This window comes from Erpetoichthys calabaricus, chromosome 1 (genome assembly GCF_900747795.2).
Source record: "Erpetoichthys calabaricus chromosome 1, fErpCal1.3, whole genome shotgun sequence".
NCBI classification, from domain to species: domain Eukaryota; kingdom Metazoa; phylum Chordata; class Cladistia; order Polypteriformes; family Polypteridae; genus Erpetoichthys; species Erpetoichthys calabaricus.
The window spans coordinates 37,787,482-37,859,570 of NC_041394.2; the positions used below are offsets into that span (position 1 = coordinate 37,787,482).

The window sequence follows — 72,089 nt, forward strand, 5'->3', positions numbered from 1 at the left end:
TTAATACAAATGGCATATCAAGATCTCCTTTGGTGTCTAATGTTATCCGCGGAAGATGTACTACATCACCTTTCTTGTCGCCTGTTAAAATTTTACATGTCAGAATTGTTCGACCAATTTTGAATACAGTACAACTAATCTTGTCCTATTGCGTAGCCCATCACTCATACATAAATTGCACAATAACATTACAGTACATTCTTCCTTCAACAGTAATTCGACCAGACAGTGTTAACGGTTGTAGATATTCTACGGGATATTGTAAGTTGATGTTTTCATCTTCCGCAACATCATCACCAAGTGTTTCAGCATAGTCCATTTATACACATTTAACCAATTTGCAGTGTCACCTATCGACAATTTGACTTCATCGTTTCTCTGTGCTAGGATTGCCCGTGTACTCATTTCTTCTGTTGATAACCTTTCGGGATGAAATTCTTCAATAAGATTTGGACATAATAAGTCTTCTTTTATTGGGAACTTAAAGTGAGGAAAACGAAAAATGTATAAGAGCTGAGAACGCAGGAACTATGTCTGACAAAAGCATTCACGCGAATGAGAGGTGAGAGGACTGTGGGCGTGGGCTGTTGAACGGAAATGGTTGAGAGGAGGGCAGGACTTGAAAAAATCTCTTGGCAATAGTCTTGTCTCGTCCCAAGATTTTCTTTTATAATAGAGAGATTTGTCTTGGCCCTAAGAGTATCTAATTGGGTATTTGACGGTGTTTTCCCCCTTTAGAGGGGTACTTTGGAAAGTGTTTTTGGTACCTGTGCTTTTATTACTTCCCAGATCAGGACAGTTTCTGCCACCACCATGCTTGACCCTGCAGATGGTATTAGGCAGGTGATGAGCAGTGCCTGGGCTTTGCCAGACATAGTGCTTCACTTTCTGTTCAGAGAGTTCAATTTTTGTCACATCATACCAGAGAATCCATTTCTCAGAACCCCCAAAGTCATTTACATGCTATTTGGAAAATTCCAAGCGGGGTGTCATACACCTTTTGCTCAAAAGTGGCTTCCATCTGACTGACGAAGTGCTGCTGAGATGGTTGTCCTTCTTACATGTTCTCCTGTCTCAGCAGAAGCTCTGGTAGTGTGACCATTCGGTTCTTGGTCACCTCGCCGACCAATTCCCTTCTTCTCCTGTTACACTGTTTGGCTGGACATTCAACTCTAGGAAGAGTTCTCGTTGTTCTTAGCTTCTCCACAATTACTGGGGACACTGGAAATACTCAAAACTTTCGAAACTGTTTTATCCCATTGCCTTATGCCTCACCACAGCTTTATCAGATAGGTCTACAGGGTGTTCCTTGGACTTCATTTCTTGGGTTTTGTTCTTACATGCACTGTAAGTTGTGGGAATGGATATACACAGGTACACATGCGCCTTTTCAAAACAATGTTCAGTCAATTCAGTTTACAACAGGTGGACTCAAATCAAGTTCTCGACAATTTGGAGAGACATAGCAAAGGGTCTGAATTCTTCTTTGAAGGGGAGGCTCCAATTTTTGATTTTTAATAAATTTAAAAACCTTTCTGAAACATGTTTTCACATTCCCATTATGAATTATTGAATGTACATTGATGGGAAAATTTATTCCTTTAAAATGAAATCTAGAACACAATAAAGTGTGTTGAAAATGAAGTGGCCTGAATACTTTGTCAATCCATTGTGTGAGCTAACAAACATCAGTCTTTATTGTTAATTACCACTCCTGTACATACATAACTGCCTACACTCGGCTCTATCCATAATATGTAGCTACTCAGTCAAAATTCAGGTTCTTGATGGTCTGGAGCTTGTTGAGACAGCATAAGATGTAAGTCAGGACCTGCCTCTACATGAGGCACCAGCTCACGCTTAAACACCCACCAAACTGTAATTCTGCAAAATATCTGGCCAGTGTTTTAGAAACTTATAACTGTAAGTGACCTCCTTTTAGGCCAGCTGAATAGACTGAAGTCACACAGGCTGTCACAGTTGTCCATACCTGATAACAGAGGGCCTGTTCAGAGGTAAGGCATTCCACAGTTTATTCTGTTTGGTAGACTTTCACCATCTCTGACCATCGCCTTTTACCTCATCTCATTCATATTGAAATTAATTCAGTTGGATAAGATGACCCTCATATTCCTAAATGACTATTGTCTTGAGACACAGTGCGTTATCCACATCAGATAAACCCCTGACAAGAATAGTTGAAGGCAATTGCAGAAACACATTTATACTGCCATAGACTTGTCCACATACCATGGATCAGTGAGGCTGAGGATTGCCTTTGTCACAGCTGAAGAGAAGCCCAAACCTCTGCTAAGGGCAAGTGTGGGGCTCTTGGAAAACGTACCTGACTGACACTTGAATGTTGACCTGGGGAAGCAGCTTCGAGTCCCAGACAACATTGTAGAGACCACCCTGAGGCCTGACATCGCTTGACATCAGATTATTCTCAGCAACATCAAAGCAAGTGGTCATGCTGGAACTCACAGTTCTTTTGGAGAAGAGGATGAAAGAAGCCCATGAGTGCAACGCAGCCAGGTGCGTAGGCCTGGAGGAACAGTGCCATGACAGGGGTGGCGGACATGAAAATGTGCCATTTATTGTGCAATAAATAGCTCCATTATTAGATTAAAGCAATTCAAAAGGCACACTTTCAAAAAGGTGAAAAATAATAAATATGTGTTTAAAAAGTGATATATTATATATATATACAGTATAATGTGTAAAATGCACAAAAATGATCTCAAATAAAAAAAAAAAAACTTTACAGATTGCACAAATCCAGTTCATCTTCTCCAATCAATTCACAGCTGTCCATTGATCCGATGATGATGCTATCCATCCATTTGTCCATCTATGTCTCTCCCCCTGTTGTGTGTATACTAGTGGGAGAGCAGCCCAATTCAGGAAAGGCAGACCTGGGAGCACATTGGGCAGGAGAGTTGCCCCCCACGTGCAGTGGGTTTGTTTCAATGGTGATATCTTGCCACTCTCTTCTCCTCTTGTTGATGGGCCCATTTTTGTTCAAATTAATGGACTCCTTCCATTACCATCTATCTCCAAAGCATGCCATCCCCAGCAAGTGTCTCAAGCTGCCTATGAGGAATGGAGAAGGCCTTGAGGAAACACTTCAAGTAGCTCTTCCAGCGTTTCTTCTGGCTGTCTTGAGGTCAGGATCCTTCTGCAAGTTCAGCATACAGGACCATCCAGGAAAGCTGAGACTCATCCTGTGGTTCCAGTCAGGACCGTCTTAAGAGCATCATTGGCCCCTGGTCAAAGTAGTGCACTGGGGCCCCTGTTTTGATTGCAAAACAGAAACGTACATAGGGATCAGAAACATTGTGGGCCCCTATGATCCTAGTCCCACCTGCCAGTGCCCATTGTGTCCATACGTTAAGATGGCCCTGGTTTCAGTGATGGATCCAGGGTGCAGATGTCCACCCACTAATGCTGGAGCTCTGAGGCTATGAGGGCAGTTCTCCAAGGTGGTTAATGGGTAGTGGTTGAGTCCACGAGTGTGCAGAAATTCCAAGAAGCTAGGATGAAAGATTCTGAAGGTTTTCGACTGCATGTAGAAGGGTAACATACCAGGTGTGGTTGCCTGGCCAAGTACAGGTGGGTCAGACTTTGTTTAGGACACCATTTATAGTTCTCTCCCCATCAGGGGTAGGCAGTGCTATCCTTGAAAAGAGCTGCCTAATCACACTGGCAGGACATCTATAACGCCCATGTCCTGGATGTGTCACTAAATGGCCATCACACCAACTCTGCCATACATGCGGGTTCCATATTAAGAACATACACCATCACCCAATGGTAGTTCTTTCCGAATGAGTAAGACAGATGGAAGGAAGAGACTGTACCGTGGAGTTGTTGATATCAGTGGCAGTGAGGGAACACAATCCTCACTCACACTGCTTCACTTTCTGCCAGGAATCTACATGGCAATCCAAGTGCAAGACGGCGAGGGACAGTAGGAAGTTGCACCACTTTGGATGGACCCTTGGTGGGAGGGGAGGGTGGTTGAATAAGTCTTAGTCAGGACCTCATCTCTGACCTTACCGCCATGGGTGGCCCAACCAGGAGTATACGATGCCTGAAGCTAAGGAGATCATTGATCACACAAACAACTCTGCCATTTAAAGGCACTGACATGTTGAAGGGCTTCTTCAATATGCAAATCAAATATACACCAAATCAGCCACAACATTAAAACCACCTGCTTATTATTGTGAAGGTCCCCCTTGTGCCATCAGAACAACTCTGACCTGCCAAGGGATGGACTCCACAAGATCTCTGAGGGTGTCCTGAGGTACCTGGCACCAAGATGTTAGCAGTAAATTGTTTAAGTCCTGTTAAGTTTCACAGTGGTGGGTTCCGTTGATCAGACTTTTTTTCCCAGCACATAGCATAGATTACTTGATCGGACTGAGATTTGGGGAGTCTGCAGGCCAAGTCAACACCTTGATCTCTTTGTAATGTCCCTCAAACCATTCCTAAACAAGTATTGCAGTGTGGCAGGGCACATTATCCTGCTGAAAGAGACTGCTGCCATCAGGGAGTTCCGTTGCCAATAAGGGATGTACATGATCTTAAAAATTTTTTATGTAGGTGGTAGTTGTAAAGGTAACATCCACATGAATACCAGGACCCAAGGCGTCCCAGTAGAACAATGTCCAGAACATCAGGTTGCTTCTGCCAGCTTGCCTTCTTCCCATAGTGCGTCCTGCTGCCATCTCTGACGTACATGTACTTTACTGTCCACATGATCTAAAAGAAAATGTGATTCATAAAATCAGGTAACCTTCTTCCATTGCTTCATGATCTAGTTATATGCCCATTGTAGGCACAATTGGTGTTGGACAGGGGTCAGCACAGGCACTCTGACTAGTCTGTGGCAATGCAACCCCAAGTACAGCAAGCTGTGATGCACTGTGTGTTCTGACACCTTTCTCTTATGGCCAGTACTACAGTTTTCAGCTATTTGTGTTACAGTAGCTCTTCTGTGGTATCTAACCAGGTGGACTAGCCTTTGCTCCTCATGCACATCAGTGAGCCTTGGCACCCATGACCCTATAACTGGTTCACCAGTTGTCCTTTCTTGGACCACTTTTGGTATTGGCACCAATCACTATATACTGGGAACACAAGCCCTGGTGATTTGGAGGTGCTCTGACCCAGTCGTCTAGTCATTACATTTTGGCTCTTGTCAAAGTTGCTCTGATTCTTAAACATTCTCATTATTCCTGCTTCAGACATGTTGTCTTCGAGAACTGACTGTTCACTTGCTGCCTAATATATCCCATCTCTTGACATAATGTGATAATAAATGTTATTCACTTTACCTGTCAGGTTGCTAAGGATAGAGCTGCCAGGGAAGGGGAAAAGAGGAAGGCCTAAGAGAAGGTTTATGAATGTGGTAAGAGAGGACATGCAGGTGATGGGTGTGACAAAGCAGGGTGCAGAGGACAGAAAGATATGAAGAAGATATGTGGCGACCCCAAACGGGAGCAGCCGAAAGAAGAAATAGATTTAAAGAAAAAAAATAGCACGCAGTTCTGAAATAGTCTTGCCTTTATTCTATCGAAACTCAGAGGAACAAGAAGCCTTCTCCTAATTTCCCATTGGGATTAATAAAGTATCTATCTATCTATCTATCTATCTATCTATCTATCTATCTATCTATCTATCTATCTATCTATCTATCTATCTATCTATCTATCTATCTATCTATCTATCTATCTATCTATCTATCTATCTATCTATCTAAAACGAATTCGAGTACACCTTGGTACAGTGAGGCAGCTTAACACTAAAATGACTTTCCTCAGAACATGCTTATACCTGAACAGAACCAGCTTCGCGCAAATACAACTGACCGCTTCATATTGAACTCTCGAGGATTGTAATAATATTGTCCCGCTCTCAGCTGACAAGGGTACGAGTCATTCCATCCCCTGTCACGCTCATGTAAGGAGGACTGTCCTCCCAGCGTCCTAGGTTGTCTCCTGCCTGGCACTCAAAGCTGCCCAGATAGACTTCGGCCCTTGACTGTATTTTATTTTAATAAGCGGTTTCAGGAAATGGATGGACGGCTTTAGAAGGTGATTCAGTGCATGAGTCACCTTTAATAAATCGACAGAGTCCAAGCAGTGTATACGTAATTTTGAGGCATAGGTAATCCAAGAAGTATTGAAGGAACAGCAGCGATCGAATCCCCGTCTCATTAATCCTGCATACGATGCCTCCACTAGACAGGCAGAGCCTCTTCTGTGTCGTGTAAGTGCGTCTGGTGTCAGTGATGCCGTCGCCAGGTGCTCTCTTGTTATGTCCACATCGTTTCTGCTACTCCCTGCCTACCGCGATTTTAGCTTGTCGCACCTTGCGTCTCCTTCAAAGGTCCTATTGGAGATACGACCGCGGAAGACATGGAGCAAGACGGAGAGGGCGCAAAGCTGGGTGTAAGAAAGAAAGAAAGAAAGAAAGAAAGAAAGAAAGAAAGAAAGAAAGAAAGAAAGAAAGGTACCTCTCCCTCTGTCTCACTCAGTTTCACTCATTCGTTTAATGTTACTCCCAAACACAATGACCTTTAATATAAGATTTTGGGCCAGTTTAGGACATTCCAAAGCCGCACAGGGGAATGCCGCACTATCGCAGGGCACGATCGTTTATTCGGGACCAATTTACAATGGGCAGTTGGTACTGCAAATTGTGGGTGGAAAACCGGAACACCAGAGGAAAAGCAGACGTGCAACTTCCTCACAGATTTTGACTGCTTCGTGACTATGTGGCTGTAAAAAGCCTTGCTCAATCTTTCTTTTATATAACGTCTTTCCCAGCGCTTTCAAAGCAAACTTAACACTATACAGAATAGTGACGGTCTCTATATATCCATCCATTTTCCATACTCGCTATATCCTGAGGCAGGGTCGCGGGGAAAGCTATAGAGATTCTCCCAGCAAGCATAAACGGCGGAAGGCAGGAACCACAGGGCGCCAGTTCATGAAACACACATTCACACACACCAAGGGTCATTTAAGCTTCGCCAATCCACCCAAACTGGATGTCTTGAGACTTTCTTTGGAGCAACCAGAGGAAACCCGCACGCACACAGAAAGAACTCGCAAGCTTCACAAAGGGAGCACCCAGAACGTGAACCGTGGCGCCACTTTTCCTTATAGAAAGTAAGTGCTGTAAATATAAGTTAATGTAATGTTTACTGTATATAGTGCACAGAGAGTTCCAGAAAGTGTGCACCTGAAATGTAATAAGGGTAAAAGCCATTTCACACGCTGTGAAGAAGAGACGCAAATATTTTGGCGATATAGCCTTAGATGTCCAACTTCCTTGTATTTTTAGCGTGGTAATAACTTTTACCTTTTTCACCTTGTTTACACGTTCACTCTCAAAAATAACGGTTCTGTAATGACCCTTTACAGGATGGTTCTTCATAGAACCACTGCTTGACAAAGTACAGTCTTTGCAAATGGAATTGGTTCTTTGGGTTTAGAAACAAATCGGTAACAGTGGTAGGCTACCTACCAAGATACTAACAAATAAAGAAAACCCGAACTTTCCATGTGTTTTTATTTACAACAAAAGGAATCCACTGCTAATTAACAAATCGTTTATCATCTATTTACGGAGCCTGCTAAGGATCTAAATAAACAATGGTTCATTCTAAAAATGGTTTATGAAGAACAACTCTGGCATATTTATTATAAGAATTATGAGCACGATGTACTGTAGTTGTCTCAGCATAGAAAAATATACTGGAGCGATTTTACTCAAATCAGTAAAATACTAAATTGTACAGTTTTAATAACTGCAAAGTTTCACTCTGGTTGCACAATTCGTTTTTGGCCACTGATACACACACACAAACTGACAGACATCACTCAAAGTTTAGTAAATTTAAATTTCGATCCCGTCACCATACCTTTTCTACCTACAGTTAAAAGCTGGGAAACAAAAGGAAACGTGATCGTTTATTATTATGGCTGCTACACTGAGTGATATCGCAGAGTCGATATTATTGATCAAATATGCGTGCTGCAGCGTCTTACACACTCACACCGATTGGCCCTTCCTTCATTCCCGCACGTGCATTTATCTCTTGTGCAGCAAGGCCACGCCCCTCTCAGCGCACCGCGTGTTGGTTTCCGTCGCTATTTGTGAGAGCAGCTTCACACCTTGCAGCAGACGGGTTTTCGTTTTTTCTTGGTTAGCATTACTATTTTGCTGGTCTGTTTGGTGTGTGGAATTGTTTTTCCAGAATTTGGAGATCATCCTGCCTCCTTTGCCTCATATTTACTGATTTCAAATACAGCGAGAAAGAAAACTTAAGAGTGTCGTATTAGCACATTGATGAAAACTGATTTGCGATGAGACATTAAGTGACTTACTTCTATTCTGAATCAATTTTAACATCTGGTCTGAAACGAATAGGAGTACATAACGCTTTTCTGCACTGCTGGACTCTCAGGTACAATTACTCACCCTTTTTTTTCTCAGGGCTTTAATATATTAATGTTAATGCGACGAACACTGTGTTTGAATATGAATAATATATTACTTGCTACCGCACTCTGTCAATATAAATAGATAAAATCTGAGCCTCTCGCCCTTGGCTATGAATTTTATATTTCACCGAACAGGTGAAATATCAGAGCTAACATGTCTGTGACGGGGAACTTTAATTAGAGGTACACTTGTCTGTCAGCCCCTAAAACACGAAGAAATAACAAATAAATCGATTTAGTTAGCAAGATATATTGAATACATCTCGATCAATGAAACTGGTATTTTGCCTAGCGGCTGACTATCTCAATCTAAGGGAATCGATCAGGAAGAAAAAATAATGCGGAAATATCCATTCAAATCATAAAATGTGAAGGCAGTACGAGTTTAATTTTTAAAGTATTATCAAAGTCACTCCCTGTAGGATTTTACTTTTAAGGGTCCCGTATCACATTGACTGCTCATGAAGTTTCATTTGAGAGACGGATTTTGAATTCCTGCATTTGTAGCCACGTAAACGTGAAATTAAATAACCGTCACACCGCAATTGACAGCTGTCAAGATGACAGAGGCTTTATTTTATACAACGATTAATACAGCATGTAGCAATACTCGAAAATTTGAGCCCATGTCTATAAAAAAAAGTATTGATTTGAAATGAATGAACTAGAACTCTGGCCAGTTATGAACAAATGTGTATTTGCGCGAGGGAGGCATGGAGATGCTGTGCCGCTGACTGATGGCGCCAGCGTCCTGGGTGCGAATGCCGTGCTGGACTGTTGTCTGCGCTGATTATGCATAACCTCCCTGTGTCTGCGTGGGCTTTTCTTCGAGTATTATTATTTTACTCGCTTGTTCCAGAAATGGGTGTGTTGACTGATGATTCTAAAATTTCTTCAGGGGTTGGTAATGGTTCAGCCCTGTAACGTCCATGGTTTGCGTTTTTTGCTCATTGGTACTTGGATCCGTTCTAACCTCCCCAGCCTGCGATCCAAAACTAAAGCAGAGTTTTAGAATATTTGTAGGAAAGCAGACAGCTGTGTATTGCATTAATAATAATTTATGATATTGATAACAATGTCTTATTTATTTTATTTATTAAATGATTATTGATCATAATTAATATTTTGTATGTATTAATTAACATATCATTAATTATTAATTCTGTAATTTATTATGCAATTAGTCTTTGTTTCATGGATGTTTCCTTCATTTTTTCCACTACCAGCATAATAACTTTGCTCTTCCTCTTGCCTCTTCTAACGCGGTTACAATCGGAGGATGGCTGTTTTCTTTAGCCTCTATGCTGCGTTTCTTGAATGAGCTTATTGAAGTGTTTTGACTCCGCCCCCAGTGGAGACTCATTGGCCGGTCCTAAGTAGTAACAGCCACTCAGGTTACACGGATGAGCAGTTGAGGAGGACCACAGCTACAAACCGATTTCAGATTGAGCACTGTGCTTCTGAACTATACAGCTACATTCCAATATTACCATTAGTATTCTTATAATATATATAATATAATAGGTTTAAGGTCCGAGGTTTAAAAAATTGCGGTTTTAGCACTAGGGCATTAAAAACTAAATGTAACACAATGCCAGCTGCAAATTAAGATGTATTTGAGTGGAACACAGCAAGCAAAGTTTTCCTTTGGTGAATTAAAACTTAAATTTACACGTTTTCAATTATGTGTTGATGGAAGCTGAACAACTTAGTAAGTTGGATGTTCACTGATGGAAACCTTTTCAATCTACCAATGAAGATTTGTATTACTGGATTTTTGAAACTTTTCTCATTCCAGCCGTTTTCTGATCTGACTTTGTCACTGCAGGCTCATAGAGCTAGTGGACTGGGTGGGGACATGTGGATAGGTGGCATCGTGGAGTTTTGGTATGGTAGATTGGGGAATGGTGTCTGCTTTATTGTTCATTTTCATTATTATTATGGGATTGAAATCTGTTCCCATGCAAATGAAGATTAGAAAGAAAATTGTTTTACAGACAGAAACATCCATAAGAATTTTGAGTGACGATTAACTAATATCAAGCAATTCCTCTGAAGCATACCACTTCAGTCTACTTGTCGTATGGGGCAGACATGAACACTGTCTTCACCAGTCTCCTTTTTGCTCCATGCTAGACTACTTGTAACACTGATGTCACATTACTTGACTTTTAGTCTTGGGGTATGTCATATTTGCCAACCAAAGTTGCTGATTGCCAGTCATAACAGAAGGTGGCACCAGGCAATCTATTTACAGGTCTTATGAAAAATGTCATCACCCCATCTAATAAATAAAGCGGAGTCTATGTTTGTTTGTCCGCCATACAAATCTGCACTGGGCGTCCGATCGCCACCAAACTGGGCATGGGGCTGCTTTGTGACCAGGAGGAGGTCGTGAGGTATGTTTGGTTGGGGAAAAATGTCCTTGGTCAAGCGCAAGACACCTTTTGACCGACATAACGTTCGCAAAAAGTCCCCGTACTTATCATCGACAAGATGGCCGCACGTTACAACAGACGTTAACGGCGGCACCATCAATAATACATTTTATTTATATAGTGCCTTTCCCATGCTCAAGGCACTTACAGAATAAATAAAGAACGGCAGAATATACAGTATATAGCATTGTACAAACCAGATAAATAAATAAAGAAGATTAAGACAGTAAATTCTGAAAAAGAAACAGACAACATAATTGATGGTCTCGCACACACATACAGGTTACATTAGCATCTTGACAGAGAAGTAAACTGAGAGAAGGGTAATAAAGTCAAGTAGAGCTAAAAGCCTTCCTGAACAGATGAGTTTTGAGTTGTTTTTTAAAAGAATTCATGGAGTCAGCTGATCTAATTAATTTCAGTAGGTCATTCCAAAGTCTGGGCGCTATACAGCTGAAGGCCCTGTCACCCATGGAGTGTAGATTAGTGAGGGGCACAACAAGATTACCAGAATCAGAGGACCTTAGTGGGCGGGCAGGCACATAGTGATGGAGAAGGTCACTGATGTAGTTTGGTGCGAGGTTATTTAAAGCTTTGTAGGTTATTAGTAGGATTTTATATTCGATTCTGTAGGACACAGGGAGCCAGTGGAGACGGAGCAGGATGGGTGTGATGTGCTCGCTGCTGCTGGTTCGAGTAAGGACTCTTGCAGCTGAGTTTTGAATAAGCTGGAGCTGTGATATAAGATTAGAAGGGGCACCTGCCAGTAGGGAATTACAATAATCGATGCGGGATGTGATAAAAGCATGGACAAGTTTCTCAGCATTAGAGAACGAGAGGAAGGAGCGAACACGGGATATGTTACGGAGGTGAAAGTAAGAAAGTTTCTTAATGTGATTTATGTGGGCGGAATAAGTGAGGGAGGAATCAAAAATGACACCAAGATTTTTTACAGTAGAGGCAGGTCTGATGAGATCACCGCCAAGATGGACTGGGAAGGAGCTCATTTTATTAAGTTGCATTTTAGTCCCAATTTGCAGGAGTTCAGTTTTATTGCAATTTAATTTTAAAGAGTTCTGCTCCATCCAGGTTTTAATTTCACTAAGGCACGTTGTGAGCTGAGAAAGCTCTGATGAAGTTCCACTTTTAACATTGAAATAGAGCTGAGTATCATCTGCATAAAAATGATAACCCAGTCCATAGCTACGGATAATATGGCCAAGGGGAAGCATATAAATACAGAAAAGCAGAGGACCGAGGACAGAGCCCTGAGGGACTCCTTGTGTGACTGGCGCTGAGCTGGATCTGCTGTTGCCAAGACTAACAAACTCTTGCCTATCAGTCAGATAGGACTTGAACCACTGGAGGGCAGTGCCAGAGATACCCAGCATGTTCTCCATTCTGGACAGTAGGATGTCATGTCTAACAGTGTCAAATGCTGCACTGAGGTCTAATAGAATTAATATGCTAGTTTGTCCAGAGTCTGCTGCCATAAGCAAATCATTGGTTACCCGTAGCAGAGCAGTTTCACAGCTGTGCCACGCCCTGAAACCAGACTGAAAGGGTTCTATTAAATTATTAGAGGTTAGGTAATTGGTGAGTTGGGAAGCTACAACACGCTCAAGAACTTTTGACAGGAAAGGTAAGTGGGAAATAGGCTGGAAATTGTTAAGATTGTCAGCATCAAGACCAAACTTTTTTAACATTGGGGTTACGGAAGCAATTTTAAAAGTGAGCGGCACAGAGCCAGTGTCAAGGGATGAGTTTATTATTGTTGTAACAGTCGGGATTATGGCATGAAGGCAGGATTTAAGTAGTGTGGTGGGGATGGGGTCCAGTACACAAGTAGTCGGCCTCATCTTACAAAGCAGGTTATTAACAAACGCAGATGTGACTGGTGAGAACTTAGAGAAGGAGCTGGATGGAGTGGGAAAACAGGGAGAGATATAAACAGATGATGTATTTATGTTAGTTGAATTATTTAGATCTTTAATTTTGTTACGGAAAAAGTGGAGGAATTCCTCACAGACTTCAGTAGAAGAGGTAGTTGGACCAGATGCGGGTTCGAGTAGTTTATTAACTACAGAGAACAAAACTCTTGGGTTATCATGGCCACTTTCTATTATTCTGCCATAATGGCCATGAACTGAATCTCAAGAGAAGGTGGGTCATGCAGTAAGACAACGACCCTAAGCACACAAGTCGCTCTGCCACAAGTCGTTCTGCCATAATCAAGCGGCACGTTTGGTCTCTGTGCATCCCTTTAAATTGCGTAAGTGTCCAAGTATGAGAAAGCCGACTGCTTTCATTGCGTGAAGGGGAACGGCCGTATGGATGTAAAACGTGAACGACCCAGTGCACGTGACTGGCTTTCTGTATTTGTGGTGCTATTTGCTTGTTTTCCGACTCAATGTAAGATTTCAGTCTTGGTCTTTCTGACTGACTGATGCTATTTGTTTGCTTTCTGACGTATTGTAAATAATGTACAGTTGTGCTTGAAAGTTTGTGAACCCTTTAGAATTTTCTATATTTCTGCATAAATATGACCTAAAACATCATCAGATTTTCACTCAAGTCCTAAAAGTAGATAAAGAGAAACCAGTTAAACAAATGAGACAAAAATATTATACTTGGTCATTTATTTATTAAGGAAAATGATCGAATATTACATATTTGTGAGTAGCAAAAGTATGTGAAACTTTGCTTTCAGTATCTGGTGTGACCCCCCCTTTGCAGCAATAACTGCAACTAAACATAACTGTTGATCAGTCCTGCACACCAGCTTGGAGGAATTATAGCCCACTCCTTCGTACAGAACAGCTTCAACTCTGGGATGTTGGTGGGTTTCCTCATATTAACTGCTCGCTTCGGGTCCTTCCACAACATTTCGATTGGATTAAGGTCAGGACTTTGACTTGGCCATTCCAAAACATTAACTTTATTCTTCTTTAACCATTCTTTGGTAGAGCGACTTGTGTGCTTAGGGTCGTTGTCTTGCTGCATGACCCACCTTCTCTTGAGATTCAGTTCATGGACCGATGTCCTGACATTTTCCTTTAGAACTCTCTGATATAATTTTTGAATTCATTGTTCCATCAATGAAGGCAAGCCGTCCTGACCCAGATGCAGCAAAACAGGCCCAAACCATGATACTACCACCACCATGTTTCACAGATGGGATAAGGTTCTTATGCTGGAATGCAGTGTTTTCCTTTCTCCAAACATAACGCTTTTCATTTAAACCAAAAAGTTCTATTTTGGTCTCATCTGTCCACAAAACATTCTTCCAATAGCCTTCTGGTTTATCCACGTGATCTTTAGCAAACTGCAGACGAGCAGCAATGTTTTTTTTGGAGAGCAGTGGCTTTCTCCTTGCAACCCTGCCATGCACACCATTGTTGTTCAGTGTTCTGCTGATGGTGGACTCATGAACATGAACATTAGCCAATGTGAGAGAGGCCTTCAGTTGCTTAGAAGTTACCCTGGAGGCCTTTGTGACCTCGTCGACTTTTACACGCCTTCTCTTGGAGTGATCTTTGTTGGTCGACCACTCCTGGGGAGGGTAACAATGGTCTTGAATTTCCTCCATTTGTACACAATCTGTCTGACTGTGGATTGGTGGAGTCCAAACTCTTTAGAGATGGTTTTGTAACCTTTTCCAGCCTGATGAGCATCAACAACTCTTTTTCTGAGGTCCTCAGAAATCTCCTTTGTTCGTGCCATGATACACTTCCACAAACATGTGTTGTGAAGAGCAGACTTTGACAGATCCCTGTTTCTTTAAATAACAGCGGGTGCCCACTCACACCTGATTGTCATCCCATTGACTGAAACCACCTGACTCGAATTTCACCTTCAAACGAACTGCTAATCCTAGAGGTTCACAAACTATTGCCACTCACAATATGTAATATTCGATCATTTTCCTCAATAAATAAATGACCAAGTATAATATTTTTGTCTCATTTGTTTAACTGGTTTCTCTTTATCTACTTTTAGGACTTGAGTGAAAATCTGATGATGTTTTAGGTCATATTTATGCAGAAATATAGAAAATTCTAAAGGGTTCACAAACTTTCAAGCACAACTGTACATTCATCTCACTCTGGTGCTTATTCTGTACGTAATTCCATGTGACACATTATAATTGTCCTGCTTTTCGCTAATATACCCATGCCACCAAAAAAAAGACATGGCATTAGAAAGTCCACTTCTGATGCTACAAAAAAGTTTATTTCAAGGCCGTCTCAAACATTACGCAAGATGTCAAGATCTTTTCAAACCAAGAATTCCGCTGATTCCGAATGATTTACCCTTTGATTTCAAAAGTCTACAATTTCCTGTTCTAAAAAGTCTATTTCAAGGCCGTCTCACACCTTGCGCAAGATGTCAACATGTTTTCATAGAAAGAATTCCGCTGATTCCATATGATTTACCCTTTGATTTCAAAAGGCTAGAATTTCCTATTTGTTTGGATTTTGCTATGTGAATTACTAAGGCTGAAGGCAATCACTCCAAATTAAAGACATCAATTTGGAAAATCCATGCTTTTAACACGGACAACTCTACGTTACATGTTCTACAGTGGGCGATCCTCACAATTTGTTCATTTTCGGAACCCCAGGACAACACAAAAAATATACTGTATCCAAAGCCTCTAAAATGACCACTTATATTACCTATTACAATAAAATGTCAATCAGAAAAATGTTTGTTCGATTTCTATGTTCTGTTTCTTTCATTTGGGAAATTCACCAGTTATAGATTCCCAGGCAATGCCGGGTACTCTTGCTAGTTAATTATAATAGTAAATCTTTACATTTATATTGCACTTTCTCACTGCTCAAAGTGCTTTTCAAAATGAGTGGGGAAAAAACAGATCTCTGCAAAGTGTAAAGTAAATTAATTACAGATCTAGAACACAAAATAATTGTTTGCATAAGTATTAACCCTTTGAAGTCCGTATTTAGTGGATGCACTTTTGGCAGTCATGACAGCCTGTGCACAGGTCTCAATCAGCTTTGCACACCTGGACATTAACATTCTTTCCATTTTTTGCCAAAAAGCTCGAGATTGGCCAAGATACATGAGGATTGTGAGTGAATATCCTGAATTGGACTGAGATCAGAACATTAAACTTGTTGTTTTAAAGCCATTCTGTGTACCTTTGGCTTTACAGTATGCCTGGATTCAAACAAATCTTCACCCAAGATATTTCATATTTTACCTAATGAACTACAATGTTTTTGAAGATCTACATTTATTATGAAACTGATGCCTGCAACACATTCCAAGAAAGTTGGAACAGGGGTAGTTTAGGACTAATAACAATGTGACAAGCTGGAATAACAAGGTGACATGAAACAGGTCAATTATATTCTAGTATATAAAGAGTATCCAAAAAAGGCCTAGTCCTTCAAGGTCAAGGATGGATTGAGGCTCACCAGTATTGCCAGCAGAGGTGTCCACAAATAATCCAGCACTTTGAGAACAACTTTCCTCATAGACAAATCAGGTAGGATTTCGGCATTTCTTCCTTTACTGTGTAATAATCAATAGATTCAAGGAGTCCATTCAGATCTTGGTGCATAAAGGGCAAAGTTGAAAACCACTTTTTATTGCTCCTGATGTCTGAACACTCATGTGTCACTGTCTTAAGTTGTTACGTGTCTGTCATGGATATTATGACTCTGGAATACTTTGGTAAACCTTTGTCAGTCAACGCCATTGACCTACTGCATTCACAGATGCAAGTTAAGACTTTACTACACAAATGCAGAAGTGAAATATCAATGCTGTCCAGAAGATCCTCTGGCTTGTCTAGCCTTGGTCTCGTCTGAGATAGAAAGTTGGACATTGGAATTGTATTTTGGGCTCTGATGAGTCAACATTTCAAATAGTTTTTGGAAAAATAGCAGCCATCATATTCTCTAGCCCAAAGAGGAAAGGGACCATCCAAGCTGTAACTGGCATCAGTGTCTGTCATGGTATGGGGGTGCTTCACTGCTCATGCTATGGGTAACTTGCACATCTGTGAGGGCACCATAAGGCAGAAAAACATGTACAAATTTTGGAGCAACATATGCTGACATCTTTTCTAGCAGGACGATGTCAAACCACATTCTGTGCGGCTTTCAAGTGTATGGCTCTATAGCCAAGGATTATGGGTATGAGACTAGCCTGTCTGCAGTCCTGACCTGCCTCCGACTGAGAGGGGGTGTGAGACATTATGAAGCTCAAAATATGGCAATAAAGGCCCTGTATAATTGTGCACCTGAAGACCTGCATAATGGATGAACGAGGAAACGTCTGCTTGCTAAACTTAAGCAACTTGTGTCTTCAGTACCCAAAAACCTAGTAAGTGTTATTAACAGAAATGGTGATGTTACACAGTGGTAAACGCATAAATGCCCCAGGGTTTTTTGGAGCGTGTTGCAGTCATCAGATTTAACATGAGCAAATAGTGTGCTGTTTTATTGTTTTCAGTGGAGCACAGGGTGAAGAAATCACAAATCACTTGTTTTTATTAACATTTTCCATACTGTCCCGATTTTCTCTGAATTGGGGTTGTAATATGTTTCTCTGCTTATGCCATAATTAACTGCCATCCAACCAGATAGTAAACTGCCTTCTGCTCGAGTCCTCAGTTGTAACAGTTGTACACCTACAGACAATCAATGACAACTTTATTAGGTGCACAACATAAGTGTTACAGGATGACCAAATATTACTGCCAATTGGATACATTCCACCATGGCACACCTGTAAATATTTGTTTTCCAACAAGCTAATTTTCCAAACTGGGATTATTTTACAGATCTGGAAAGCATTTCAGGAATTTGACTTTCAAGTATTTGAATACATTCGACTCCTGACTCACAAGATGCCAATTCAACCCTGACTAAAATAACTTGGGGTGGCTGAATGTGCAGCCTCACGGTCCAGGCAGTTACCAAGCAATGAGAGGAATGAATTATGAATAAAACCCACAATTTTACAGGAAAATGTCAGACTGCCTGCGGTATGACAACAATGTTAAACACAAAAAAGATCTTCCAGCAAAGGGCAGCAGTAGCTGAAATGATGCATTTTAAGCGGCATAGTCAAGGCACTGACATTAAGCCAAATGAAACTGTGTGGCATCACCTAAAGGGAAAAAAAATATTCATGGAAGCCAGACGACAAAAATTAATAGGCTGAAATGAATTTAAAACATGAAATGGAAAGAAATAATCAAGGCTGAGGGGCAAGACTGGTCTGGTCAATGGGTGAAAGAAATGCTCGGTCAAAGGCAATGCTGTAAAATTTAGCACCACAATTACGAAATAAACATATTCACTTACTTTCTCCAGCAGAATATATTGGATCAGTGTGTACGGTGACAGCAATGCACTTCATGGATTTAGATGGGTTGGTTGCTGTTTTCCAATATCAGGCAAATCTGTTTACAGTGCCTATAAAAATTCTTCAGTCCCTTTGTAAGTGATATTTTCCTGTTATACAATCACAGTGGATTTCATTTGCCATTCTATGACTTTGATCAACAGAAAAAAACTCTTTAATGGCAAATAAAGCAGATTTCTGTGAAAGTGATGGAAATAACTGAAAGCAGATTTCTGCAAAGTGACGTAAATGAATTTATAATATATAAAACAGAAAATAATGGATCATGTAAGTATTCACCCTCTTCAAGTCAGTATTTAGTAGATATGCCTTTGGCAGCCATGACAGCCTGTGCACAGGTCTCGGTCACATTGACACTGATATTTTCCCCATTCTTCTTTCCTAAAGTGTTCAAGCTCTGCCATGAATGAGGATGAGGATTGTGAGTGAACAGCCCTTGTCAAGTCCAGCCACATATTCTCAACTGGACTGAGATCAGAACATTGTCATTGTTGTTTTGTGGCCATTCCTGCATAGCTTTAGCTTTATGCTTGGCGTTCTTGTCCTAATGGAAGATAAATCTTCTCCCAAGGTGCAGGTCTCTTGCAGATTGTTCTGTTCCAGGAGTTCCCCGTATTTGCTGCTTTCATTTTACTTTCTCCCATCACAAGCCTTCCAGGGCCTGCGCAGAGAATCATTCCATGATGCTGCCATCACCACACTTCACGCAGGAATGGTGTGTTTTTGATCACATGCAGTGTTTAGTGTTTAGTTTGGTCAAGAAGCTCAATTTTGGTCTTATCAGACCACAGAAAAAATCTTCTGTGTTCTCCTGAGATGCTGTGTGTTTATTAACCATGACTTTCTCTTTGCCTCCCCCATAAAACTGCGACTGGTGAAGCACCTGGGCAGCAGTTGGTACCTGTAGAGTTCCTCCAGTCTGCGCCACAATAACTTGTAACTCCTTCATAGTCCTCATAAGTTCCTTGGTGGCCTTCCTCACCAGTTATCTTTTTGGATGATCACTCAGTGTTTGTTGACGGCCTCCTCTAGCACATTTAGAGCTGTGCCATACTCTTTACATTTCTTAATGGCTGATTTAGCTTTACTCCAAGGGATAGTCAGTGACTTAGAGATTTACTTGTCTCCATTTTTCTTGTGCTTTTTAGTTTCCTTTTCCTTGAGATGTTTTGGAGTGTTCTTTTGTATTCATTGTGTAGGTTTGGCCACCACAAAGACTCACCACAAACTGGACGTTCCACAATCAGGTGTATTAAGACTACAATCAGTTAAAACCACAGGAAGGTGATCTCCATTGAACACATTCTGTGACCAATTGGCTGCAGCAGTGATGATTTAGGGGTGTCTTATTAAAGTGGGTAATTACTTAAATGATGTGAATGCCATAATGGAGGGGCTGGTATCCTGACAGAGAAGAGGGGTGATTCCATACCTGGATGAGATTCCATAATAGAAATGCATCTTGGTCGGGAGGCCATAATCGAAGGAGATTGGGAGGCTGCTTCTGGGGGTCATATATTGCCCCTATACACGGGGATTAGGTGGCAGCTCCCATTTGTACACCCACAGGGCATATTAGGAGTTGTAGTCTTGTTGGGCAGCTCTGTTGGGGTATTTGGATGCCACCAGGGGGAGCTGCAGGGGAGCACTACTGCTTCTTTGGGGGGCTTCTATCTGTCCCAAAAGTGTTTCCCATGCCTGTCTTAAAAGAGGCCACCTTCTCTGCATCAGTGGGTCAGAGTTGGGAGGCAGTGGACAACACGCACAGAAGAGGAGCAGAAGGAGATGGAGGTGCTGCTTTGAATATTATAAGGTGACTTGAACTATCTGAAGGTGATTTTGTAAAAGAAGTAACTCTTTATCTAACCTCGAATCATTGATTGGCCAAGTTGTGTCAGGTGTTTGAAGATAGGGGGCACACCCTGGTGGTCAGAATGATCAATCATTTTATGTTTTATTTTTGTAATCACACCACTTTTCAGACATCTGCTGTCACGTTGACACTAAAGTGTCTTTTTCTGTTGATAAGTATCAAAAAAGCCAAATTTAATCAACTGAGATTAAAAGTTGAATAGCAGTAAAATATGAAAACGCCCATGTGGGAGAATACTCTATAAATCTATCTAATGTAATTCTTCATCTTTGCAGTATAATCTAATAAAATTATTTCATGTTGCTATGGTCTGAGGTGGCTTTAGTGAGACATATTTCTCTTGACATTGCATACTTGAGAATTAAACCCGTGCATCTTTCATATTTACAAGAAATTTTACCAACATATCACAGGCTAATATGTCTCACTCCACAGAGACGAATAGCCACTTTACTGATGCTTTGTAAGTGTGACTAAAACCAAAAGAAGCCTTTATTAAGGTCTTGTTACATAAAAGTATAGGGGTAATGGATGCATTTGTGTAGTAGCTAAATGAAAGAGTTACCAAGGAATCTATATATAAAAGTCAATGTATGTATGTTCCAGCATTACTTCCGAATGGCTGGAGTGATTTTCATGAAACTTGGTACACGTTTTTCATTGGTCGACTAAAAATACTGTAACTCACCCCCTTCTGGGTAGGGTGGAGTGTGCTCCTTCAGTCTTGTATGCATGCTATCATCCAGTTGACACTCAGAACGACCACCAGAGGGCGAAATGGAGGTGACTGCCAGCATTCTTTATGTTTGAGCGCCACCGCACCCCTGTTGCTTTTGTAATTAAATAGAGTTGGCTGGTTCTGAGCATCAACTGGATGACAACATACATACAGGACTGCAAGACAAGCACATTAGTGAGTCTTCATTGTTTGTTCATTTATTATTTTTTTTAAAGTTGTGTTTTTTTTTTTAATTATATTTTTCTGAAACAAAAAAACAAAAACACTTTATTTTCCTCCCGGGCAATGCTAGTTATTTCAGCTAGTTTGCTATATAGTTGAAATTAAAAATCCTCAAACTTAGTTCCTAGCCTTCTTTTCTGACCAGTTTCTATTTCTTGCAAATTCCACATTCAGATTTGCAGGAATTATACAAGGCCCTCCAGAAATCAATAAAATATCCGATTACTACTAGCCTAGATTAGGGACATGGGACAGTCCTGTCTAGCTTTCTCTTCCTCTTATTCAGGCATTGCTTCTTCTAAAGTCACCCTGTGGTGGTGGCTGATCATATCAATAATTCTGTTACTATGTATAAAATACATGCATAAGGACAGTTGTGAACAGTCTCATATACACCTGATGGTTTTATGCAACAGAACAGTAATAATAATAATAATATCTTTATTTCTATAGCACCTAATCATACATTTACATGCATCGCAAGGTTCTTTCCACAGATTAATCAACAAAAACAAAGATATACCACGTGTAGTTGGATTATTATTATTAATTAATACTATGATAATTTCTAATAAATGTAAGTACTATATATCCATCCATCATCCAACCCACTATATCTTAACCACAGGGTCACGGGTGTCTGCTGGAGCCAATCCCAGCCAACACAGGGCACAAGGCAGGAAACAAACCCCAGGCAGGGCGCCAGCCCACCACAGGGCACACACACACCCACTAGGGACAATTTAGAATCGCCAATGCACCTAACCTGCATGTCTTTGGGAGGAAACCGGAGTACCCAGAGGAAACCCACGCAGACACGGGGAGAACATGCAAACTCCACACAGGGAGGACCCGGGAAGTGAACCCGGGTCTCCTACCTGCGAGGCAGCAGCGCTACCCACTGTGCCACCATATATTAAATACAAAATCAACCAGATATTGTTAATCAAAATTTAACCATTAAAGTGCATAACAAACCGTCACTCTTACCAGAAAAAGGTTTTCTAATTAAATATTTGTACATTAAGGTTGACAATAGAACAACTAGATCTAATCAGTATATATAAAAATAAATATATATATATAAGTATATATCTTCATTTTACCTAGGCTTATGTTAATGGCAACCCATTAAGTAGAAACAGTTTATTGTTATTAAAGTTCATGAAAAGATACAAAAGCAAATAAAACAGTCCATAATGACTTCGGTTGATTTAGGATGGAGATAAAGTTCTTGATTGCTAAATGTGATTGTTTGACAAGCCGACACAGAAGAAAGGAAAATTAAAAACTCCTATGATGGACCATAGGAGAAAAATAAACCTCTGGAGGGCCACAATCAAAAAACAGAAATGAGCAAATCAAATAGTTAGGTCCTATGGTACAGGTACAGGTAAGGCAGCAATCCTTCGAAATGCTTATCAAACAAACAACAGTTTTGTTTGCCCTATGTAGGACTTTCAAAGGAGACACTGACTGCAATAACATTTTTTTGGCTGAAAAGAATGCCATTCTTTGTTTTCGGGAGGTGGTTTATTTAACACTGTTTTAGTAAAAATTCGAGTGTTTAGGACATTGTGAATATACAACTGGAGACTTCACGTGTTAATCTTGTGAGACAAGAAATGTGTGATATTTTCATATACATTAGAAAAAAATTTGAGGAGAACAGGGCATTCAGATAAACCAATCTTGTCAATCCTATTCACCTAATTCCTCCAAAATTACATCGTCAAGTTTTGAAGGTCCCTGAAGTCTTACTGAAGTCCTTGTAACTTATTCCATGCATCGTTGGCTCTCTGTGTAAAGAAAAGCTTCCTAACATTTGAGTGAAATTTACTCAATGTCAATGTCAATTTATTTATATAGCACATTTAAAATAACATAGGAATGCTGTGGCCAAAGTGCTTTACAATAAAAGAAAAAAAAACAATTATCATAAATAACATAAATAGAAATAAAATAAATGAACATAAATAAAATAAATAATAAATAGAAGTAAGATTACATAATCACAATGAGGAAACCATCAGTATTACTGAAGGTCACGGAAAGCAAGTGAATAGAAATGAGTCTTTAATCTTGTTTTGAACAGTTCAATTGTAGACGACTCCTTTATGTAATGTGTAAAGAGTTCCACAGGCGAGGAGCAGCAGCTGCAAAAGCCCTGTCTGTCCCCCTTAATTTTACACTTGGTATGAAGGACAACAAGAGACAACTGACCAGAAGATCTAAGCACTCTAGATGGCTGGTGTAAAGCACACAATTCAGATAAATAGGCAGGAGCAAGTCCATGTAAAGATTTAAAAACTAGCAACAAGATTTTAAAATCAATTCAAAAACTGACAGGCAGCCAGTGTAAAGAAGCTAATATTGGAGAAACAGAATCAGACTTTCTTGCCCCAACCAGAAAGCGAGCGGCAGCATTCTGGACCAACTCTAACCTGTGTATCAGGGATTTGCTAATCCCAGAATACAGCGAGTTGCAGTAATCAAGGAGAGAAAAGATAAAAGCATGAGTAGCTTTCTCAAAAAACCTAGAAGATAAAAAAGGCTTGATCTTACCTAATAGACAAAGCTGGTAAAAGCAACTCTTGACTACCGAATTAATCTGTTTCTCAAAAGAGAGGTTACTGTCAAACATAACACCAAAGATTGCGGATTTGAGGTTTGCAAAAGACAGAGAAAGAGCTGAGAAGTCCAAGACCAATACTCTTAACAAGTTTCCAGCTTTGTCCTCCTGTTCTTGATGAACTCATTCTTAAAATATCTTTCTCGATCCACTGGACATATGCTTTCACAATTATAAATACTGCTATCATCTCTTTTGGCTTGAACGGAAAAGGCTCAGCTGTTTACATTTTTCCTCATAATTCATCCCCTGCAGTCCTGGAATCAGCCTAGTCGCTCTTCTCTGGACTTTTTCTAGGCCTGCAATGCTTTTTTTACATCTACTGTATTTGCTTAGCAGAAGCTTTTATCCAATGCGACTTACAAGAGAGGTAATCAAGTAACATTAGGATAAGGCTTGTTTACTCAACAAGTGTATAGGACAGGTATCAGATGTTGATTGCTACCATTGAAAAGATGTAATAACTAATAATTTACAATCATAGGTTATAATCGACAAAACAATTAAACAAAAAAAATTAACCAAAAGATCACAGAGCATAGGTTTTTGTAGCCCGGAGATCAAATCTGCACACACTACTCTAGTTGAGGCCTCACCAGTGTGTTGTTAAGCCTGAGAATACTCTCCTTGGATTTGTACTCCACACATTGCGATACATTCTGTTAGCCTTCTTAATTGCTTTTGTACTCTCTATGGAAGTTGATAGTGAGTCCACAATTATGTCTAGGTCCTTCTCATAAGGGGTACTTTCAAGTTTTAGACCTTCTATTGTGTGCTCAGCAACAACAACAACTTTTATTTCTATAGCTCATTTTCTTACAAATAATGTAGCTCAAAGTGCTTTACATGATGAAGAAAGAGAGAAAAAAAGACAAAGTAAGAATTAAAATAAGAGAACACTAATTAACTTAGAATCAAAGTAAGGTCCAATGGCCAGGGAGGACAGGAAAAACAAAAAAAAACTCCAGATGGCTGGAGAAAAAATAAAATCTGCAGGGGTTCCAGGCCACGAGACCACCCAGCCCACTCTAGGCATTCTACCTAACATAAATGACCTCAGTCAGTCCTCATTGTATTCAGGGTTCTCATGGAAGGACTTGATGATGACGGTCATGTGGACTCTCTGGCCTTTAATCCATCAATGTAGTGTAAAAGGCGCTATATAGCGCCCGACCCGGCACAGACTCAGGCAGAGGCACGTACTTAAATAACACACGCTTTATTATTTCTTCAGCCGTGGGGCACGCCTTCCCCGTGTCCCACAGGCCCAACACAGTCCCAAATACACTCACAATTACTCTCTCTATCCACCTCAGCACCACCACTCCTCCTCAGGCTTAGTCCTCCTCCTCCCGACTCTGGCTCTCCCGAGTGGTGGTGGCTGGCCTTTTTTATACCCCACCCGGAAGCGTTCCAGGTGCTTGATTACCTGGTCCTAATTGAACTTCCGGGTGGGGCCGACGAGTCGACCAGCTGGGCTGCAGACGTCATGCAGCTCCCCCTAGCGGCCACCCGAGCCCCCAACCAGGCTGTGGAGGACTCCATCTCCCATGGAGCCCTGCGCCAGGTTGGGGAATCATCGTCCACCAGGGAGGCTGCCACCAAGCGTCCCGGGGGAGGTATTGAGCTGCCCATGGTGGCTCCCCCAGAACAGATGCAGCAGGGGCGTCCCTGCCGGGCATGGGACCTGGCTGTCCTTCACAGTAGGGACATCATGGAGCTTTGATTAGGTGGTGGTGGTGCAGATCGCCACCACAGAAAACCGGAAAAAGAAGAGAAGAGAGAGTAGGGGTTAGTACGGATTTTGGTGCCACCATGAATAGTTAGGATAATTAATTGAATATACAGAGCATCAGGATTAAACTAAAACGAAGCTATGAGAAAGCCATGTTAAAGTAATGTGTTTTTAGTAGTTGTTTAAAGTGCTCCACTGTATTAGCCTGGCGAATTTCTATCGGTCAGCTATTCAAAGTCAAAGTCAAAGTGAACTTTATTGTCATCTCAACTATATACAAGTATACAGATAGACGAAATTGCGAAGCTCAGGGTCCAGAGTGTAACAACATGATGTGCAAATAATAAATTAAAAATAGAATTAAAATTTAAAAATTTAAAATTAAAACACAAACAAGACAAGACATTGTGCAAAGATAGGACAAAGAAGTAGTAGCAATATTGATGTGTAAGATATGTAATATAATAAATAAATAATAAATAATAGATATAGGTAATACAGAAATGATCAGTGTATGATAATTGTTGTTTAAGATGTGTAAACAATGACAGGTCAGAATGTTTCCCAGCAGAAGGAAGACAAGAGTGTCAAAATACTTAAAGGTCAGTATGAGATTTTCAGTTCTTTTTCTACATGCACACTCGTCTTTGCAGGAAAGTGGCTCGCATGTATAAAAGTTCTGTTTTTAGAGGTGGTTGGCTGCCTCACCACTTCTTTTAAGTTTTGCTCTTGGAATTCTAAGCAGACACTCATTTGAAAATCTAAGGTTACGATTTGGAATGGTATCAGACATTCCGAAATATAAGATGGAGCGAGATTATTTAAGGCTTTGTAAACCATAAGCAGTCAATTCTGAATGACACAGGTAACCAGTGTAGTGACATCAAAACTGGAGAAATGTGCTTGGATTTTCTTTTCCTAGTTAAGATTCTAGCAGCTGCATTCTGCACTAGATGCAACTAATTGATGTCTTTTTTGGGCAGTCCTGAGAGGAGTGCATTACAGTAATCTAGTCGACTGAAAACAAAAGCGTGAACTAATTTCTAATAAAAAATCTAACAAATTTACATGTAGGAATTATCTGCCAATCCACCTAGCTTGTTATTGTCTGTAAGTTTTAACCAGCCTATTGTTTATAGTCCTGTCTAATTAATTTGTAAACAGGTAGTCATCGACTTATGACCACGTTCAGTTCTGATGGGCAGATCGTACTGTTAGTCAATCTGGTCATGAGACGGACTGGTATGTGTAATCAAACCTGACCGTATGTATAGTACTGTATAATAACATATGTCAGTTTCCCTCCACTCCTGCCAGGTCCCACCAACTTCTCTCCTGAGTCTGACTGCTGAGAAGATGGGGGCAGACCCTTTCATGCTAGACCCAAGAATACTTCTGGGGTCCAGGAGGAAGCCCATGAAATTAGACACAGCTCACCCCATCATCTCCCACTGTTGGCACCCACAGAGCCAAACAAAACTTCCTCAAGGAACTGCAATTTCCAGCATTCCTTGCAGGCACAGAAATGTGCATTCTGGCCCAGGAATGCTGCCACCCACTGTGTTGGGGGAGCATGTACTCTTGGGAGGCAGTTGTTTCCCCCACCACCCTGTCCATTCACTACACTGGCCTCCCTGTTAGGTACAGTTTATTCCGGCCGTAATGTCAGCCCAGCCCTGCCATCCATCACAATGTACAAGGAGACAATACAAACTGAACACAGACCAGGAATTGCATCAATGTCTTTAGAATGACCCCCTCAACACTTTTATGTTTATATACAATGCAGATTAGGTGGATTCTTCTTCTTCTTCCTCTTCACCTATTCCCACTTCTACGTGGGGTTGATGTACTTGACCAACCTTCTCCATACAGCTTGGTCCTGCACCTCCTCCTCAGTCAAACCCTTCATCCTTCAGATCTTTTTTTACTTTATCCATCCACCTCCACTTTGGTCTCCCTGACATTCTCTTCCCCTTTTCTTCCATTCCCATCACTTCTTTTGCCCACAGATTCATTGGCAATGTTAAAAGGGCCTCTTATGTGTCTATGTGTTCACCCTGCAACGGACTGGCACCCTGTCCAGATGTTATTCCTGACTTGCATCCTGTGCTGCTGGGATTTGTGGGGAAGCTATAGCCACCTTGGCTTGGATAAGCAGGTTAAGGAAATGGAAAGATGGATGGCTGAATTAAAAGGATAATCTAATATGGTATCTCCTTTATAGGTGACCCAGCAGAAGAAAACAGCAGAAGATGTGGAATTTCACAGCCTTCCCAGAGTGGAACAGGAACAAGAATGCAACCTTCTCCCAGTATTATCAGCATTCGCTGGCAGTGGCGGCTAGCTACATTCTTTCCTACCTGTTTATCTTCATCCTCTGTATGATTGGCAATGGCCTTGTTTGTCTCATTGTTCTGAAAAATAAGCGCATGAGAACCGTGACCAACCTGTTTATCTTAAACCTGGCAATCAGTGACCTGCTGGTGGGGATCTTCTGTGTTCCCACCACCCTTGTCGATAACCTGATTACAGGTAAGGAAACAGCTTTTGTAAAAAGCCACTTATTTGGGGTGTCTTTCAGTAGTATTTCTCAGGTGAGTGCCTGGCAATCAGTTCTGGTGCTAGGTTATTTTGTGCCATAGGCCAAGCTTATTAGTGTGCCAACTGACTGTTCAGTAGCTAACCCATGCAGCTGGGGTTTCCCCAGTAGTGTAGCGTGGGTGTCAGCTGCCTGTGGCGGAGGAAAATTTACAAGATATTATTATTATTTATTGTGAAATTTTGCCGCCCCCTAAAAGTGCTGCCTGGGGCGGGCCGCCCCTGCCGCCCCCACTACACTACGCCACTGGGTTTCCCCTCCCTTATGATCTGCACCCTAGGTGAATGCCTAAACCAGCCCTGTTGGCAATGCATGTTCATGTAAAATAAACTTAATTTTATTTTCCTTTATATTCAACCCATTTCATCCTAAGCATTAATCAAAATTGCTGTACCACATCTATTCAGTGGAACACTCATCCTCTTAGTGATGGAAGAGGAACTATATTTTGTCACCCTTTGTTCAACCAGCCAAATTGTTGGTGAAAGGACCAGGGGATGGGAGACGGGTGAAACCACCTGATTATACTGATGCTGGCTCGAGTTTTTCAAAGCTTGCTGTGTGTCTTCTTAGAGAAAGCCACAGAAAAATTACTGAACATCTCCATGACATGTACAGCGAGTGTTTACAACTACGCAAAGCAAAGACTAAATAGAATTAAAATCTGGTTGTTTTCCCTCTGGCTGCTGGAATTTATAATATTTTTATTTTATTAATTTTCATTGTAATCATTCCATACAAACAGATCAATTTATAACCCAACAAATTTGAAGACAAATCAAACCCCACCCCTGAGAAGGAGAGCTTAGCTAAAGGAAAATTGCTTTAAGCTTTTTAATAAGGCAACATTAAACAAAAGAAAGGGAGAAGTGAATATCTATGTAAATAAGAGATGGAGAAGGGAGTTAAATGCAATAATAGTTATTTCTCTTATTCTAAAATAATATTGATTAAATCCTGCCATGTTTTGAAAAAATGTTGTACAGATCCTCTAACTGAAAATTTGATTTTTTCCAATTTCAAATAATATAAAACATCGGTTTCCCACTGACTTATAAGAGGAGAATTAGGATTCTTCCAGTTTAACAAAATAAGTCTGTGTGCCAAGAGTGTAGTGAATGCAATCACAGTTTGCTTGTCCTTCTCTACTTCAAGTCCATCTGGAAGGACACCAAACACAGCTGTTAATGGGTTAGGAGGGGTTGTGACCCCAAGGCTGTCTGAGAGGCACTTAAAAATTTTTGTCCAAAATGATGTTAGTTTGGTGCAGGCCCAGAACATGTGACCCAGTGAGGCAGGAGCTTGGTTGCAGCGTTCGCAGGTTGGATCCTGCCCTGGAAACATTTTGGACAGTTTTAAGCGAGACAGATGGGCTCGATATATAATTTTTAGTTGAATAATTCTATGCTTTGCGCATATAGAACTCGAGTGAATTCTCTGCTTTGCTACCTTCCACTCCTTTTCTGATATATTGATTAAGAGATCTTCTTCCCAATGTCCTCTTGGATCTTTGAAAGGTAGGGACTCTAATAAGATTTTATATATTGCGGAAATAGTGTTTGTTTCCTCGAAATTGAGCAGTATTTTTTCCAGCATTGTGGAGGGTGCAAGGTGGGGGAAATCGGGCAATTTCTGTTTAACAAAATTTCTAATTTGAAGATAGTGAAAGAAATGTGTAGCTGGGAGGTTGAATTTTGAACGTAATTGTTCAAAAGATGCAAATATGTTGTCTATATAAAGATCTCTGAGCATTTTAATCCCAAAACTTTTCCAAGTATTAAAAACTGGATATACTTGCGAAGGTTAAAAGAGGTGGTTCTCTTGCAGAGGTGCCACTGATAAAAGATTTTCCATCTTAAAATGCTTTCTAATTTGGTTCCATATTCTGAGTGAGTAAAGCACAATTGGGTTATTAGTATATTTGCGATAACTTTCATTTATTGGAGAGCAGAGCAGGGAATATAAAGAAGTACTACAGGATTTTACTTCTATTGCGGACCAAGCCTGTGTATGTTCATTTATTTGTGTCCAGGTCTTTATGGCTTGTATGTCTGCTGCCCAGTAATAAAACTGAAAATTAGGTAAAGCCATGCCACCTTCTGCCTGAGGTCTTTGTAGGGTCGCTCTTCGGATACGTGGGTGTTTTGAGTTCCAAATGAATGGGGTTATTATTGAATCAGGCTGCTGGAATTTGAGAATGCTGAAGGAAAATCCATTCAGGCATAGAAGTTGGTGGCTAAGTTGTAGGATCTCGCTTGGTATGATCTCCATCTGCCAAGTGCAGACATCAGAGTATTATGACTATCAGGGCAGGAAATGGGACCTTTTAGTGGGAAACCTTTTTTGTTTAAAAGAATGACCTCTAACCAAGGCTGGGGGGTTGAGTGAAAGAAGCAGCAAAGCAAATGGCTTGGCTATATAAGCCAAGGAAGACGGTGGATGCGAACTTCACCTGGGTATATCCACTATTTGTGGGGTGGTCACCTAGCAGAAAGGAATGGCAAAGTGATACATGAGATGTGATTTTGGTGTATGGTCTGATGGTTCGCTGGTTGATCCCGTTGGTGAGTTGGACTTGCTCTCTATTCCTTGGGATAGCTTGAAATCAGCCATATCCATCCGATGACTATTTTCTTACATTATTCAGTAAGAAACTTTAAGACAGGATATTCATGCTCATTTCATCCTAACTGTATTTAATCATTCCCCTTCTTTTTTGTACTATTTTGAATACTTGTGTCACTTGGTGTTTGTATATTGTGGAACGAGCCCCGGACACAGACAGGCAGACATGTTTTACTCAACACCACGTTTATTTACACTACTAATATTTACAGTTCAGTGCCACACAAACCCCAATCTTCCCCAAAGTCCAGGCCAAACCTCTTTCTCTCTTCACCGACCTCATCCGTCTTCCACCCGACTCTAGCCTCTCTGTGAAGGGAGGCAGCCCCTTTTATTAGCACCCAGATGAGCTCCAGGTGTGTTCCGGCAATCTCCCACCGACACGCCCCAGTGTGGCGGAAATGCCGGCTGCATACCTGGAAGCACTCCGGGTGTCCCCACTCGTCTTCCCCCCAGCACTTCCGGGTGTGGCAGAAGCGCTGGGGTCCAGTGTTCTCCAGGCATGGGTCGCCCCCTGGCTGTGACCAGGGGCCCCTACAGGGTTGAGCTTCCCAGCTCTGTACCCGTGGCCCCCAAAGGAACCAGGGTGGTTGCTCCCTCGTGGTCTGGAGGAGGCATGAGCCCTCCTCCTGTCTTTCTGGGCATCCCGGCTGGGTGCCACCCCCAGCCGCGTGCCACAATATTGCACTGGGGATAAGGTGTTTGGTCGAGAGGGTGGTTGTCCATGGAAATGGGATCACTAAACGAGCACCCTGTCACCCTTTAATGTGATGTGTAAATACTGTTTTCTTAATGACAATACATTTTCAGATTTTATCAACTTCACCTATCATTAGGTTTTTTTTGAGTATTGGCGGGAGCAGGAAGGTAGAAGAGGGCTCTAGTACTGAATATTTTAATACTAGTATATCTTTTGAACATCATCCACTTCCCTTACAGGTGGTGAAGTGCAGCTATCATACCTTTTGATCGTTGATTTGTTACAAATTTCATCCCTGAAATGAATGTCTATCTAGGAGAAGTGGCACACTTAGACATAATGCAGTCTAAATTTAATTTACAGGCATGTATCAATGTATCATTTTTTCCTATGCTATTCACACTTCGCTGTATTTGACCAGCCTCCTCCATTCTTGTCTTTCGCACACTTTCTCACCTGACACCCCTTTCTCCCTTAAATTCCCCTTCACACAGTCCATCCACTTTCTCTTTGGTTGTCCCTGTCTCCACCATCCTGTGTGATACCCGAGTTGCCTGCATCTGGCATACTCATCCTTAAACCTAGGACATCAGTTATCATAGACTGAGGTGGACTAGGGCAAATGAGGACACAGAACAAGAAGAGTGGTGCAAAAGTTCTTTGAACTTTTTATTTTTCCATTCAAAATGTCCACATTAAAGTGTAGGGCAGTTTTCAATAAATAATTAATCAAAAATAAAAACACAATGCTGGTGATGAAGTTAAAATCAATAAATAATCCAATAAATTGTTCATTAAAATCATGGTTGGAATCAGCCTTTAAAATTGCTCTTGCATGTATGAATGTTTTTTGATTTTAATAAAATAAAATAATAATAATGAAAAAAAACTCTCTTCCCAGTGTTGCTCTCAATCAATTCCCCCTGTCATTCAACTCTCAAGTATAATCAGCAGAGGTGAGAATCCAGCGACAGCAGCCCCCAATCAACTCCCTTCCTGGGCACCTATATGTTGGTGTCTGGCGCAGCGTGTTGAGCCCATCTCCGTCTTTCATGATCCTTCCTTGGTGTCTGCAGGATCCTTAGGTTTCCTGATCATTTCTGCCCTCTGCCATTCTTCAGAAACGATAAAGTCCACCCCATGATCGCTTTTATGGGGCTTACTGACCACATGACCATCCTCAAACCACATTGGCTCTCATCTCATTCCTCTCTCTCTCTCCCCTCATTGATCTTACTTTTCGATTCCTTTGATTCTCCAGTTTTTTCTCTCTCTCGGCCCCTTTTTATACTCCTGTATTTGAGGCATCCCAATTACAATCCGTTGAGTACCAATGTAGAATAGCTGAGCCGATCTCTTGCCTGTTAACAGGTAATCTACTCACCTCCACACCGAGCACCCTGCAGCCACACCCACAGAACCTGAGACACACTGTTTTAACTAAAAACCTTTCACACAGCCATGGACCCCTAAGTCATTTCATTACATTCCGACACGGTATCTTCTCCCCACATCATTAATCTCTCTTTTCATTACATACCACTATGACCTTATTTCCTGTATTTTTTATTTTGAGATTTCCCCAACTTTGGCTGTACCTCTGATTAGAACATTAGAACACTCTAGATGAGAACAGGCTATTCAGCTCAACAAAGTTCGCCAGTCCTATCCACTTATTTCTTCCAAAAAAACATCAAATCGAGTTTTGAGAGTCCCTAAAGTCTATCATTCTTTGTGTAAAGAAAACCTTCTAATGTTTGTGCGAAATTTACCCTTAACAAGTTTCCAACTGTGTCCCCGTGTTCTTGATGAACTCATTTTAAAATAACGGACTTGATCCACTGTACTAATTCCCTTCGTAATTTTAAACACTTCAATCATGTCACCTCTTAATCTTCTTTTGCTTAAACTGTATAGGCTCAGCTCGTTTAATCTTTCCTCATAATTCATCCCCTGTAGCTCTGGAATCAGCCTAATTGCTCTTCTCTGGACCTTTTCCAGCACTGCTATGTCCTTTTTGTAGCCTGAAGACCAAAACTGCACACAGTACTCAAGATAAGGCCTCACCAGTGCATTATAAAGATTGAGCAGAACCTCCTTGGACTTGTACCCACACACTGTGCTATATAACCTAACATTCTGTTTGTCTTCTTAATGGCTTCTGAACACTGTTGGGAAGTCAATAGCTTAGAGTCCACTATAACCCCTAAATCCTTCTTATAAGGTGTACTCTCGATTTTCCGACCGCCCATTGTGTATTCAAACCTAACATTTTTAGTTCCTATGTGTAATACTTTACTTTACTGACATTAAATTTCATCTGCCACAAATCTGCCCAAGCCTGTATGCTATCCAAGTTCTTCTGTAGTGATATAACGGATACCAAATTATCTGCTAATCCACCTATCTTGATATCATCTGCAAACTTAACCAGCTTGTTCCTTATATTCCTATCTAAATCATTTATATATATTAAAAATAGCAGCAGCCATAGCACTAACCCCTGTGGAACACCACTCTTAATGTTGGCCATTCTCCCATTTTCTCATTCCTGATCATGCAAGGCTTTGTTGCTCCACACATCCATCACAACATCTTTATTTCCGAAGCTTCCAATTTCCTTTTATGCACCTTTTTAACTGCCCAGCTTCCTGAAACATGCAACACTGCTAGACTGACTAATGATTTACTCTTGCACCAATTCTTCAGTCATATTACATTCCTGATACTTTTCCAAGTTTTTCCAACCCAATTGCATTCATTTTTTTTCTAGATCTAGTGTCCAAGACTTCCATTAAGATGCTTTAAACTGGAGCCGCCTGGGTTTGTGAAATCAAATACTGAATGACCACAATATACTGAATCAAAGCAGGAATGTAATATTGTCATTTACATTCTCATAGTAGCTTAACCTAGGTCAGAGTTGCACTGTACCCAGCAGGTAAGGGTGCAAGTCAGCAACCAACCATATGTGGGGCACCAATCACAGAATCCATCTTATACGTACACACATACATGCACACAAAGCCAAGTTGTAGTTGCCAGTGAACTGTTTAAGATAACTGACCTGAAGAGTTTTTGAATTTGAGCTTAGTTCCTTCCTTGCTCTTAAAATTAAGTCTCTGTATAACTCTGTAATTAAAAAGAGAAGATTAATTGAATGGATTGATAATTAAGACACAAAACCAGATAATCACATAATTCAACATTAGATGCCGCAGGATATCATGCCTCAGAAGTAATATAAACTGGTTGCTCTTCAGTCATTTTTTAAAACTGCAGCTGAATTCAATAACTCTAATCATGATGGTCCATCTTCTTCCAGGGCTGGGTGGTCGATGAGTGCTGAATAGGGCTACCATCCAATGGAGAGGGGAAGCTGTCCTCTTATTGCTGTCTCTATTCTACTGTTGTGGCTAAAACATTGGCACTGCTACAGATTTTTTAACTGATGCATACATTATTCCACATAAATAATGACATTACAAAATGATTAGTGTTAAAGTACTGTGGCGGACTTTCAGGACCCTTACCTTGTCGTGATGACTTTGTAAAGGAAGGACCATGGGAGAGAGAACAAGTACAGGGCATTGTCTCCCCTGGAACACTAGATGGCAGCCCCCCTGGGTTGCTGCAGCACCATGGACTCCCACAGGGCTTCGTGGGAGGTGGAGTTCGGTACTGCAATGTTAGGTTTTGCAGGTGCTGTCAGGGGGTGCTGCAGAGCCCTACCTCATTGGGGTTCGACTGCACCCAGAAGTGCTTTCAGACCATGCTAATGGGCCACCAGAAGTACTCCCGGGTGCGACATAAAAGAAACCAGCTGCTACTGCTCTGGGAGCCAGAGTCAGGAGGGAGATGGTGACGCTTGCTGGGAAGAGTGGAAGCAGAGATAAGAGAAAAAAAGACAAAGTGCTGTTGTTTGATTGTGCTTGGTGCTTTTCTGCTATGTGCAAGTGGGAAACATTTGGGAAGAGTTTCCCACAGCTCAATAAAGGCCTGTGTTGTGCTGGACCTATGCCCTGTGTCTGCTTGTGTTGGGTTTGGAGAGCTGGTACACCCACAGCAGGCCACACTACATATTTTATTTATTTATTTGCATTGGAAGATCCCGAAAAGCTGGAAAAAGAATCCAAATCAAATCATATCTTACAAAGAATCCCAGAAAATGTATTGACAAAATTATTGGCACTCTCGATTAAATTTTTGCTGGCACAACATTTGGAAAGAACAACTGCAGTCAAGCACTTAATGGGTTTCTTGCATCACTCTACTGGTATTTTTGACCACTCTTCTTTTGCAAAATGATCCAGGTCTCCCAGATTTGATTGATGCCTTTTTTCCAATTTCTCTTTTTAGATCCGTCAACAAGTGGTCAATGGGATTTAGATCAGGACACACTGATGGCAGTCTTCTTGCTTACAAACTATTTTTGAGTGCTATTTCAACTGTGCTTGGGTCATTGTCATGGTGAAAGACACATAACATTTGGCATAGACCAGGCTTTATGGCAATAGGTCCTACACTGCACATCCTTGGTAATCTTCAGTTTTCATGATGCAATGCAGTGTTTCAAGGCACCCAATGGCAGAGGCATCAAAGCAACCCTAAAAAATCCTAAACGTGATCCTTGGCACACCCATGTCTGTTTTTCTTATGTCTCTGTCAGCAGTGCGATCCTCCTGTATCTCGTACCATAGAGCCCCCATTCATTGGATAATATGAGTTAACACTGTTGTACCTTGAGTCTGAAGGTCATCTTGGATCTGTTTGGCAGTTGATCGAGGTCCTTTCACCATTCACGCAATCCACTGCTGCAATCTTTCATCAACTGTTCACTTTCATGCATGTCCAGGAAGGTTGGCTGCAGTGTCAGGGACGTTACACTTCTTGATAATGTGCACACAAGAACATGAAGGTCCTTGGAGATGGACTTGTAGTTGTGCTTTTTTACAGTTTTGTTTCTCACATCTTCAGACAGTTCTTTACTTTTTTGTCCTTTCTCCATGGTGAGTGTGGGACACACAGGCACACAGAGCACGAGTCAAATCACTTTTTCTCTATTTCAACTGGTTGAATATGTGACTTTTAAATTATAATTTTGCATAAGGGATTTGGAATATTAATTACAACAGGATTAGCTGCTTGAAATCCAATTATTTCTTATGACTTTTAAAAAGTTGGACAAAATTTTTTCTGAATTCTCTTTGTGGGGATCTGTGTGAAATAAGAATAAATTTGAATTTTTTCCCCAGGATTTTTCATATCCTTCCAAAACTGATAAACAAAATACACATGTTAACACCAATCACTTTGTAATGTGTGGCGGACCGCTGGGGATCCTGCCCAGTAAGTATACCCAGAAAGACCGAGAGAGGGACAATACTGCCCCTAGGCCATGAGAGGGCAGCTGCCCTGGTCTGCATGGGGGAAGCTCATCCCTGTTGGGGCCCGTGGGCACTACCAGGGGGCGCTCGGACGATTATAGAACCGTGGATGGCAGCACTTCCAGCACACTTGGAAGTGCTGCCGGAAGGAATTCCAGGAACACCCGGAGTGCTTCTGGGTGCTCATGTGGCACTTCCGCCACACCAGGAAGTGCCGCTGGAAGATCGACATGGAGCACCTGGAGCACATCCGGGTTATTATTAAAGGGGTCGCCTTCCTCCAGCTTGGGAGGAGAGCAGTAAAGGCGGCAGAAGTACTGAGAGACTGAAAGAAAGAAGGGACTGAGATTGGCTGATTTAAGCATTGTGGTGCTGTAAATTATATAGAAGACAATAAACGTGTGTGTTTTTGGGACATTTGGTGTCTGTTTGTCTGTGTCCGGGGGCTGTCTTATTACAAATGGCATCACATAATCTGAAAAAAATTGCAGCAGTGCCAGTATTTTTGGCCACAAGTGTAGTTTTGACACGGTTAGAATTCCTCAGAGGCAGAGTTGGAGGTAACACATTAAAAGTTATGTGCGTTATGTGGTCCAGTTACATTTTTTAAGTAATCAGTAACCTAATGGAATACTTATTTTATTGAAATAAAACTTCCTGCATTAGAAAGAAAAAGAAAGGTATTTATTACTGTGTTACTACAGAAGCTTATTCTTGCCACTCCAAAAAAAAAAAAAAAGACTGAATCATTTCTTAGAAGTATTGCCTTGCTGTCAAGGTAACATCACGCATGCACACACTCTGGCTGAGGAAGAGATTAAACACTTGTGTAGAATGCAATCAAGTGACAACAAAGTACTGTGGGGTAAATATAATCTGCCCAGTTTGGGGTCACAGGCAGCCAGTGCTTACTGTAACAGCACTTAGTGTAAGGCACTTAGGTAAATGGTGTGCTGGTCCTTTGCTGGGCTCAGTTGCACACCCAAGAAGAAAAAAAAGTGTGCTCTGTGCAGTCAGGTAGCAGAAATATATAAATAAAGTGTCAGTTTAGTTTTGTGTGTTGGTCCGAGTTGGCTCCACACTCCTTGAGACACTTGAACGATCTGTCGATAATGAACTCGAGGACGAGTCACATCCAGTAAGGACACACAAGGCTGAGAAGGTGGTGTAAGTGTACAGGTGCTTTTACTTCAATAAAACAGTCAGGGGTTCAGATCTCCATGTTGTAAAATAGTACAGTGCTATGTAAACACGGTACATAATCAATCAATTAAAAGGCAAGTGTTACTCAGTGGAGATTAAAATGAAATAAAGAAATAATAAATAATCCTTGAAAAGTGAAGTTAAAATCCAGGGCAGAAAAAATAAACTTCTATTAAAACCATGACCCTCGGTGCCTTTCTCTAAAACTGTCCACCAATAGGCGCAGACAGCCATTAAATGCTGCTCACGTCACTGCTGCCAGTCCCTCGACTTTTTGTAAGGTGCCATGCCGAGCTTTGCTCCTTGTTCCCACCAAGCCACAGACCGTCTGGCTTCCTTGGGAGACAGCCAGAGCACTTGGTCATTACAGCTCCTTAAAGCGTTCAGCAGGAGTGGCCCTTCTGACCCCTTGATCATCTGGTCGTACACTCCTGTCACGGGGCTCACTTTCCCATCTGCCTGCTTCTCATCTCTTACTGCACCGTCTCCTTCCCATTCCTGCCCTTCTTTACTTTCACTTTCGATCACCTGTAACTTCTGTCTCTTGATCTTGATCTTAATCTCCCTGCCATTCCTATTTCTTTCCTGCTCTCGCACTTCGGCTTCTTTTAAAGACTACTGTGGGATGCAGGTGTGACAGTCATGACTCTGGGACTATGGGGGGAGAAATTCAATCCCGCACATGCGCATGTGAATGCAGGATCGCCCATTCCCACATCTGCCTACAGAGCTGCTCCACCACACTACCTACGCCCCATCCAAAAATTTGAGTATGCTGATTATTTATTTATTTATTTAAAATGCACATGCCACAGACCCACTATATCACATTTTCATCTAGTTATTTATTACATATATTTTGAAAAGGTTTGATCTGTTGGCTCAGCAGCCAGTGTTCACAACATGTGAAGAACTAAACATATTTATAAAACACAAGAAAATGATCCTATTTGGCCATGGTTCCACTGTGTTTTATGAAGGTTCATATTTATTGTTAGAATTTACAATAACAAGTGTTGGCCAGTGAAATGTGCAGTTTTTTATACAAAAGAAGAAAAAAATAGTCCACTGTTTATCAATTTAATTTTGTAAACAGTTACTATGTAACAAAAATATTTTTTGTAAGTAATAAATAATGTAATTAGATAGATAGATAGATAGATAGATAGATAGATAGATAGATAGATAGATAGATAGATAGATAGATAGATAGATAGATAGATAGATAGATAGATAGATAGATAGATAGATAGATACTTTATTAATCCCAAGGGGAAATTCACATACTCCAGCAGCAGCATACTGATAAAGACAATATTAAATTAAAGAGTTATAACAATGCAGGTATGCAGACAGACAATAACTTTGTATAATTTTAACGTTTATTGAAGAGTTGCATAGTGTGGGGGAGGAACAATCTCCTCAGTCTGTCAGTGGAGCAGGAAAGTGACAGCAGTCTGTCGCTTTAATTAAGTTTAATTATGTCCGTTTGTCGGTCCAGGGTTTTAAATCACCTGTAGCTCGCAAACTGTTTGACCAATTGACCTGAAATTTGGTACACATATACTACGTGACCTCTACTGTCCGCTTTTGGGGTGATGATTTTTATTACTCTTTTTATTTTAATTTTATTTTGATTGTAGAAACAACTCTAAGAAGCAGGCAGCAGTGCGGCACATGTATACGGGCACCATTCTCTTCTCTATCACCTTCGCCGTCACTTCCTTTACCTCTTCTTGAGGCAGATCAAACACTTAAGTGCCAACTTAAGTGAAAATTTAAGAAAAACATTCTAAGTAATTGTAACACAAACACTGACTTAATCAGTTTTAATGCAAAAAGATGCTGATGGAAGAAGAGAAGAAGCGGGCCGCTAGAGTAGAGAAAATGAGCTGCTCACGAAGCAGCAAGCGCATCAACCTCTCAGCAAATGAATGTAAACATACAGAGAAAGAGTATGAAAACTATGAATGCTCAAGTCAAGTGTATTCACTGCACGTTATCGTGCAGTCCGCCGTTACTGGTATAGTCATATTACATGTAGAATGGTCAGAAAATTGTATGCCAATATCCTATTTGCAAACGTATCTAACAGTCCATGCTAGCAGTGAGACTATTTCCTAACTGGCTTATTTAACACTCAGATTTACAGATATAGCTAAGAAAGCTCTATTTCATGTTATAGGGGGTAAAACAATAAGTAGCTAAGACAAACTAATATTCTATTGAAATCAGATGTAAATATAACATTAGCATTAACTTTCTAAGATAGGCTCTTACACAACGAGTTTGGTGAAATCACAGAAATGTTCAGGAACATCGCCGAACTCTGCGAAATGCTTTGAAGTCAACAAGGAATGAGAAAATTAACTAGTTTTCAGTGGATTATAATGATCTTTTTGATCTGAACCAATTATTGTGACAAAAAAAGGTGACCCGAGCTGTGAGGCAACAGTTCTAACCTCTGCACCACTGTGCCTCAAAAATTCAAATGACACAGATGAAAGGATAACCCCAAACAAAATACAGTGGCATGAAACAGTAACGTGGAACTAGTTCATGATATTGTTTGAAGTTGCTGCCCCGAGCAACTTTTATTTCCAATCAGTCTTTGCAGTTGCTTCCCAGTTTTTAGTAATAGTAATGTATCATTTGTTATTATTATTATTTAACATGGTTACAAGTGTTTTCAGACTTGCCCTCTATAACTGCATTGTGTCCTTTAAGCCTTGTTTTATCTTTTAGCTGTGGTGTGTTGCTACAGGCATAATTAGCCATGTGGCAATGCTTGTCAGCAAGTGAAGCAGTGACTAAAATCCATTTATTCTTGTGGCAACAAATTTCCACGTCAAACGGTGTGTCTGTATTCTTCTTGTTAGTAGATAACAGTGTTTGATCAATGCTACTTACCTGAAATTTCACAGCAGAGGAAATAAATTATCTAAATGATTTTTAGGTGAAATAAGTTGATGGTAGCTGGCAGATAGTGCAGATCCATGTCTGTTAAGGTTGGCTTTATAAAAAATAGAGAAGGCAGAGTGTCAGACCAATTAACCAAAAGCAGTAAAAAGCAGGCGAGTATGATATTCCTGTGAGTGTGTGGTGCATGTGATGAAGTGATGCACCTTGGTTTTTTTATTTTTGCATGTTTTCGCTGCACTTTGATAACCTATTGCATCGTATTCAGCCATTTGTTCATCAATTTGGCATCTACTTAAACCTGGCAGGATCACTTCTGCCTCCAGCCTCTCCTCAGAATTCACTGTTTTGGATACATGGCACTGTGTCAGCATCACTGAATAGTCAGGAAAAATTCTGTGAGCAGTGAAAAACGGACGTGTCAAGTATACACCAGGCTTAAATAAGCGACACACAGGGATCAGTAATATACATCTGGTGGAAGTACTCATAATATTCTTATTATGGTCAGCTAATGTACCCCTTAAATGAAAATATTGCAAGTTTTGATTTTTTTTTTAAAACACCAATGGTACATAAATCCAGCTGGAGAAACAATGGGGTCATGACATCACACATACTGAAACAGACAGGGCAGTGATCTTACAGTATGGATGTGTGAGTTCCACACATGGCTGGTACAGCTCTGTGATATCACGCTGACCTTGCAAAACACCATGGGATGAGTGGAAAAAAATGATTGTCTAAGCTGGCTGCATGGCGAATTTCCAGGAAAATATCTGGCAAATAAGGTCACCCATTTGCTTTGAGAAATGCTTTTTTTGAATGTTACTGATAAATGCTAATATTTATTATGTTTTCCTTAATAAAATACCTCCAAGTCTCTACTATAACCCTTATAAATTACACTTTTACATCAATTACATCCAGCAGCAAGAGAGAATACCAGAACAGGCAGTAGAAAAAGTTACACATTTATTTATGTATTATAAATAATATACCCAAAATAAAATCTGAGTTCAAATGAGTGTTGGCAAAATAATAATCACACAATCTGGGTAATATTCAGGACATGTTTCTTAGGCTACCTGGTGTTTTTTTGTCTTGGTATGTTGATTTGCCTCTTGTTCATTGTGGTCCGGCATGGCCTGTGGATGGAGTGTCACAAACAGAAAGCGTGGCCTGTTTGAAAATAGCAGCTGATAGAGAGATAGAGAGACTGATCCTTTGTATCAGCATTAATTTAAAGGAATTCTGAAGGTTCTTGTCACTCCCTGCTTCACATCCTTTATTTTAGCCCAGCTCTGCTGCACTCTGTTCATATTCTGTATGGCCAGTTTCAAAGGATATACAAATGTAGTTTGTAAGTCATAAAGTCACTGGCTTACTCTGGTCAGTTCTCCCCCTAACTAAAGGTCTTATTTGATTTGTTAAGTTGTAAATATCCCCAAGCAAGGGCTGGCTCATAATGCTTCCCTACATTTAGTAATTAGATACTTAAACAATCACTTTAAAACATTAAACATAAAACATTAAAAATAACAGAAACAATGATCAACCTCTATGCTAGATATAATTCTCCATTACAGGTGTTCACAATGATAATTCAGAAACAGAATACAGAATGGGATTGATGTGCCAACACTATGATAATGAGAAAAGATAAAAATTACTGAAAGAAAGAAACTGCCAGGATGTCACAAACTCATTCATGGCCTGTGTACCCTGTAAATTCTTCTCAAATGTATTCTTTTGGCTAAATGACAGATAAAAAAGAAAAATAAATAAATTCTCAGACTTGAATTTAAATAGAACTTATTTCAACCAGCTTCAAAGTCCACCCAATCCATTCCCCTGATGAGCTTCTATTTTCTTGCCAGCAGGGGTCTTTACTGTGGCCCTTCACACCACATATGTAAGCCATTTCTTACACAAAAATCAAGACTTATAAAAAAACAAACTTTGCATGGAAATTGACTTAAAGTTATGGAAAGTTCTGACCATTCATAAGTCCTATGGAGACATTTTTGCTGTTGGCACTTTAGTGATTCGAGTCAACAGAACAATGAAGTGAATAGAAAATCTAATTTCTTTGCGTATTTCAATGATGCATTTCTAACATTCTGAAGGCCATCCATCCGTTTCCTAAATCCAGTTGTTCTAAACCAGAAATGGAACAGAATGTTCTCTGTAATGTAGGCTTCGAGTTAACACACAACTCCAAGAGGGCGGCTCTGGAACATCTAAATCTGCTTATAACTCAGTCATTATCACAATAAAGGACACAAATACCACTAACGACATTTAAATGACGGAAAACATTGTGTTTTTAAGTTTGTTTGTCTATACATTTTTGATATGGCAATAAAATCACTTTATTATTTTAAGAAGGTAAAAAATGTACACATAGATTAACATAGTTACCGATTTGAAAGGTGGAGCATTTTCTGTTATTTATTTGCTTCATAAAAGAGACAGATAGTCAGTCAGACAGTCATCGTCCAACCCGCTATATCCTAACACAGGGTCACGGGGGTATGCTGGAGCCAATCCCAGCCAGCACAGGGTGCAAGGCAGGAACAAATCCCAGGCAGGGCACCAGAAAGAGATAAATTTTTGTTTTTTAAATATTTACTCACAAGGGTATGAGTGATGAATGATGCAGTTTTTCTCAGACCGCCATGCCACCGTTTATACAAGCGGGCATAAGCGCTGAGCACACATGCACTACTATTGCTCCTTCTGAATACTGAGGATCTGTTTGCCGACAGGGGCACCTTTCAGGCATGTAAAAGAGGAAAAAACTTAATTTAACATATTCAAGTTGAAATAGCCTCTTTCAAGCTAAAACTGAAACAGTGAACTAAGCTGTAATTGAAATTGTACAAAGTATTTCTCTATCTGTTTTAAGGATTGGTGATATGCAAGTGAAAGTTGCTTTGGGCTGGACAGATTATAGTATTTGTATTTTGTAAAGCCACTTATCCAGGGCAGGAACAACCCCTTGAGAGGGTGCCAACTCACTACAGGGTGAACACACACACACATTACTGTATACCTTAGCATCACCAGTTCCCCTAACATGCATGCCTTTGAAGTATGGAAGGAAACCAGAGCAAACCCACGAAGACCTACATACAAACTCCATGCAGGGAACACCCGGGATGTGACCCACATGACTCCATATTATGAGGCAGCAGTGCTACCGCTGTGTCACGGTGTGCCTATTTAATTGATTAACTCAATAACTTCTGGACCATTAATTACCAGGATGCTGCAGTATTCTGTAGGTCTATGCACAGAAGATAATCAATGAACTTCATCAACTCTTAAAAATGTAACAAAATGTATTAGAAAGCAATGGTTTTATTATCAACAATAATTCTGTCAAAAATACAAAGAAACTCTTAATTGCTTTATTTACACCAGCAAAATGACTAAAAGTCTGCATTTGAATGAGACTCCTAGAAACATGGCACCTCGTAGAGAGGAGGCTTAGAAGCTTATGTGCTGCAAATTGAATGCATTTCTTTGCACTGCCCATGCTTGTTGCACACACCACATTTGGTAGTTGGTGACTGTTTGTCCATGTAGTGTTGTCCTGATGGTCAGGACAAGTCAGGCACCTCGTAATTAAGAAGTGCCTTCAGGGTAGCTATCTGCATCAGTACCAGAGCCTACAGGATCCACATAATCCAGCTGATTGTCACTCAGGCACTGTCATTATCATCAAAATATTCATCTTGCAACAAATTAAGTTGTTTAGAAACAGCAGCAGCTTTATACCGTTTTTGCAAAAACATAGCTACAGACTATCCTTTTATAACAGTATTTTACATAAACTGTTGTTACCAAAATAAAAAATTCTATGGCTATCCACTAGATGGCAACACTGTACTAGGTAACTGAGATGTGGTAGCAAAGCTTGCCAGCAACTTGTCTGCGTCTATAGCGGCTGTTTGCTGAGGTACGAGTTCTCTCGTATGTCACTTTTTGACAGGCGTTCAAAGAGTTAATATATTTACATTAACTTGGCCTTAAAAATTGAGGACAAAATACGCTTTGAGACTTGCTTTAGTAACACAGTACCTCAGTTTTTGGAGGTGCAGGCTCCTCTGGCCTCTCCTTAAACTCTACCAAATGTCTGTACTACCTCAACTTCAAGTGTTCTGTGTTCTCCCAGGGTTGGGAAGTAAACATAGCCAAATTTATATGGATTTTTTTTTGTCATACATGGTTGCTGCTGGGCAGTAATGAGGAGTGGCTAAGAGTGCACAGTTTTAAATGCATTTAAAATTTAAAAAGGAACTATGTGTAGGACCTGGTTGACATACGATTTTATAAAACCAAGGTTTTTTTTGTGTGCATTTGACGTTTTTGTCTTTCTAGCATAAGCAACATTTTAATATGGAATCTAAGCAAGGTTTTAAACACAAGGCCCTGGGTGACTGCTGGTTTGCGAGGCAGTCTGAGTTATTGCGAGAGCAGTTCTGGACTCACTGAACATGTTTCACATTTAATGTTTTACTGGCAGATCATTTATGAAAAAACTGTCAGGAATTCAAATGCTGTTAACTAAAACTGATTTACTACACAGTTACTACAGTCTATGCTGGAGGAGGAGGAGCACAGAATTGAGAATGAAACTGACAGGCATTTCTTTTTTAGGACACATTATCACTGTCCATTTCTCGCTGGTAGAGAAAGCTATTTAGAGGCCATAAAAAAGACAATCTGTCAACAATGACATGAATTAAAAAAAAAATTCAACGAAAAAAGAGAATAAAGAGAGTACTGTATGCTTTAAGCTAGGACAGCAGCAATGCATCGATCCATCCTATTCCTGCACCTGCGAGTCAGAGAGGTCAACCAATCAGTCTAGTAATGATCCTTGTGTCAGGTGAATTTTTATCGATGAGATAAACAGCACAACAGAGTCATCGCCAGTAGAGTAGGTACACACAAATAAGTCAGAGAGCAATTGAAAATGAAAGAGACAAAAGGGATGTTGCCAGGGGTAACTTAAAGTGTTAATGGTTTTCAACGAAAGGAAAGAGCTCAGAAGAAAGGAGAGACTTCACTGAGAATCACACCAGTAGAAGGTGGATGTTTAGAGGATCCTGGGGGTCTCACAAGCTGGAATCAAGCCTCATATCTGTAATTCGCTTAAAGAGGTGAGATGGTTTAAACTTCATAGAATGAAAACAGAGGGCAGGTGATTAATTTGTATAAAAGTGTAAATCAAAATCAGTGGTTGGCCTCTGCATGTTGATACAGCTACAGTATGGTTTAGGTAACGCCTGGACTGGCTTTTGAGCCAGCTAATGGACTTTACTTCACACCTAATGTGTGTCTTTGGGTTGTTGGAGTAAAATCGGCATACTTGTTGGGCCACAAAGAATAATGTTTGTCTGAAAACCATGCCATGAGATGGCTGATGTCTGAAAGAGCCTGTGGGTGTGGTAGGTTGGAATAAGCCTCACATCATAAATCTCTTAGAGAAGTGAGTCGGTCACTCACACTCCCACTTACACACACTTTCACACACATGTCCAGTGCCAGTCAAAGTCCACATGGAGTCATAGGTGGTGTCTGGAGTACACCTCCAGAGTTTCCAAAATGGAGCCCCTCGCTATCCATAGCATGGACCAAGGTAGGAGTGGAACAGAAAGGTCCCGAGTGCAGTTCCAGACTTTCCGTTCAGGACTGAGATATGCATAAACTGTGTCCCAAGGTCTCCATAGCATGCTTTCAATATAGTCTAATTTGTGGAATTGGGGGGACTTGGTCTCTAAAGTATGTGCCCCTTAACTTTTATAAGCAATGTTCCTTGGATGATGGTGCCCTAGGTGTCCTCAAGTCCTTCAGGGTGTTGGAGGAAAACCAGAACACCTGGAGAACAACCCATAGTGGTACATAGGAATATCTTCAAATTCCACATTCAATTCACCAGGACTTGAATGCAGACTCCTGGATCTGTGAAGCAGCAGCACTAACCACTGTGTCTTTGTAACTAAAAATATTTTGAATTCATATTCAAGCCCTGTGACAAAGCTTACTTCCTCCCAAAACATTTCTGATTCATAGTTGCCATGCTTTCTGCAGTAGTTGCACATCCACAATGAGAACAGCACAAGCAGCTTCTTGAATGAATTTCTATAGATATTCACAGGTGTTTGCTGGCCTGCTGCCATGCTCTAATGTGAGCAGCCTTGATTTTTTTTTTTTGTTATTTTTTCATCCACTCATTTTCAGAAATTGCTTAACCAGTTCATAGTCAAGAAAAGTAACTTCTGGCAGTAACGGATGTCAGGGATGAGACATCACTCACTCACAGCAAAGCAATTGACCTGAGTTTCTTTGAGCTGTAGGAGGAATTAAGAAGAAACTGAGAAGAATGCAGGGACATCTACAGTTGAACACAGGCTTGTCCATAGAGAGACCTCAATACTAGCCTCTGAATCATTCTTGCTGAATTTAATCTTTCATGCTTTCATTTTCAGGTATCACTCATTCCAGATATTAATATCCTCAGTCTATATGGAAAGCAGTGCATGTGAGGGAGGAGCACCCACCACACATAACATTAGATAGTCAAAAGGACATATTCACAACAAGAAAACTGACCAATCTTTGGGCCATGTGGGGAATGAGCACAGGAAGAACATGCATACTGCTCCTTGACCAAACACGAGATGGCAACATCCCTGCCATAGCTTTCAATGAGTTTCTTGGATACACATTTTCCAATATGGAGTTGTCTGGGAGCCAATTTATGTGTCATCAGATGCAGGGATGGACTCGTTCACAGACTGGATGTGACTCCATCACAGTGAACATGTACACACACATTCATTCATCCATTCCTTAATCCATTTTATATCTGGATCTGGGTGATCAGGTGGGGTGCGTTTGTCTTGGCAGAAGTGGATGTAAACTGAGAAGAAACCCGGGACAGGACACCAGACCACAGGGCACACACACACTCATTCATACAGGGCCAAATTAGACTTACCAGTTCAAACAACATACACGTCTTACAGAGAAAAGAGATGCAGACATGGAGGGCATAGCCAGACACCCTAACAGAGCAAGGTAGGATTTGTACTTGTGTCCAGAAGCTATCAAGCAGCACCTTCCATCTGGTCAAATCTGTGTCATTTTTACTTCACTATGTACCTCTTTCTTTGTTTACATGACAATTAGCTGATCAGTGCAGATCAATTCCCCTGAAGTGACATCTCAAGTCATTAAAAAGGAATAAAAACATGAAAGAGCAAGTTGGGTAACCTTTATTTAGACAAGCATGACAACATTACAGACTTGTGTGATTTTCTTTTGCAGGGTGGCCATTTAGCAATGCTGTGTGCAAGATGAGTGGCCTGGTTCAAGGAATGTCAGTCTCTGCCTCCGTCTTTACCCTGGTGGCCATTGCTGTCGACAGGTAAGAGCTGATTGATCTATTTTTCATAAGATGACCTGAAGCAGCCCGGTTTTCAACCGATGCGACTCAACAGCTTTTGCCTTCTGGTGAGCTTAGCGGGATGGCTTTTACACATTCAAAAATCCCACAGGCCACCATCTTTATTTTCATCGAGTGCAGACTAAAAGCAGACTGCTGTCTTCCAGCATTTAGGCCTACAAAGGCAGATGAGGCAGCTGGAGTTCCAAATACACTTTCTAACTGACAGAACTTTTTTTTTCATAAAAGCAGAATTCATCTGAAAATAATTAATCATTCATGTTTAACAAGCTGAGTCACTGTTGACAAAAGGTGATAAGTACATTCAAACCGGTTTTGGCCTTTTTCTGCTTTTGGTGGCACTGTTGTAATATTTAGTCTTCCTCTCCCATGTGAGTTAGATGGAAGGGAGACTTTGATCATGCACACCCTGCTGGTCTTGAATATTGACACGATCTCCTTTGTAGATTTAAGATGCCAGGAGTTTTCTTATCCTTTATTGTCACTTACACAGTTCTGCCCACTCCACTTGTTAGAGTTGTCTTCTAATTTAGCCAGCCTTGTAAAGCAAAGTTTCTCAACTTCACTCCTGGAGCACCCTTGTGGTTGCAGGTTTTTATTGTAACCAGCTTTACAATCATTCAGTGCTGTTGTGGACTGATTTCTAGCATGTTCTGTACCTTAATAAACATTTTGTATGTCTTTACTTGTAAGCTAGACAAAGCAAATGTGATATTAGATTGTGTTTCAGGAGGCATGTTTTACTTCATTGATGAGAACAGCAGCACTTTCATGTTTACCTAACCAACCCCCCTCATGTCTTTAGGACTGAGTCAGGATGTGAAATTTATGGTGCGGGGATGAACCATGTAGCATACCAGTTTGGCATGGGTGGCTGTGTTTGGACTTACAGTACATGAGCCTATAAGCCATCCACTGCAAGAAGGCCATAAACTGACTAAACAAAGCAACTGAGGGATGAGTCATACCTGTGCACTTTCATTTTTTAACTGGTCAGGAAGGGACAGGAAAATTCATTCTGTTGGTCTGAAGTAAGGCTATTAATGATTGGTTTTGAATTTGAGGCCATTCTGTACCACGTTTTGGTCCATGTTTTGTGCTAATAATGGTAGAATATTGATCACCTTTCACCATCTGGCAATAAAGAGAATATGACGATGAAGACAGCTCTGTCTCAGCAGCCATACTGAGACAGGCATGTGGCCTGTTTCAATACTCCATTCAAAGGCTGTGTGGTAGCAAAGCAAGCTAGACTGAAGATAAGCCAAGAGCCGCGGATCGACTCAAGATGCTCTGTTACGTAGACTGTAAGGGTATGGTTTGCCGATATTCACATAGTATTCAGCTTGCTTAATATTTTTGGGGCATTTTTATCATTAATACATAATTAAATGTGTAACTTAACTCCTGCCGGTTTCTTTACTCTGTCTAATTGCCTGAGGTTGCAGATGTAGAAGAGAAGGGGAGGAGAAAGTGCTGAAGTACCTGATCACAGAGTAGTAAGTGTATGGGATTTTAGATATTTTATTAAAGTCTTGCGACAGTAGATGGCGCTATACCAACACTTAACCTGACACAGACAGACGCAGGAGGCACACTTATAAAAGCACAAGCTGTTTTTTCTTTTCTTTTCGCTCATGGAGAACTTCTGCCCTGTTCCCATGGGCCCACAACACAGTCCCAAACACAAGCACAATCCCAATACTTTACTTTCTTTTTCTTTCTCCTCCACTCCCCTCCAGCAAGCTTTGTCTCCCTCCTCCCGACTCTGGCTCTCAGAGTGGTGACTGCTGGCTCCTTTTATAACGCCATCGGATCGTGGATCTACTTCCGGCAGCACTTCCGGGTGTGGCCACCTAAGAGGGCTGAGCAGCTGTTGCAGCAACCCCTGGCAGCACCCCCAGATTCCAACAGGGCTGTAGATAACTCCAACTCCCATGAAGCCCTGCAGGAATCCGAGGCACCACTGCAACCAATGGGGACTGCCATCTAACATCCCAGGGGAAGTACTGTTAAGCCCATGGTTGCTCCCCCAGTCCTCTCTGTGAAGAGGTGTCCTGGCCGGGTAATGTCCCCGGCCATCTGTGACAGCCTACACAATAAAGAGCATTAAATGGGAAAACAGAGTCACCATATGACCTTACCTGATAACACAGGTGCATTAACATGTGCTTTAATAACCTGGTTATTCACAGAAACCCAAATTCAAAAATGCAATTTATACCCTTCTTTTGGTTACAGAAACCATGTTGTTGATCTCTAAGAAACTAGGTTAACTCATGTAGCTTTCTCCAAGTGTACCAAGTTATGTAGCCATGTAAACCCTTAAATAGGTTGCAATTAAGGATTTTGTATTCTGCGCTTGTCTGTTGCACTCTGTTAGCCTGCACATATCCATGCCCTGTTACATCATTAAGAACATTTGAACATGGCGTGCAGCAACAAGAAAAAAGGAATGGATAACAGCAAATCCACACATATCTGGAGCACTGCCAATATCACCCTAATGATATATGTAAGTGCATTTGCATAAAATGTGAAAGCACATACTGTCATGTCATTTTGTCTGTCTCTTCACATGAAACACTGAAAAAATTTCTAAATCACATCTGTGATTACATCTTGCCTGAAGAAGGGGCCTGAGTTGCCTCGAAAGCTTGCATATCATAATCTTTCTAGTTAGCCAATTAAAGGTGTCATTTTATGGCAAGCCGAATTAACATTTATAGATATCTCAAAATGAATTTCAGATATCTTAAAATGTAATTGACTTTTTAAGATATCTGAAACTCGCTTTGAGATATCTTAAAATAATTTCCTTCACATTTTAAGATATCTGCAATACATTTTGAAATATCTCAAATGCATTTCAAGATATCTCAAATACATTTTCAAATATCTCAAAATAATTGTGTCTGCATTTCAATATATCTCAAATGAATTTTCAGATATCTTAAATTGACCTTTCGTGCATTTTAAGATATCTAAAATGCATTTCAAGATATCTCAAAATTATTTCCTGTAAAACTGCCTATTATTTCAATGGAACTACTGGTTTATTATAAGATATCTTAAAATGTATTGGAGATATCTTGAAATGAGCAGGAAGTGATGTTGAGATATCTGAAAATGTATTTGAGATATCTGAAAATTGACAGGAACCTGTTTTGAGATATCCGGAAATGTATTTGAGATATCTTAAAATGTGCAGGAAGTTATGTTGAGATATCTGAAAATGCAAGTATTAAGAGGAATGGCCTTACAGGTAACAGCTGTATACAGCAGGCAAGGCAAATAACTACAAAGTGAACCAATTAGCTTATGATAACAATACTTTAAAAGGATACTATGAAAGCTAAAAGGCAAGTGGATAGAAATATTGCAAATAAAGGCAAAAGATGACCCAAAGAGATTCATTTCATATTTTTGTAATAGAAGGAGAGTCAAGAAAGAGGTGAAGAGTATCAGAAACACTAAGGGCCAACTAAAATATGCAGAGATTACTCTAAATTTGCATTTTTCGAAAGTTTTCATATGTAGAGAAATGGATAACCTCCTAGCATTAACAGGAGATACTCGCTGATTTGGAAATTACAGAGTGAACAATGCTGTGGAGATTAAATTCTGTAACAAAGAAATCACTGGGACCAGATAATAATTTTTCTAGAATGCTTAAGGAGGATAAGTGCCAACTCCATACAACTTGAAATTTGATTAAATTGGGATGAGAATGTTATGTTAATAAATGTCTACCAAATTGTAAAGAAATTGTACACAGTTCCTCATAAAGTGAAACAGATTTTTGTTCAGTTTAAGTAAAATAGGACATTTTTGCATACTATTTAAGATCAGGAGGTTTGTTTCCATCAGTTTAGTAAAATATGACAACACGCTAACAGTGCAGTGTAAGATACACAACAGATTGCTCAGTATGCTGTGATATCCTATCAGGAATTACTCCAAACAGTTCTGTTAAAGGTTTAACTATCAGCTACATTTTTGGCTTGAACATTCTAGTGGTGCCATAGCATAATTTTCTTTAATTTATGCAGTACATTTTGTGTGGCTAATTTTTGCACAAACCTTACAAGGTTTATCTCCTCACAGAGAACTACAGGCGCATGGAATAAGCAAGTGGTGTGGTAGAGAGTAGGACTTTAGAGATGTTCAAAACTTGACTTGATGTTATTTTGGAGGAATAAAGTGGATAGAATTAAGAGCTATTATTACTATAATAATATTCTAATGTCACCCTGTGAATGAGGTACCTGACAACATCACTCACAAAGAGGATCTTGACATGGATACCTTTTGGATAGGCTGAGTTGAGAGAAATGTGTGGGATAAGCACTTTTGAGTTAAATGTTCAGTTATTTTTTGATTCTATGTGTCCTCTTCTAATTATTCTTCTCCTGTGCATTTGTATAATAATGGTTGTTATCATTATTCTGAGAGTGGACAGATGCTGGGTTACTTACCCATTATCCACCAGATGAAGCCTAAAGGCTTCAGTGTCAAAGGCAAAGAGTTCTTGCAGTTCTATGTAGTTCATGGTTTGTGTGGACTCATACCCTCTTGTCACTTTAATGATTCTGAGTGATCGTCTCCTGCTTTGGTTGCAGCATTTCTCCCCTAAAACAAGGGAAAGGGTCTATCAGAATGACAGATGTACCTAACTAAAGGATAACAATGTGACTATGAACTTCAGCCAGGCAACATGTTATGTATTATGGTGTTACATCCATACACATAATAACCAAAGTAAATAAAATTTAACAGCACAATATGAATTATATAGCACCATCACAACATTACATACAGCAGTAGTAAATACTTTATTACAAAAAAATACAAATATGTAAAACAACATTCAATGGCCTCTTCAGCAAATGTAGATAAACCTAATTATGCTTTTATACAAGACTAGCTGTGTTACCTGGCATGAGCAGTGGGCCTCAGTTATATGCTGTTGGTTAATTGGATGTAGCAGAAGTTTATGGAACTAATGAAGTACTTTTTTGTGTACAATATTTGTAGTTTATTTACGGGGGCTAATATTATTACTGTAGTTCATTTCTGCCATAGATCAATTCCTGCTTTTCTTAGTGACAGACTTTGGTTTCTGTTAATGACTGATGAGAATTACAGTTTTACAGAACACTGTATTCTTTTGAATTCAAATAGGTAATAAGATGAACAATGGGAATTTTTGAGTATTTGAATACCTGTCTTGTGCCCTATGGTTGCTGGGATTCAGTTCCAACTCTGCTCAGGATAAAGCAGGTTTAGAAAATAGATGACCAGATGCACTATTATTATTATCATTACTATTATTATATGTTAATGATGTTCATTTGTTTACATCTTTGCCATAGCCATAGCCAGACAATAAATTTGGAACACTGAATCGTGTTTTACTTTAACTTATTACAAAAAGCAATGGTGTGTACAGACTGCACATTTAGGCAGCCTATGAAATTAATTAAATGTTTGAAATGCCTCAAACGCATACACACCATGCTTAAATGCACCCCACCCCAAACCTCTTCAAGAAATGAGGCCAGGAGTTGGATTACGTACTTTAGAGAATGGAATCGCATGTAAAAAAGTTATAAATCTGTGTTTAATGGAAATTATCCGTAAATACCAACAAACAGATTTTTTTGTGTTATGAGGAGAATAATATGTGTCATGATATTTGCAGTACATGTGAGTCGGAGTAATGTTCACACCTAGATGCTGCTCAGCCACACAACCTTCATAATTTTTTACAGGTCTGTTACTGTCTATATATATATATATATAGTGGAAACTGGCCCGTACACAGACAGACAGACACCAAATGTCCAAAACACACACTATTTATTGTTTTCTTCTTTATACACGACACCTCACAATGCCCTTCCAGCCAATCTTAGTCCTTTCTTTCCTTTACTCTTCCAATACTTCAGCCGCCTCTACTCCTCTCCTCTGAAGCTCCATCTTCTCCCTCCCGATTCTAGCTCGTACCATGGAGTGAGGTGGCCCCTTTTATCATGTCCCGGATGTGCCCCAGGTGCTCCATGATGATCATTTGGCAGCACTTCCTGGTGTGGCGGAGCGCCCAGAAGCACTCCGGGTATATCTGGAACCTCCTCTGGAAGCACTTCCGATTGTGGTGGAAGTGCTGCATTCCAAGGCTCCCTAATCCTCCGGGCGCTCCCAGCAGGGTTGAGCTTCTATGCTCTGGTCCCATGACTCCCATACAGATCAGGGCGGCTGCCATCTTGTGGCCCGGGGGAGGAATTGTCTCTCTCCCAGTCTTTCCAGGCGTCCAGACTGGGCAGGATCCCCAGCCGCCCACCACAAGTGTGTGAAACAAATATCAACATATGTTGTATGTATTGTTGCAACCAGAGAAAGAAAACACTGGCAAAGTGAATAAAGGTTATTGAATATTTATTAACAACAGTGTGTATGTTTCAGTGTAAACATTCCTGTATACTGAATTTGGGACAAAATCTCACAATATATAAAATAAAAATTATATAAATTTGATTACACAGTGTAAGAGGTTGGGAGCATACACTGATACAGAACTTTGTCACACCCACCACACAATGAACCACCTCAGGATCCCAAATTAGGACCCTAGTGCAGCCGTTCAATGGGTGACACCTCAGCACCACACTAGTTCAGATGGAATGGAACCAGTGTGAGGTTTATACAGTGGCTGGAGTGCCAATCCTACCACCAACACCTGAGTTTTCCCTGCAAGTTGGAGGACCTCCTTTCAGGGCTTCATGCAGGTTAATGTCATACCCAGGACAAAGCAATTGCAGGTTAAGCACCTTACTGAAAGGCCCAACGGAATGGAATCACTTCTGGCATTTACAGGAGTTGAACTGGCAAAGTTTCGATTGCAGGTGTAGATGTCTAGCTTCAGAGAGTACCACTCCGTCAAGCATTTCAATATTTGGTGTATGTACTGTAGATATAAATAAAATGGTACCCTCTGGAAAAGAAATAATATCATGTACTATATGTACTGTCAGTGTAGGCGCTAATATTTTTGATATCCTAGATGAAGGTGTAAATATGGGGTCCACACATGCAGTTTAAGTCATAAGAAATTGAAGAAGTGGACTGCATTCTCCCTTGGTGTCATACTCGAGCAATAGGTCTTGCCTATGTCGGCTAATGGGTTGCCCGGCACTGTGTACAGTGTCCATTCCTTTCTCTCTTCTGAGCTGTGCTACCATGGTCAGTCATGGCCTATTGTCCTTGATGCAAGGAATCCAACTCCTCCTGTATTTCACTCTCCCTCCTGAGAGCTGGACTCAAGGTGTATAGCGTACCTTAAGTGTGTAACCACATCTTACTTCAACTTCCTTGAACCGTCCTTCTTCCACTTCAGAGGTCACATCACATATCACCCTGTCAGTTTTCTGTTGTCACAACACTTGTCACTCGTCCGTCCACACTATTGGCGTGTGGCATTGTTGTACTGGCGATGTTCAAATGACTTCACTTGTTTGTGAAGAGCGGAAAAAAACAAAAATAGCCCACTCAATACAGCATAAATATTGACATATAAAAAACATAGTTTGGCTAGTTTTCTTTTTTCTTTAACATCACCAAGTTTAAACCAAATCACTCAAAGCATGTCTGAGATTTTAGGGCATTTAGCTTTTCTATTCTAGGGGGTTTGCCCCTAAATATTGGCATATCGGAATGCCTTTTCTTAGTAGATGCCTAGTACCCTAGTTGTACAATCCTGCCAAATAAAGTTTTTGTCAATAAGTGAGTGAGTGTGGATTCAGTAAGTAATTCAAGTATACTTTATATTATGTATATAATATAAACAGTGATGTTGATATGAATTAATGTCTGAGACCACCTGTTTTCTTTTCTTTTCCTTTTCAATTTAGATTCCGTTGCATTGTGTACCCATTCAAGCCTAAGCTGACTTTACCAGAAGCGGTCATCACGATTGTAATCATTTGGGTGCTGGCGGTGGCTATCATGTGTCCCTCTGCGGTTATGCTCATGGTGAGCCAGATGGAGGACCACTATATCATTTATGACAGCGACTACAACCAGACCTTCCCGATGTACTCCTGCTATGAAGACTGGCCCGATACAGAAATGCGTAAAATCTATACCACTGTCCTATTTGCACACATCTATCTGGCGCCCCTGACTCTGATCACACTAATGTATAGCCGGATTGGGGTCAAACTGTACTCTTCATCTATGCCCGTGAGCGAGCACACAGCTGTGAATAGCAATCATCCTGAAGGAAGGAATGTGGTCTCCAGGAAGAAGATAAAGATTATCAAGATGCTGATTGTTGTGGCGCTTCTCTTCATGGTCTCCTGGCTACCCTTGTGGACGCTCATGCTGCTCACAGATTATGCCAACTTGAGCACTGACCAGCTTAACCTGATGACCAGTTATATCTTCCCTTTTGCCCACTGGCTGGCATTTTCCAACAGCAGCATTAATCCTATCATCTACGGTTACTTCAATGAAAATTTCAAAAGGGGGTTCCAAGCTGCCTTCAAATTTCAGTGCTGCTATGAAGAGATGGACCATCAAGAGACCTACGGTGAGAAGAATAGGGTCAGCACCGGGAATGTGGGCAGTTTTGGGGTAAGGAATAAAGTCTACACAGATGGGGACTCCTCCAATAGCACCATTCAGAAGAAAGATAAAAGGAACATCTCAGGAGACAGAGCTGTATTGACAAACAGACATGGGCTCAACATTGAGGACATTGACCACATTGAGCCTCTGGCCACTGGGGTCTGCCAGGCATGGGAAGTGTAGATGTGTTACTGAACTCACAAGAGGTTGAGGGCAATATTGTTTGTCCAGGGATTAGTAGACATGGAATTACAAATCTAAGAACTTCATGAAAGACAATCAGCGATGTTAGTGTTGAAAAGAGTGCAGCTATGATAGAGAGAGAGAGAGTCAGATGAGGGACTGCAAAGAATCGAATAAAGTCACCTAGAATGGTATCTTCTGTCTGCTACTGCAGTTTAGACACAGACATCAGCATGTGAACAGTAATGAGAATCATGTGTTCCATAGTAGATGTTGGTCAGGATGGGATGGATCAGGTTGTCAAAATGAGTAACATTTTCACACAAATGAACACCATGGGCTTTAGCTCCTAAGCTATTTCATGCTTTTTTCACCAGATGGGAAGGTCAGTCTGTTCACTAATGCTCTTCTAAAAAATAATAGGAAAGATTTGAAATGAGGACCAGGAGATCAAATGCAATTCAGAAAACACACACAAGATCAGAACCAGAAAATCAGACTGACCTTCCAGCACACCAAAACAAAATCCTAATTTGTAGCCAAAGAAACATAAAAAATAGTTCAAAGGTCAGGAACACAATAACTAAAGCAAACACAAATTATCACAGGGACAATCTGTCAAACTCGGATAATGAGAAAGTGCCCAGAACGAACTGTATGCCATTGACCCAAGGTTGTCATGTATGGACACTTCCAGGTGATTTCCTTAGCAACCTCAAGACGACACTGACGATTAAAAATAAAATGGTGTTGGGAGAAGACGAAAAAAATGATCAACTATACCAAAATGAAAACAAAATAAAAAACTAATATCAGGAATGGATTCAGGATTAACCAAATCTATAATGAACAAACCAATCATCAACTCAAAATAGTATTCCAAACAGGGAATATAAAACTATAAATAACAACAAACCAACCCCCTCACCACTCTTCCATGCTGCACAAATCCTCTTATGTGGCCTACCGATGTGACCTGGAAGTATAATATGCCATTGTACCAGGTTTAAACCTTACTATCTCTAATGAAATAAGCAACTCCCCGAGGGTGATCTGGTTCACAGGGTCCTCATTGTTAAGGATCTTAGCGTGGCTGGACAAGGCCAAGGTCACTCCCACGGCAGATAGATGGTCATTTCCGGAGGGTAGGACTGGACCGCGTGTCTGCCCGAGGGGTTGCCAACCAGGATCCTGAACTGTTTCATTGTGTTGTGGGTGCAGCAACACCCTGTAACAGAGCATGCTCCCCAACCTGACCTGACCTGACCACTGCAGAATTAAAACCTATGATAAACTGCTTTGCCTGGCCCATAGGTCACTCTCCTTAACAAAGCCATCTACAGCAGCAAAGAACTAGGAGGATGCCATATCTAAAATTGTAGGATTACATGTGGTTTGAGTAAAAGATCATATTTAGAGAGTATATGGAGGAGTGGTGGCTCTGAGGCAAGGGATCTGCACTGGCAATCAGAAGGTTGCCAGTTCGAATCCCGTAAATGCCAATAGGGACTCTGCTCTATTGGGCCCTTGAGCAAGGCCCTTAATCTGCAATTGCTGAGTGCTTTGAGTAGTGAGAAAAGCACTATATAAATGCAAAGAATTATTATTATTAAATGTGACAATTATCCCTGCTCATTTAGATATGGCTCATTGAGCTAGAATTTCCTTCCAACAAGAGATCCCTGAAGTGGTAACACCTGAAGGGTCACAATAACTTGAGGCATATTCTGCATTTCTTACTTTCAATATGTTTTATCGTTCTTAACTGTATGTGACCTTCCATACTTTGGCTTTAGATATGCTTGTGGATGTTGACAGGGTGGGTAAGCTCTGTCCTGCAGGGCAGAAGTGGCTGCCATTAATGACATTACTTAAAATAAAACTCCTCTTTTAATATTAAGAGGTCCTGGATGAAATAGACCTTCTTCAGCCCACCTGTATGTAGTTTTCCAGGTGCTGAAAGAAAATGCAATCAGTCACTTCATTCTGATGCTAATCACTCTTCTCTACAAAACAAAAGCATTGAATAATGAAAATATGGAGAAGAAAAATTAAATTGCACTTAGCCTAAAAATGTAGTATTATTTGTTCCTGCAGTTGCTAATTAGAGCCTGACAACTCAGCTCACACTTAAAAAGTTCCAGATTAGTTTTTAATCTCAAATGCTGGTAGGCAATGCTAATGCTTGGTTATCATTGGCATTATATAGAAAGCAAAGTGGTAGGGGTACCACATTCTCAAAATATATGAAGTTCCATGACAGCTGATTGTTTAAAATTAATACTTGGCTTACTTCCAGTAATCTCCATTTATCTATTGTCATGCTTGGGTCAAAGATTTGCACAGAGACACAGGAGGTTGTAGAAAAAAAAGGAACTTTATTCAAAGCACTGCAAACAAACATTTGTCTCTTTTCAAAAAGTTTATATGCGCTCCATGACAAGTGAGAGATGACAGTTCTGCCAGGAGCAGAGAATGTCAGAGCGAGAGAAAGAGAGAGAGAAGCAAAACAATCAATTCCAAAACTGACAGGCGCTGTATAAGGCTTTTAAGTAAGGGTAGTACCACACGAGAGGTTACCTCCTCTTTGGTCGATCAGCTGCTGGCATGCTGCTACTGCCATGCCGCGTCATCTGCATCTCACACGGCGCTTCGAACATTTAAAAGCCTGTACAGCAGCTGTCTTTGTCATCTACTCTTTGTCTTTTATTTCCAGCCATGGGCGAATCTCTTGGCACAAACTCTCGTCTCGCGGGACGTGAGTTCTTGATATTTTATAGTTTATACATTAAAAAACGGAATAAGAATCTGAAAACCTAACAACATCACATTAAAGTTCGATAAATTCTGAAAAGAATGATACTAAACATATATATGTAGGTTTTAAAATAAGCCCGATTTAAAGCGTGACAAAAAAAGTAACATAAAAACGTCACATAAAATCACTGCACAAAATCGTTACACTTTTAGGCTTAGGATGTTATATAGAAAGAGTAGATTTAGGGGTTAAAAAAACACAATAGAAAAACTAATCCTAAAATCTCTAAAATGCCTGAACAGATTAGATTGACATTTCGTGACTTTGTAGAGAAAATTAAATTAGCTTTTTTTTTTAATTTGTTGTTATTTGTCATTACAAATGTTGTAGTGAATGGTACATTTTAATATACTGCGTCCCCCATTTCACCACAAAGTTAACAGCGATCGCACAGAGAAATGGGGGGTGCTGGTTAATGCAAATGAAACTCATTTGCAGACACAAAGTGAAAAGACAAAAACTTTATCGATGCTCAAAGGAGAAGCCTTTAGCAAATGCTTGCCAAGCACTGCACCTGTGAGTGTAGTCAGATCCAGTAAGAAATGTATTTAATATATATTACCCTCCCATCCCCTCCATCTTATCTGCAACCTTGTCAAATACCAAAGTGAGAACTACAATTCCCATCAGCCAATGCACTATTCCAGAAAATCTGATCAACGATCACAAAGTTTAATCCAGAATATCAACAAACAATGTGACATGTCATCAAATATAGCAAGTGCTGCATTGTATTTCTTCTCTTCATTCTGTTTGGGATAAATATTTCATTGTCTCATTGAATTACAGTATTTATCTCAGTGCAGTTTCCTCCGGGCGCTCCGGTTTCCTCCCACAGTCCAAAGACATGCAGGTTAGGTGGATTGGCGATTCTAAAATTGGCCCTAGTGTGTGCTTGGTGTGTGGGTGTGTTTGTGTGTGTCCTGCAGTGGGTTGGCACCCTGCCCGGGATTGGTTCCTGCCTTGTGCCCTGTGTTGGCTGGGATTGGCTCCAGCAGACCCCCATGACCCTGTGTTCGGATTCAGCGGGTTGGAAAATGGATGGATGGATGGATGGATCTCAGAGCAGAGTTTCTCAACATTTATGGCCTTGGGACCCAGTTTTACTATTTTATGTTCCTTGATGACTCATAAACTTTATTTAAAGAGATGGGGGAGTGGGAATTCCCCCTTTGTGACTCAAGCATGATTAGAAAAGCAGAAGAAGCTGGGGCAAGTTCCCTAGGTGAAACAAGTGCAGTTAGAAGCAGGAAAAATATCAAAATATCCACACAGCACTGTTGATCACTTTGGCCGCCATGGAAGATTAACTGATTACTTTTTTTTTTTATCAGTGCATTGCCTTATGTTTTTGAAAACACCAACACAGTTGTCCAACTGCATATCATCATTGCATTCTTAATATCAATAAATTAGCTACTTGGTAGCTTATTCCATGCATCCCCCCACAATTGAAAATCTAAAACTCACAAAATCTCAAAAATGCTTTGATTGATTTGTTCTAAATTTTTGGTTGTAACCAATTTGTACGTGTTCCGAGACATTCGTTCCACTGTATTGTGAAATGGAAGCATCCAAGAGCAATGTGGTAGATCACGTAAACTCACAGAGAGGGGTGTAAGTTCACTGAAGCACAAAGCACGTAAAAATTGCCTCTTCTTTGGAATCTCTCACAACAGAGTTCCAAACTGTCTCTGTAAAGAAAATCAAGAACTTTGAGTCTGTAGCTTCATGAGATAGATTTCCATGGCCAAGCAGCTGCACACAAGCCCAAGATCACTATGCGTAATGCCAAACGTTGGCCGGAGTGGTGTAAGCATGCCACCATTGGTGTCTGGTGTGATGAATCACTATGTTGCAGTCTCATGGATGAATTTGGGTTTGTAGGATGCCAGGAGAATGCTATGTTTTGGACTGCATATTACCTATTGCAAAGTTTGGTGGAGGAGAACTAATGGTCTGTGGCTGTTTTTCAAGGTTTGGACTAGGCCCCTTGGTCCCAGTGAAGGCTACTGTTAATCCTACAACATACAAATCCATTTTAGTCAGTTGTGCACTTGCAATTTTGAAGGCTCTTTTCTGTTCCAGCATGTCTGAACCCTTGTGCACAAAGCCTGGGGCCATAAAGACATGGATGAACTCAAGTGGCTTGCACAGAGCTCTGACCACAACCCCACTTTTGGATGTATTGGAATGTAGATTGTAAGCCTGGTTTTCTCTTCCAAGATCAGTACCTGACCTCACAAATGCTCTTTTGAATGAATGGGCTCAAATTCCTGCAGAAACACCCCAACATATTGTGGAAAGCCTTTCCAGAAGAGTAGAGGCTGTTATAGCCACAAAAGGGAGTGATAACTCCATAAGAATGCCGATTGCTTTGGAAGGGGCTGCCCAACAAGGTCATATAGGTGTGATGGTCAAGTCTCTTTAAACTTTTGGCCATATAGTGTAAAATATGATATCAACCCTGGTATGAGGTCTTTATGCAATGTAGATTTCATCTATTTTCTTAACCTGCTTTTTCAGGGCAGGGTAAATGCACATCTGTAGTCCATATCAAATAGCATTGGGAACAAAGCAGGAACAACACCTGGACAGGGCACCATCCCATTGAAGGATGAACAAATAAACACACATGCACCAATTTAGCATCATCAATCCTTTAACCTGCATGTTTTTGGAATGTGGGATGAAATTGGAACACCCAGAAAAAACTCCCACCAACACGGGGCTAACATGCAAACTCCACACCGGGAGTATCTGAACCCCAGTCTCCTTATTGTGAGGCAGAAGCTCAAGTAATGTAATATAATGCCTGTTATGGATTAGTGCCCCGTCCGTGGTTGGTTCCTACCTGATGCCCTCTGAATAAGCTTTTGTCCTCAGTGGCCATAAATTCTAGTAAACAGGCTCAAGGCTCTTATGTTACATTTTTTTCTAAATCTGCTCATTCTAACTCAGAATTATGGTGAGGTGAATCCAATCCCAACAGCAATGGATGACATACAGGAACCAACCCTGAACAGCATGTCAGTCTATCGTGTGACCGACTCACAAAAACATCCACATTCATTTACACCGATATAAGGTTGACAATCAAAATAATCAGCACATGTTTGGAATATGAGAAAATTCCAAATAAATATAAATAATAATAATAATAATAATAAAAAATTAGTAACAGTTTATTATCAGCTCACCATTAGGAGTTCTGGTGCAGAAAACAGTTCAGACATTTAGGTCAACCATTCAAATTCTTCAGAAAAGCCTGTAAATCACTCTTTTTTAACTTTGGCTCAGTGTATTGTACAGAAAACATTTCATTGTCTCCAGCATCTATCTATCTATCTTTTGTGATAGATAAAGCCACCCTAACCCGACACAGACAGACAGGACAAGACTTTGCCACACAGCACACATTTTATTTACAGTCGTGGAGGGTGTTTCTTTTGCTCCCCTCAGCACAATAAAGTCCAAAGCACCGATAATCAAACACAATCCTTTTCTTTTCCTTTCCTTCTTCCTTCGCCTCAACTACTCTCCCGGCAAGCTTCGTCCACCTCCTCCCAACTCTGGCTCCCCGAACGGACTGAGGCAGCTCCTTTTATTCAGCACCTGGGAGTGTTCCAGGTGGTTCATCAGGATTACCTAGAATCACACCCAGGTGTGGTGGAAATCCAGTGAATGGCTCTGCAGGTCCCCCTGGTGGTCCCCCATGGAACCCAACAGGGCTGCACCAAACTCCAGCTCACAGCATGCCCTGCAGATAGCTATGGTGTCACAGACACCCGGAGGGCTGCCCATTAGTGTCCCGGGGAGGTACCTGATCAAAGCACTGTGATGTCCCTACATTGATGGATTAAAGGCCAGAAGTCCATATGACCGTTATCATCAAATTCTTCCATGAGAACCCTGAATACCATGAGGACTGATTGAGGTCATTTATGTTAGGTAGAATACGTAGAAGGGGCTGGGTGGTCTCGTGGCCTGGAACCCCTACAGATTTTACTTTCTTCTCCAGCCGTCTAGAGTTTATTTTTTTTTTTTTGTTTTTTCTGTCCTCCCCGGCCATCGGACCTTACTTTTTTCCTATGTTAATTAGTGTTCCCTTATTCTAATTTTCATTTATTTTGTCTTTGTTCTCTTTCTTCATCATGTAAAGCACTTTGAGCTTCATTATTTGTATGAAAATGTGCTATAGAAATAAATGTTGTTGTTGTTGTTGTTGTTGTATTGCCTCAGTGATCCTCTCTCACCTGGTCCTTCCATTCCATTGGTATCCCAGTTGGGTAATGGCAGAGGTCACCCGTCTATCTATCTATCTATCTATCTATCTATCTATCTATCTATCTATCTATCTATCTATCTATCTATCTATCTATCTATCTATCTATCTATCTATCTATCTATCTATCTATCTATCTATCTATCTATCTATCTATCTATCTATCTATCTATCTATCTATCTATCTATCTATCATTTTTTTACATATTTCCCCCCTGCTTTGTTTTTCTTTATGCGGTTTCAGTTATGGGTTCTCTCCTTTCTTCTTTATTTTTCAGTTTTATCTAAGTGGCATGAAATACATTTGCCTTTGAAGTACCCAATCCTTAACATGCTTAGTCCAGTATGAAGTAACAAGGTAAACCAAATAGTCATAAAATATTCACATTGCACTTGGCATCTTATTTTAGGGATTTTTGCAGCTTTGGAACCTAAGCCCTTCAGTTAGCCTAGGGGCTATAAGGAATGATTAGCCCTACCCTGCTGACCATAATAATGAGACCTTTATTTGCATTGCACACCTCATATATTTACTGCAGCTCAAACTGCTTGACAAAAATCACATTACATTTTATCTTAAGAATAAATTATTCAATAAAAAAAATAATTGTTTTAAACAAACTAATAAAATATCTGCTGAAATTATGCATTAGAAAACAACAATAATTATAACACATCAATTAATATTAGAATATCAGGACAATTGTGATGAGAACAGACAATCCAGCCCAACCAGCTCATCCATCTTATTCATATTATTTGTTTAAAATAGCATCAAATGAAGATCTGAAGGACACTAAAGTCCTGCTCTCCAACACACTGTGTGGTAGTTTATTCCATGTGTCTATTGTTCCTTGCATGAAGAAAAACTTTTGAATATTTGTGTGAAATCTGCCCTTAACATGTCTCCAACTGTGGCCTTGTGTTCCTGGTGCAGAATTTATTTTAAAATAACAGCCTGGGTCCACTGCACTCGTGATTTGAAACAGTTCAATAATGTCCTCTCTTAATTTCCAAGCTTAAACTCAAGTGGTTCAGTTCCTTCAATCTTTCCTTGTAGCTCATACCTCTCAGTCCTCAATCTGCCTAGTCACTCTTCTCCGGACTTTCTCTAACAGTCCTGTTTTAGACGTATGCTGCACAATCTTTTCTTTAATAATTCCTTACTGCCTGATCACCCTTCCTATATAATAGGATAATATTTGCTAGCCGTTGGTCTTTATCAATCTCCTCAGAGACTGCGATTGTGTAGAGATTTTTGATAAATATGTGCCAAGGGTGTATTTATGTACTCAGTAACTTACTTAAGAATTTGAGTATCTGGTCCAGGCGATTTGTTTAACTTCAGCCTATTTAATCCAAGCAGCACTTCTTTCTCTATAATTTGCAAAGTATTAAGTACGTACACCCTTAGTAGTTCGTGTTACTTTTAGGAGGGTATTGACTTATTCAAAATATTTGTTGTTTGTCTCTCTATAGACATTTACCATTCCTGATACTCTTCGTCTCCAATATTGAAAGAACCTCTTTGGGTCATCTTTTACCTTTTCTGCAATATTTCTTTCCAACTGACTTTTAGCCTTCCTAGTGTCATTTTTAACCATTGTTCTCAGTCTCTTCTACGCTGTTCTGTTAACACAGAGGATATGCCTTGTGCAGCCATTCTTTTCTTTGAAACTTACTTTCTGCTCCTTATTTATCCAACTCAGAGTTTCCTTTAATTTCATACTGCTTCTACATTTTTTTTGATTGTGCAATATATGTAAAATACTTAAACCTACCCTGCCTCTTCTCGACAGTCTTCACATTTAAAAGCATATCCCTGTTTATCTTACTGACACTTTCCCACAACTGCTGAAGGTTTGCCTTACTAAAATTTAATTTTACTCTTTTTGATTTAGAATATGTACTCTATTATATTATGGTCACTTGACCCTAGTGGTTCAATCATCTTTACCCTTTCAATTCTATCTTGATTATTACAGGATACTAAATCTAGACAGACCGCAACCCTCTTTGGTGCTTTAACATACCGCATCACTGATTACATCTAAAAAGTCCTGTTCTTGTACTCTGCTATTTCCAAGGTTAGCCCAGTTTATATTTCGGTAATTAAAGGCTATCATACTATATCTCTCTAAGTTTTCCTTTTTAATATTATTATTAGCAAGATATAATTTTGAATATTTGCGGACATGACAGACCCTGATATTTCCTAAAAGTTCATAATGTCAGATAAGAGGTTTGCACTGAAAGAGATGAGCTCTTTTATCTTATGATTAAAGAAAAATATGAATAGGAAATAACTACATGTTAATTAAATCTTTATCTTTGTTTACTTCTCTGTGATTTTGGCACTGTTATAGAAGTCTGAAGATCTGCTGGTGCTAGAACTCCATTCCGGCTATGTGTAATAATTTGAACCACAGGATGCCCTATTCCAGTCTCTGCTGCATTTCTCTGACTGGCCCACATCAGTCGTCTTTGATGACTCCATTTCTTTTTCTTTGTTGACCTTGTTTGAGATCAGCTGTGACTGGTCTTATCAGTGACATCTGTGTTCCTGTCTTTACATATCTACACATACCATTGCCAAGTCATGTGTGAATATCACCTGTGAGGATTTCCCCTTTTTCCTGTTACTGTGCACTTCAGTATTACTTTTGGTATGCCCATGGTACTTCAAAATGCATCCGTGCAGAATAATGCCTCTTGTCTCTGGACAGTTTATGCTTTCACATTGATTGAAAAGCTGCATTGGCCTGTTTGGAGTTACTGTTCGTGATTATCTCTGGTTCAAAGTTCTCTCTCTCTTGTACAATTAAAGTGTGGACAATGTCTAAAGTTTGTCCTTTAATAGGGTTGAGATTGTGTGTTTGGTACACACAAGAAAATACAATTAGATTGATTTAGATAGAACTTTTTTTGTCCCCACAGACAGACAGACAGACAGACGGACGGACGGACGGACAGGCAGGCAGTCGGCAGGCAGACAGACAGACAGACAGGTAGATAGATAGATAGATAGATAGATAGATAGATAGATAGATAGATAGATAGATAGATAGATAGATAGATAGATAGATAGATAGATAGTGTGGGAAACAGCCCAGACACAGACAGGTAGACATGGTTTAATCACCCAACACACGTTTATTTACCACTAATATATATAAATGTGCCACACACAACCCCAGTGCCGCAGCACCAATCACCCCAAAGTCCAGGCCCTTCACAATGCCTCTCTTTCTTCAGGCCGCCTCCATTCCTCTCCTCCGAGCTCTGTCTTTCTCCTCTCCCGATTCCAGACGTCGAATGGAGGGAGGCGGCCCCTTTATTCTCCACCCAGACGTGCTCCAGGTGCCTCCCAATTAGCTTCCGCTGGCCCTTCCTGGTGTGGCGGAAGTACCGGCTGCGCACCCGGAAGCACTCCGGGTGTCCCTGGTCTTCATCCCTCCAGCACTTCCGGGTGTGGCGGAAGTGCTGAGGGCCAGGACTCTTCAGGCATCCGGGTGCCCCCTGGCGGTGACCACGGGCCCCATATCATCCAGGGTGGCTGCCCTCTCATGGTCCAGAGGAGGCGTAGTCCCTCTTCCGGTCCTTCCGGGCATCCTGGCTGGGTACCACCCCCAGCCGCTTGCCACAATAGATAGATAGATAGAGCTTTCTTTGTCCGCGGGGGACAGTTTGCCTTTGTACATAAAGTTTAGTCTGCACACACACCAAAATGACTTAAACATATGAAAATTAGAAAGAAAAACTTCTGACTTTGCAGTCCCGGTCCCAGTGAGGCATTATCCAGGCATATTGCAGTTGGTATTAAGGACCCTTAGTAGCTTTTCTTGACACACTTCTGCTGAATAAGTTGTTGTCTGAAAGTCATCAGTGTTAGTTTGTCAGAGAGAGGATGTGCAGCATTGTTCATAATGGCACTCAGTTTTTGTTTTCTTTCTCTCCTTTGCTACTACCTCCAGGGCGTCCAGAGTGCATCCCATAACTGAGCCATCCCTGTTTTGAATTTGTTGATTTGGTGGGCCTCTCTTGAAGTGATGTAACCAGCCAAGCAAGCCACAGCATAGGAAAAGTTATAGAAGATGCAAAGGATGTCACTTCCCCCATTAATGGAAAACAGTCTCCTAAGGAACATCAGCCTGTTCTGCCCTTTCTTATACTGTTCCTCTGTGTTACAAGACCAGTCTAACCTGTCATTGACGTGAACCCCTAAGCACTGTAGGAGTGCACCTCTCTACATTCACTCTCTGAATAATAACTGAACATAGAGACTCCTGGTTGTGGTAAAAGTCAATAACCAGCTCCTTGATTTTGCTGACATTAAGTTGCAGACAATTCTTACACCCCATAATTGCAAAACCATCTGACAATTTTTGTAAGTGACATGATTAACAACATCAAGAGATAGAACAAGACCCTTCTGACCTGTTTAGCTACTTACTCAATCAGTCATTTTCTAACCCCCTTTAGTCCTCAACAGGGTTGTGGGAGGTGCTGAAGCCAATCCCAACCACTGCAGGGTGCGAGGCAGGAACACACCCTGAACAGGGTGTCAGTCCATTGCAGGGCAAACACACAGAGACTCCACTCATACACTATGGCCATTTTAGTATTGCCAATCCACCTAACTTACGTGGCTTTGGACTGTGGGAGGAAACCGGAGCAAATGCAGGAACCCAGGATTCAAACTCTGGTGTTCTTTACTATGAGGCAGCAGCATTACCACTGTACCACCGTACCACCCTAGCTACTTAATATATCTATAAAAGTATCATTAATATATTAGAAAAAGCAACCAACAGGTCGTGTGTGTGTGTTCATGTCTCATGCTGGAAGTGCAACAACAAAGCAGGCTGACACAACACAAGCCTGCCACTCGTACACTTGCTGAATGAGGATTTCGCCTAAGAAGTCCAATGGCTAGCCTGAGGGATCCAGCAGTTTTTATATTCATTTATGTATTAGAGGACAGGTGGAATATGCCATGACAAGGAAAAAAGGAGAAGTCAGCCACTGGAATCATATTTACATTGCTAGCGAAAAGCCGCTTTATAAAAATGAACACAATGGTACAATGGTAAGACAGGAAGGAAAATTGAGTTGAAAATAATGACAGGGAAGTAATATCTTATTGTGATGTTAGGATTGCAGGACATGCCACTTCTGTTAAAGGCAAAATCATTTAATAGAGCAGAAATTGTGCCCATGTTATTGGAATTGTCAATTAAAATGTCTCTGTACTATATTTAATTTTTGAATTGTTATTAATTTGCGTATTTTACGGTTTGGGGATGTATAAAATTAAATCTGTAGTCTTTACTATAGATACTAAAGACTAAAGATTCATTTGTATACAATGTTCTTGATAAACTGTCATGTTTCTCCATTACTGAATGTAATGCAGTTGTGTGATGGTAAATGGTGGAGAGGTCACCGTGGCACACATAGCTACAAATGCTAAAGAGCTACTGATTGATCTTACATTTTCTATATATATATTTATATATATATATATATATATATATATATATATATATATATATATATATATATATATATATATATATATATATATATATATATATATACAGTATTTTAATATATATGGATTCTGGTCATTGGCTGTTGGATGAAATTATGTGTTATTTGTGCTTCTTGTTGCCATTGTTGATTGAACATTACATTTGCCTTTCTTTGTGCTTCTTTCTGCTCATTCAAAATTCTAGCTTGTCTTTCTTTTTCTTGTTCCAGCCTTTGTTTTTTAACTTCTTTTTTAAGTTTCGCTCCTCATCTGAAGAAGAATTCACTTTAGGTGAATTCATTCATTTTTAGGTTTTATGAATTCCTGACAAGGCTAATTCAATGTATATTGTTGAGGACGCTGTAATGTGACACCTGGGCATGGATGTACAGCAGAAGGTCTGCTATGTTAAGTCTGGACATGGACAGAGATTGGATGGACACCAAACAGTTTAGCATCTTACTGTACGTTGGGTTATGGATGGATGTCGGATGGTTTAGTATGTCATACCCAGCTATGGATGGTTGCCGAACATTTTGTCATTTTATACAAAAATTGTGCAGTGGTTATGAACAGTGTGTGTCAGATGAAGCATTGTCAGCTCAGTCAATATGTTTAGTTTGTTGTGTAAACTGTTTTATAGACCTTTAGCACTAGTGAGTAAACTCTCTGTTACAAAATTAAATACGTAATGCGAATAAGTAAGGTTACTACATTTTCTAAGAAATATAATCAAACAGTTCTTATAAGTTACTTTAAATAAGAATATTAAATGTATTAATAATGTTTATAATTGTTATTGCTTGGTTACAAACAAGCACGGGCATATGCTGGATGGTTTAGTATGTTATTCTGGCCATGGACAGACGCTGGACATTTTGTCCTTTTAAATGTATAGAGAAATGATTGACAGTGTTCTGTGTGTCCTCCTCCTAGTCCAGCTCCAAACTCAGAATTACTGGGGTCACCATGAGCGAGCCAACCCTTAACTGGCCAAGTTTGTGATTATTCAGTGTTCTGGACTATGCACTGTGTAGGCAGTGTGTCGCCTAATGGCCAAGTTATTAGAATATAACACATAGATGTTAGTCTGCATTACCAGCTCCATGTGTGTCCCTGAGTAAGGCGCATCATCAGCCCACATTCAAACGTAACAATATGGATGTAATTCTATGACAGTTTATGTTAGTACTTTGGTTAGTGGGGGTGCATCACTGATACAGAGATAGAGTCCTGGTTTTCGGATCTTAGCCTTGATTCTGACTGTGTGGAGTTTGCAGATTGTCTTTGTGACCTTCCTTGTGTAGTTTTACCTTTCTCCTACATTTCAACGATATTAGGTTTCTTAGAGGCTAAATTAGGCACTTTATGCTGCTTATAACAGGTAACTTAGATATTTTAATTTACTTACCGGCTGTAAATTTGGTCGCTATAAAAGGAGTTAGCTGTCGGGTAAAGCTGATTCCTGCCTCTAGCTTCATGCTGCCAGCTTTGCCTCTGGTGTTCTGCCACCCTGAATAGGATTAAGTTGGATTAGAAAAGGAATACATTCATAAATCCCTTGTGCTTTGTTAGTCACTTTGTACAGAAGCAACAGCTAAGAGGATAAAGTAGATGGGGTGGAAAAAATGTAAAATGACAAAGTCAGACATCAAAAAGAAGAGTTTCCAACTCAGTTCAGGCACCTGATCCATCTACAGTTAAAGAACTCCATTCTGGTCCCCGAGGGCCAGGGTTGCTCCAGTTTTTTATTGTAAACAGATTTTGATTTGTGTCTTTTGCCAAACTTCTGTTTTAATTACTAGTGTGATGTAGACTTTAAATGAAAATGTTGTTTAATTCCTTCTTCCATGTCATCTAACCTCAGCTCTCTTCAAATGTAAAATACATACTGTATATAAAAAAAAAACTTCAATGTATCCTGATCTTATAAGTTATTTTGGGCTAGTATGTATGTGACATTTACGATAATTGTAATAATGTGGTAAGTGCCTCTGCTGCACATCTCCAGAGTGTCTCCATTCCTTCATTGTTTTTTTTTTTCCCCGGTTCATCCGTGCTCAGCTTTTCACTCCACTGATCGTGGATAAAACCACAGCTCAGGCACTGCCTCTGCGGGAGCTGCACATTCTCCCTTAGTATTTGTAGGTTTTTCTCCTAG

General features: G+C 40.4%; 1 protein-coding gene across 1 annotated transcript; it reads left to right on the top strand.

The window, feature by feature from the left end:
* The first annotated feature begins 27,817 nt into the window (after positions 1–27,817).
* Positions 27,818–57,292, top strand: LOC114665879 (neuropeptide FF receptor 2-like). Its single transcript, XM_051919934.1, has 4 exons — positions 27,818–28,097; positions 34,428–34,430; positions 48,343–48,442; positions 56,392–57,292. The coding sequence occupies exons 1-4, from the start codon at positions 27,818–27,820 to the stop codon at positions 57,290–57,292; spliced, it is 1,284 nt and encodes a 427-aa protein (XP_051775894.1).
* The last annotated feature ends 14,797 nt before the right edge of the window (positions 57,293–72,089 follow it).

Excerpts from the sequence above, each read along its gene's own strand:
- LOC114665879 (XM_051919934.1), top strand. The coding sequence starts at position 27,818 with ATGTGGAATTTCACAGCCTTCCCAGAGTGGAACAGGAACAAGAATGCA. Across the intron at positions 48,443-56,391 it reads GTGGCCATTGCTGTCGACAG|ATTCCGTTGCATTGTGTACC; the intron begins GTAAGAGCTGAT and ends TTTTCAATTTAG.